At 52.2% G+C, this 69,062-nt stretch overlaps 4 protein-coding genes across 7 annotated transcripts in view; 1 reads left to right on the top strand and 3 right to left on the bottom strand.

The window, feature by feature from the left end:
- Nucleotides 1-3,938, top strand: part of AMIGO1 (adhesion molecule with Ig like domain 1) — a 7,878-nt gene extending 3,940 nt beyond the window's left edge. Inside the window, exons 1-2 of the mRNA XM_019492569.2 lie at nucleotides 1-893; nucleotides 2,643-3,938. The exon at nucleotides 1-893 is cut by the window's left edge and continues 3,940 nt beyond it. The gene's annotated coding sequence lies outside the window, so the exon portion shown is untranslated. The remainder of the gene's footprint in view (nucleotides 894-2,642) is intronic.
- A 13,603-nt stretch (nucleotides 3,939-17,541) lies between these two features.
- Nucleotides 17,542-24,150, bottom strand: LOC102577044 (probable transmembrane reductase CYB561D1). The gene is made up of 3 exons (XM_006260049.4): nucleotides 23,997-24,150; nucleotides 23,541-23,578; nucleotides 17,542-21,567 (listed from the first exon to the last, which is right to left on the bottom strand). Exons 1-3 carry the CDS (start codon nucleotides 24,133-24,135, stop codon nucleotides 21,064-21,066), a joined length of 681 nt encoding a protein of 226 aa, XP_006260111.4. The 5' UTR covers nucleotides 24,136-24,150; the 3' UTR covers nucleotides 17,542-21,063.
- A 4,290-nt stretch (nucleotides 24,151-28,440) lies between these two features.
- Nucleotides 28,441-44,090, bottom strand: ATXN7L2 (ataxin 7 like 2). Of its 4 annotated transcripts, none has more exons than XM_059717623.1 (11): nucleotides 43,922-44,090; nucleotides 39,803-39,874; nucleotides 38,749-38,853; nucleotides 37,985-38,189; nucleotides 37,010-37,365; nucleotides 34,856-34,938; nucleotides 34,080-34,324; nucleotides 33,557-33,749; nucleotides 33,076-33,197; nucleotides 30,697-31,576; nucleotides 28,441-28,805 (listed from the first exon to the last, which is right to left on the bottom strand). In XM_059717623.1, exons 1-11 carry the CDS (start codon nucleotides 44,052-44,054, stop codon nucleotides 28,791-28,793), a joined length of 2,409 nt encoding a protein of 802 aa, XP_059573606.1. In that variant the 5' UTR covers nucleotides 44,055-44,090; the 3' UTR covers nucleotides 28,441-28,790. The 4 variants fall into 4 exon arrangements, with proteins under 4 accessions (XP_059573606.1, XP_059573607.1, XP_059573608.1 ...); XM_059717624.1 differs by having other exon boundaries at nucleotides 39,803-39,871; XM_059717625.1 differs by having other exon boundaries at nucleotides 37,010-37,320; nucleotides 43,922-44,089.
- Nucleotides 44,091-46,215: 2,125 nt separating this feature from the next.
- On the bottom strand, nucleotides 46,216-64,771 carry SYPL2 (synaptophysin like 2). The gene is made up of 6 exons (XM_006260047.4): nucleotides 64,589-64,771; nucleotides 64,372-64,443; nucleotides 58,684-58,808; nucleotides 53,012-53,213; nucleotides 51,886-52,077; nucleotides 46,216-51,025 (listed from the first exon to the last, which is right to left on the bottom strand). Exons 1-6 carry the CDS (start codon nucleotides 64,643-64,645, stop codon nucleotides 50,897-50,899), a joined length of 777 nt encoding a protein of 258 aa, XP_006260109.1. The 5' UTR covers nucleotides 64,646-64,771; the 3' UTR covers nucleotides 46,216-50,896.
- Between the last annotated feature and the right edge of the window lie 4,291 nt (nucleotides 64,772-69,062).

Here is a 69,062-nt window from a genome sequence, read left to right as displayed (position 1 = left end):
GGATAACTTCCATCATTTACTACCTATTCCCTCCTGTGGCCTTGGTGCTTGGGCCCTTCCCAGAGAGGGAGAGGGAGGGGAAATAGGCCCAAAGAAGCCATGGGAGTGGAGTCGCATGCCATTCCCTCCAGGTGGGAGAGATCTTCCCAGTCCCCTTATCTGCTGCCAGGAGACAGGGATAGAGGCAGTCCCTAACACCAACAGTTCAGCTCCAACACTGCTGGGGGGAGGGCATTAGACAGCAGCTTGGGACCAACAGGCTTTCCTAGCTTGTATCCAATAGGATCCGTGACAGGTCTATGCACTGGGTGCAGCTGGAGGGTTTGTGAACTGAACCAGCACCATGCACAGAGGAGACTGTCTCCTGTGCTCCCTGCCCCACTCAGAGAGGTGGCAGGAGTGGGCATGGGGTCTCCCTGGAAGGGGTCAAGGACACCAAGGTACAGAAAGGAAGGGAGAAGATAGTCCCAGGTAGTGTCCCACCCAGCTGAGATGCTCTCCATGCTATTGATGTGTTCCTGCTCCTCAAGGGAGTGGGGGTGGGTTTAATGAGTGGGAAGAATCAGCATCCCCAGGGAGGCTGGGATAAAGAGAAGTCTCCTGTGAGCTGTAGGGTGGCAGTGACATGGGCCCAAAGAGCAGACACCTTCAGGCTGCTTCACTATGGACCCTCTCAAGAGCTCCCCATCATTGGCCCAGTGAGGCGATAACCTGAAGACTGAGCCTGCAAGGAGCCCAAGTGACTGGCTGGGACAGACAGAAGTGAGAGGCAGCATCTCTTAAAACCCACTGGCGAGTCTGAGAACAGGGCCCCTACTCTGCGACTCATCTACATCTATTTCCTGGCATGTTATTCTGAAGCATGAGTCCTCCAAGAGAAGCATGCGATCCAGGTGAGACCTGCCTGCAAGCCACATGCTGGGGTCTGGGAGGGGAGCAAGGGAAAAGGAGGGGGTGGATGCGTGAAAGGGATTCAGCTGAGGAAAAGTGGGGGTGATCTGCCTAGGGAGAGGGCAGCAGCAGAGGGGTAGGGGGGCAGTAGGCAGAGGCACAGCTCCATGCTTAGTCCTCTCCAAACAGGTGGTGGCTAGAAAGCAAGTCACAGGGGGTCAGTTCCCTGCACATGCACACCCTGTTTCCCATCTGCCTGCCTGTATGTTCCTCAAGCCTGCCAGTGACTTGCACATCTAACAGCTCCGCAAATTCACTCTTCCATACACAAGCACGTAGTGCCAGGCAGACGCACGCGCCAGCACCCTCTTGCACTCATGTCATACATTTGCGTGGCTCTGCGTGGTCGTGTGTGGATTGGCAGCTCTGTGTCTGAGTCAGCCTGGCAGAGTCCGCCTGTGCATCAGGCCAATGTCAGCTTGTCTCTAGCAAGATAGGGAAGGAGATCATGTCTTTGCTGGGGGGTGGCATCTGCCTGGAAGCACGCAGAGATGGAAGCGTGTCTCTGAGCACTGCCAACTCGTTACAGGTGTGGGCATATAGACATGCACACATATGGGAGCGTGGCTGAGAGCACAGGAATGTGAGTGTGTGAATGTGCACTTCTGCCTATATTCATGTGTGTATTTGAGCATGCACGTATGTGCATGCATGTGACTACATTCATGGGTATATGTGAACATGCATATACATGGGTATGCATGCTTTCATGTGTGCATCTATAATGATCTGTGTGAGTATGAGTGCATGTCTGTAAGTGTGTGTTCATGCCTGCCTGCCTGTGTGCACGTGCCATTGTCTGTTGGACTGTGTATATGACCCTACTGCTCTCAGAGACCCAGCCCCCAAAGGCCTCTTCCCTGCCACAATGCTTGCTTGTGGCCATACCTGGCCCCCACTCTTGCAAGAAAAGCTGGGAGCCATTGCATGTGATGGGAAGCAGAGGGGGCGAGGATCAAAGCAGAGAGCCCCTAACCCTGAGCAGGCCCAAAAACCAAATACAAGCTAAGCCCTGTCTCCATGCCCAGCTCCCTGCAGCCCAACAAAGGAGGGGATTCCCAGCCTATGTGCAGCCTGGCTGCCAAGGGAAAGAAGCAGACCAGGAGCTGTCACCTGGTTAGGACTGATTGCTGGAGCCTGGCAGTCATGGTAGTCAAGAGCAGTACCAGGCCACATGGAGAGCAGGGGGGGGTGGGGGGCACATCTCCCAGAGGATGTGTGCAGGCTTTCCGGCTTATGCTGTTTGCCTGGCTCAGCAAGAGCATCTCACGCTGGCTGGGAAACAAATTCAGCCCCCTAAGGACAAAGCTTGCCGTGCGGAGATGATGCCATCTGCAAGCACATGGCCATGGCTGGAGAAATGAAAGGTCCCATATGAAAATGCTCCAGGGATCAGAAAAAGGTCAGAAAGGATTTGGATGGGGGTGAGAGAGAGAAATGGAGTGGCTGGGAGCCCTGGGGTTCAGGCACCAGCTTGTGCACTGGGCTATGTACCACTGGCCCTAGGCTGCCTGTCCCGTCCTTGGAACAGGCCTGCGTCCTAGACTGCATCAGAACTGGCTCCCCTTAGAAAGGAAAGGCCTTGTATTCTACTTTCCTGGCCCTGTCTCTGCCAGTCAATCCCCCTGAACTGGGAATGGACTGGAACCAGTGTCTGCAGGAGGCTAAAAGCTCCGTGTCTCCTTCCCCAGCGCCCTGAGCCATCCAGTGCTCCTACCCCTTGCATCTGACCAGAATGGCACTTCCCTTCAGCCTGAGCCTGAGTTCAGCAGCTCCCAAGTGAATGGCTGGAGGCTTCCCTGAGTGGCTCCCGTGCTAGGTGCGATGCCCATGGTCCCAGAGGTGACCCTTCGTTCCTCCCCACCTGGCACAACTGGAAGGAGAAGCTGCCCATGCACTTTCCCATGTAAGCTGCAAGCCAGTGACCTCTCCAGGAGCGCCGCCCATGCTCCATGCAGACACCTGCACAGCGGTAGGAGCATGGGCCCAAGCCTGCGAGCCTACACTGTTTGGCCCTGCCCCCACATCCAAGGTGACTTTTGGGTTCTGCTTGTAGCTATTAAATGGGCAGCTGGAAAAGCAGACAACTGGGAGCTGAGACCCTATGATGAGACATGGCTCCTAAAGAGCCCAGATGAGAACACAGCATGCAGGATTGCTTGTCCTGGTCCAGAGGCAGGTCTGGGAGGGGATGACTGCCCTCAACTCCCACCAGCCCCTTTTTCTCAGCATCCTGCAGGATCACACCCCATCTCTGGGCTCCTGTCCTGCCATAGTCCAGTACCTGATGTGAACCAGGAAGGCAACACCCTTTCCCCAAATCCAAGGGGCCACAGTCTGGGCCCCCAGGCACCCTCACAGCTTTGCTTTGTTCTGGCATCAAACAGCAAGGAGCAGCCAGGAGTCAAAGCATTAACCACCACTGCCAGTTTAAGGAAGGCACTGGGGGCAAGGAGGTGACCAAAGAGGAGACTCAGAGAGGTTCAGGGATGAGGACTCAGCCTGCTGGAAACGGACCATGTACAGCCACAGAGCAGGTGCAAGGGGAAGAGGGGGTCTAAGCAGGCAATGGCACCCTGAGAGAAAGGCAGAGAGCTGAGGGAGAGCAGAGAGGAGATCTACGGGGCAGGATCTCTGGCTGCCCAGGAGACCGTGTGTGTTCATGTGCACTGGAGGGGAGGGGTCCTGTCATGTCCCTGCCTGTGGGAGCCCCCCCACATCACCTGGCCAGGGCACAGACAGCCCCTCTGCCTCAGGGCAGGTGGTCAGATAGCTCTAAACAGCATGTCCACTCCTTGCCTCCATCCTGTGGTCTTGCAGGCCAAGCAAATGTTACTCTAACCCTGCACGGGACGCTCATACTTTTATCTATTTCAGCCAGAGCCACCCCTACCCACGGAGCAGACAGGCTGCATCTCCCTCTCTCTCTGGCAGCCTGTACTCTCTTGCATAGACATAGATGACAATAAACATGTTTTAAGACTCCATGTATGCACGTCCTGCTTGCTTTTTCACCAGATGGGTGATAACGGCACAAGGGGCTTCCAGGGGATGGGGGAGACCTGAATCAAATGGCCAAGATTCCACAGGCCTGGCCACGCTGCAAGGTTTTAACCATGGGTACAGCTCCATCAGTGCAAACCTCCAGGGTGTGTGATGCTGTCGTGGGGTAAAAGGTGACATGGGGAAACTTTGCAGAGGCCAGTTGTGGCTCACAGGGTGCAGTGCAGGGGGTGAGCTGGGGGCAGTGCCAAACCCCAGTGCAGACGAGGCCGAGGTAGGAGGTGGAACCATGTGGAATCTAGCTGGCACCAATGTGCTTTCTGGTAGGTGGATCTCTGCCAGTCTTGGGGGTCAGGAGAGCTTTTGCAGCACCCATGTGGCCCCAGTGGGGGGTCAGTGTCATTTCCATGTGGGCAAAGTCCAGAGGAGCTGGCGGGCAGAGATAGGACCCTGGCACTGAGGTTGTCATGGACAGGGTGTGCGGATGTACCCTTAGCACATGCATACGCCATGCAGGGAGGCCACAGGAGGATGGCCCTGTGGAGTGGAACATGGCACAGCCCCCCAAAAAAACAGTCGCAATGGCCAGTTGGACTGGCCCTCACATCACTATATGTTGGTCTGGCACTGTAACAGCATAGCATGACATGGCATAGAAAGGGGCTGGCATGGGCAATGTGCATCACAACATAGCCCAGGTCCCAGCAACACTGGGCTAATACTAATGCCGAACCTGCTCTCCCTGACTCCATTCCCCAAGTCCCACTGGCTCTAGAGTATTCACTGTAAAGGGATTGGGAACTTTTTGCAATAAGGTTGATTTACTTGTCCCTGCCCTGACAGGCCTCAGCTCCAACCTGAGTTTCCCTGTAGTAAGCATGTTCATGCACCGCCATGCCTACAGGCAAAGACAGAAATGTCATATGTACAAGTCATGCACATAGTCAGAAATTACACACTCCTCATACACATTGCACACAGAGATCTCCCACACCTCTCATCACTAAGTGCAGTCTGCCAACACGGCCAGCTGCCTAGCAAATACCCAACCTAATAATTTAACTGTCCCACCTGTCTGTCCTACCCTGCTTAAAGCTGCAGGTGCCTGTAAAAGATGCAGCCCAAATGGGCCAGGAGGTTTAATCCATTTGGCTGGACTGGACAGAAATCAAAGCAGGAGGTGGCCTGGATTTCCAGAATGTAACTCGGAAGAAGCCACACAGCAAAGCCAAACCCTGCATCACATGAACCAAGAGCCGGGCCTGCCTCGGGGGCTAGCCTGCCTGTGTGTGTGCGTGTGGAAGCTCCCTGCATGGAAGGAGACCCCTGCTCCTGGCTGCACACTGCTGACAAGAGAGGCATATTCATCAAAAAGCATGGAGAGTTGCTAATAAAGGCTTAGGGGAACTGCTCCCCTTCTCCCCTGAGTTAGGCATGGAGCTGAGTTGACAGCCGAGCAGCTCATTCAAAAGGTGTCCTGGCTCCCAGGCTCCCTGCTCTCACCACCACCCCAAAACCCGCTCCCCTTCCAGAGACCCCAGGTGTCCTAGTTCCCAGCCCCGCTCCTCCAACCCACCAGACCCTCCACTCCTCTCTCAAAGCTGGGAGGTGAAGTTGAGGATTGTGCAAAGAGGTATCTGTTAGCAACTCCACAGAGGTCCCCCTGCCCACCCCCACACACACCTTCAGCCTCACCCTCCTGCAGGCCAAGGGGTGGGATCTGAGCCCACAGGCCCCAGGAAGGCAGGATGATTCTGGAGCTAGGGAGGGAATGACCAGGCCATTATCACCAGGTGGGGCAGGGACACTGGACCTTGGATCTGTGGAAGGTGTGGTAGTTGGCGTGCAGGGAAGCAAGTGTACAAAGGGTCCAGGACATGCCAGAGCCCCTCCAGCCTCCTGGATCTCCTCCATCCAGATCTAGCACCCAACTGGTTGACACCCTCCATCCCCTCATCACCCCCCCCCCCCGTATCCAGAAACCAGCCTTTCTTCACCTCCATCCCCCTGCCTTCACCCCCACCTGCTTGCTTGTCACCCTTTGCCACCAAGCACCACCCCCACTGCTGAAACACCCCCAACCTTTCACTCCAACCCTAACCCACAGTCCTAAAACTACCACTCCCTGCATAACCCCAACACAGCCACCCCAGCATCCAATTTCCCCTGAACCTCCCCCAGTCCCAACTCCCCCCCTATTTCCCTCTTGCCTCCTACTGCCCTCCTACTGCCTGTCCCATACATCTCACACATCCCCATGCTCTGTGCCCCAAACCCCAACAGCTCCTGCACCCACAGCTCTGAGACCCCCAGCTCCTAATCCTCCAGACTCTGAATCTCACCCCCAACATCCCAGCTCAGTCATCCAAGACACATGGCTGTGACTGTCCTGGAGCAAGAAGCTAGGGCAGGGGCCATGGATGTGATCTAGGATGCCTGGGTTTCCTCCCAGTGCTGAAACCAAATGGGAGTGGTTTCTGGTGGGTTAAAGCAAACCAGACAGGGAGATCGGATGCCTGCATAACAAAGGCCTTAGTCTCAGTCTTGGAGGGGTCTGAGCAGTGCCTGGGGGAGGAACCTGATTCTCTCCTGAGTGGGCGTCACAGCTGAAAGTACTGGAGAGAGGAGGGGTACATCTAATCTACCTCCCACCACCAGATACACTAAAACAGAGCATGTGCTCTGGAAGGTGCAGCACATGTAAGGTTTCCTTCTATCCCCCAAGTTTGATCCGTGCCAGGCTTCTGGATCGACCCTTGACTGGAGAACCCTCCAGCCAAGAGAGAAGTTGTCAAGAGGAGCAGACTATAGGAGTTACTGCATCATCCAGCAACATACCAGGCACTGCACCAAAGAGGGATTTCTCCAAGAGCAGAGTCCCCTTCCTTTGACTATTGGGACCCTGCTTTTGTCATGTACACCAGTGCAATCAGCATACTGGGATGTCATGGGTCTCCTGGCATCCCTTCCAGGGCCTCTGGGCTGGTGCAGTTCAGCAGATGATGCTATGAAGGCAAAGCAAGCTGATAACATCTGCAAAGTAGAGTTTGTGCTGGGAGGCGGTGTAGGCACAGCAGGATCTGGGGCCATGGAGCCGACATAGGTTAGGGGCACGTGGGCAGCATAGTGAGATATCTGCTTGGAAGAACTTCCTTTTCCTCATTTCTGTCCCCAGAGAGGGTCTGAGCCCTTCTCGCCAGGGCCCTCGCTGAACCCTAGGCCACAGCAGCTGCCTCTCAGAGCGCACTTGAGGGCATTGCATGTTCTGCGCTGTGGGCTGCATTAATAGCTAGATGGGCTTGAATCCCCGCCGCAGAAACCCCTGGAGCTTTCTGGCAGGTATTAGAAGGCTTTGGAGCCATCTCTACATGAAGGGGATAATACCTTTTAGCAATGATATTAATGCTTAATCTACCCTCTCTGATCGAGAGTTTTATGATGCTGCTGCTCTTTTAAGGCCTGTTTAAAAAATCACCAAAGGTTCCCATTTCCTTTCCTCTTATGAGCTAAAAAGCTTCTTCCCTCTCTTGTGGCCTGCAGGTCAGAGACAGGCCAGAGCAGCTGCTCTTCGGCACAGGACTTGAGTAGCAGATTTCTTTTTCTCTGTGTAGCAAGCACAAGTCCCTCTGCAGCAGCAGCTGGAAAGCGGGGAGGGAACCGGTCTTAACTCCTGCAGGGCCAGAGCTAATACTCGTGACTGCGGGGGATACCACACACATTAGGTCATTAAAGTTGCTGTGGCAGTGATGTTGCCTACAACTTTTCACGGTCTCTATGATTTAGTTCACAGCCAGGCCCTAGCACTCAGTCTCCACTTGCCTTCAGCGCACATGCGTGCACACTCATGCACAGAGAGCGCCCAGGAAGACGGGGTGCAGCTGGGGGAAGCTGGTTGTTTTGCCCCCTTCTACAGAACTTCAAGGGCTTTCTCTATGGTGACTACACCCTGGCTTTTACAGTGACCTAAAGGAGGCAGAATTCAGCCCAAACCACTGCATAGCATCTACAACAAGCCATAAATGCTCTACAGCTGGGGACCCAAAGTTAGGCAACTCCTCCCATGGTAGACATGTAGAAAATAGGCCTGTGCGAATAGGGAACTATTCAATTCAGATTCAACCGATTTGGATGCCAGCAATTTGATTCAGAGCTCCAAATTGGTTTCCTGCTTCAATTTGGCCAAATTGGCGCTGAAGCTTTGGAGCCGATTCGGAGATTCGGCCATAAGGTATAATGGGGAATCAATGAAATACCTGTAACTTGGTTGTTTTCTGTTCAATTTGGATGAAACTTGCAGGGATGGTAGCCTCTGCTGAAAGTATGAAGCCTGCCAAGTTTCAAGGAGATAGGTGCAGGGGTTTGGGGGAAACTGCACCCCAAATTCTTGAAAGCAAAACTCATGTCACGTGTATGTGTTACACCACAAAGGGGTCAAAACTGCAGGGGTGGTGGCCCCTGGTAAGGCCACAAAGGCTACCAGTTTTCAAGGAGATAGGTGCATGGGTTTGGGGGAAACTGCACCTCAAGCTGCTGACAGGCAAAACTCATGACATACATGACCCCGCGTGTGTTAAGGTGCAGCAGGATGAAAACTGCAGGCCTGCTAGCCCTGCTGAGGCCACGAAGCCTGCCAGCTGTCAGGGAGATTGGTGCAGGGTTTCTGGGTTCTGGGGCCTTGCACCTCTAGCTGCTGACAGGCAAAACTCGTGACTTTGGTGCTTGTGCAACTGTGTCTGTCTTGGGGCAACTGATTGTCTATTGATTCTTTCCTCTCCTTAGTCTGTGGTTTTGTAGGTGTTAATCCTTGCTCGTTAACTCATTATCTAGTAGCTAGCCGCTGTGTATTGAGCTGGTCCCTGAGTGAATCAAGATTGATTGGTAACGCAGTAGCTTAGCAGCCAGTAGTCCCCGTCCCCCCCCCACCCCCCTGCCCCAAGACAGTCAGTTGTACAAGCACCCATGAAACGAGTTTTGTCTGTCAGCAGCTAGAGGCCAAAACTTGGCAGGCTTTGTGACCTCGGTAAGAGCCACCATCCCTGCAGTTTTCACCCCACTGTGGCTTAACACACACGTGACATGAGTTTTGCTTTCAAAACTTCGAGGTGCAGTTTCCCAGAAACCCCTGCACCTAGCTTGGTATGCTTCATGGTCTCAGCAGAGCCTACCATCCCTGCAAGTTTGATCTGAATCAGCCAAAAGACAACAAAGTTACAGAGATTTCACTGATTCCCCATTACACCCTATGGCCGAATCTCCGAATCTTTCCTGCAATTCGATTTAGATTTGTAGATTCGGCCTCCAAATCATCTGCGAATCCAAATCATGATCCAAAGCTTTGCACAGCCCTAGTACAAAAGATACTCGACTGGCAGAGGTGCTGAGCACCATTGACTCTTCTCAACTTCCAGTAGAATTAAGCATGTGCAGTACCTCAGGGGTTGTGGCGCTGGCAGTGACCCTGGTGAGGTCAGGCTCCCTTAGGTATGCTCAGGTTTGGGGGTGTGATACAGCAGGAGGTAGGAGCCATTCACAGCAGCATGTTGGGGACAGGAGAGGAGACAACTCACTTAGGATCCCACTCGCACCTTAATGATGTGCACCTGCAAAGTTACTCCTGCTTTGTACAGACTGAGACCTAAGTGAGGCCTCAAACACTCAGTCACTGCCTTATTTCTCCCCCAGTGCCTGGATATCAATAGAACAAGCATGCAAACAACTTGTCCCTAGAGTGGCCATCATAGAGGACAGTCCAGTTGTCCTCTGTCCTCTACTGATACGAAACTGGATGCCTTTATGTCCTATTTTTCTCTTAAGAGAGGACATAAACGTGTCGGGATTCATATCAACAGAGGACAGAGTAGTAGAAAACCGAATGTCCTGTATGATGGCCACCCTACTTGAGACCCCCAAGAACCCTGCCTTGACCTTGCCTGAAGGCCATGCACAGCCTCTGCCTGCCAGCTAAAGCCAGCCACACACACACCCCACCCCACCCCTCTGCCTTTACTTGCAGCATCGCTGCAAACCCGCAGGAGCTTCTGGCATTAAGGGCTGAATAATTTTCCCTGATCACAATACAAAAGGATATCCAGCTCTCAGCCCCCGCTGCTACCACAGGATTTTCACCTATTGCTTCCGCTGCAGAAAACCCTCACTTTTCTCCTCCCCAGAAATCCTCTACACAAGCCCCAAATCATCTGGCTGTATTGGTAGGCTGTCTGGCTCCCTCTGCTATCAGGTTATCTAGAAGTCACTCTCTCTAGGAAGCACAAACCAGTTGCTGCAGCCTAAAACCAACAGAGATGAGGAGAGGGGAAGGAATCGTATAGGGGGAGGACTGGAAGAGACCTCCATAGGTTATCTAGTCCAACCCCCTGCTTGAGGCAGGATCGTCCCTATCCAAACCATCCCATACAAAAAAAAAATAACAATTGTCTAACCTCTTAGCAAGACTACATCCTAACCTGCTACAAGTAAAACAAGGAGACTCTGGTGGTCAACGTCCTGGTACTGTAAAGGTTGTTAAGATACGATGAAGAGATCCCAGGAAAAGGCCTATGCCACCAGCTATAGCAGAAGGCAAAAACCCCCACAGTTCATACCAATCTGACCATGAGGTAGAATTCGTTCCTCACCCCAAGTATGGCGATCGGTCTGACCCTGAGCAGAGGAGCGGGCAAGACCTTCTAGCCAGGAACCTCTGGGATGAAAGTCCCATCAGGAGCACTGGCAGATCCCAGACAAAAATCGCCAGCCTTAGCTGCAGCCAACACCCAATGCCTCTGATGAAAGCTTTTTCTTTCTTTTTTTTAATTTGAAAAAAAAAGAAAAAAAAAAAGAGAAAATGCCAACACATGTAGGAGGAAGAAGGGAGAGGGAATTCCCTCCCAGCCCCATGCCACAAAACTCAGAAGCATGGGACATATCAAAGAAGGAAGAACTCTGTGGGTTTCCCCTGCTAGGACTTGGCTTCAGCAGGACCCCACCCTTCCCTTCCACTCATCAACCACTCTGGTCCTTTGTCTCGTTTCCTAGGAAACTTGTCTAGAGTTTATCATCCGCACCCCCTCCACTTCCTCCTTAGCCTGCATAAATGCCTCATCATCAGTGAGCCCCTGTTCCCATCCAGAAGCGCACAGCACTTCAGAGCTGTCACACACATAGCGTCATCTGACAGTGATGCTGCCTTCATCATCTTTGGGGTTTCAAGCACTTCACACAGACTGGAGGCTTGAAAGGGATGTTGTCAGTGAGGTGGAGGCACAGATGCTTCCATGTGGGGGATAAGTAGAAAAGAGGGTGGTTTGCAAACCCAGCACAAAGAGAGAGATCTGGGCCAGGTTGCTCCTGGATAGAAGCCGATGCAAACCTCTCCCCCATGAACACAGTGCCTCCTGCAAGACCTGGCAAGTTAAACTGACTCAAATCCAGGAGTGAGAGTGGCCGGGTTGGCTGGATACAGGATGAGGAATGAACTAGATCACAAAGTCCTTTTATAGTCCACAAGCAAAAGTGCCAGGAACTAGCTGGCTTAGAGAAATGTGGGGCTTCTGGCCTATGGTTCAGATCCATTGCTGAAAGCAATAACATAACCCATGACGTCATTAGTAACAAATAAAAGCCTCCTAGGAAGGGGGAGATTTAGTGCTGGCTTCAAAGATGACTCATGAAGTCAGCCACTGCACCTTATCACCACTTCCAAGGCCAAAGCAACTGCGCACCAGACTGCTGTATCATTGCATGCACTTATTTGGGTATAATCCCCTGTGCAGTTGTCCTACTCCAATTAGGCTATGTTCAGAGGATGCTCTGGAATAAGAGACTTGTTGGTTGTAGTCTAAGCCTTTGCATTTTGCAGCCATGGGGCAGAGAAAGCAGAGGCACCTTCACACCTCCAGCATGTTCTGGGGACTACATTGTTTCACAGCACAATTCAGAGCAGCCTGGGATCCAAGTTATGACACTCATAATAGACCACCCCAAGTCTCCACAGATCCACTAATGCACCTTCTCTCTACATAATGGGCACACCATTCACCTGTAGAGGCACCATGTGTACCTACTCCCCTGCACATGTAAACCCACATAACACACACATGCACAATCACCTCTGCTTGGATTCATATATAGACAGAGTGAGACATGTTTCCACTACCAGGTTCATAACGAAGAAGGGAACCCAGTGGCCAAGAGCTGGCATAAGACAGCCACTCGCTAGAATGAGTTTCTCCTGATTTGAACCCCTTTGGCTTCAGCTGCACACTCTCCTCCCAGTTAGAGGAGGATGTGGGGTTGCTAGCAGGGCTTGGGGCAAGCAGTAGTGCCCAGGGAAAGCAGGGCCTCATCGTTCAGGCTGCTGCCAGCTGCTCTGTGATCTGATGCTGGCTGAAAGACACATGGCTCCAGGGCAAGACGGAGGCTTCATCCAGCAGCTGGACTCAAGCAGTGCACTCAGGGGCAATCCCTGCCAAACAGAGAAATGGTGACAGGAGTACAGGATGATGTGTCACCAGCAAGGACAGGCTGATCCTGGCCTGAGCCTGGGCTACAGCATCTCGGAACATGGCTCCCGCTCAAAGGACAATACTGAAACACCACAGCAGTCTGGAGTAAGGAAGAGGGCACATAGCACATCAGGGAGCTGCAGAGGCTGAGCCAGCTGGCTTGCACCTGAAAAGATGCAGAAAGGGCCAGGCCACAGTATAAAGTAAAGATCAGCCAGCATCTGAAAGGAAAAATGAGCCAGCGGTTTGAGCCCTAAGAACAAGGAGATATGAGCTCAGTTCCCAGCTCTGCTGCGGACTCCCTGTATGACCTTGGGTGAGTCACCGAAGGTCTGTGACAGCACCCACCCTCCCACTTCTGTGTCTCATCCTTTCTCCCACCATCTGTCCAGCATATTTATGTAGTAGACATCTCAGTTCAAGAACTGCTTCTTACCATCAATTCATGGAGCACCTGGTCCATGGAGCCTTGCTCTCAGCTGTGGCTTCTTGGGCCAGTCTAATACTGAGCAGAACAAGAATGACCCAAACACAGTGGAGAAAGCTTCCCAGGGATTTCCTGCAGGAAAGAACTGCTTCCCCAACTGCCTCCCAGCCTGCAGCAGTCCTCTCTATGGAAGCTGCATGGACTAGGAAGCAGTTAACCAAACCCATCAGCCTCCTCTTCCATTAATAGGCAGGGACCCCCAGGACAGTCTCTGCATATGGAACAGTAGTCAGAGCACCTAGCTTAGTGGCACAGTACTAGAGAGGAGGCCACTCAACTTAAGTCTCCTACACTGTACATTTTCCCTCAAGCACTCTCACCACATAGGAATTAACATAAACTAGTCCTCAAAGCATAAACACAGTCCATACAGGGCAATTCAGAGTCCTGAAGTCTGTCCCCAAACCCCAAGAAGATGCTGATGGCTTCATACTGTTCTCTCAGCACCGCAGCACAATCTTCCTTCTCTCTCCTGCATGAGTTCCTTCTTCTGGTCTCATGGTAGTACTGCCTCCAGCCTTGCAGCCCTGGGCCTTTTGCCAGACCCTGGGAGTCTCCTTGGCTTAGTACTGCCACCACTAGCCAAGCTCCTTTACTCTTTCTCAGTCCCCAGCCCCTGACACCTTTAACTTCTTGTGACCAGCTAATCATCCTCTGCAGCTGGTCCAGTTCTCCTAGGCAGCCTGCAATCAATCCCTCCTGACTGCCAGCAGCTGGCTGTAGTCCCCGGCAAGCCTGCAGACTCTCCCAGCCTGGAGTGTGCAATATACTGCAAGCCTTTGTCAGCCAGCCAGCTACAGCTAGAAATATGGGGGTTACCCCTCTGGTCTCCATGGAGAGCCCAATGAGAAGGGTTCGGTGGGAAAATGGCTCGCTGCAACAGAAGAACAGGGAGGGGATTTCATGAACCCTTGCCTGAACTCCAACTCAAAGGAGGGTGGGTTTAGCAGCATCTCACTGAATAGTAGTAATGGCTTGTGCTGGGATGAAAATGACTTGGAGTCTTCTAGTGAGAGAAGTGAATCCCAGCACCCCCACCCCCGGGAGGAAGCTGTACCATCTCCAGCACTACTGAGCAAAGAGGAAGCCAAGATTAGACTTCGCCATCTCAAAGGATAGCATGTTCACTCCAAGCTGAAAAAAAGCAGACTGAGCAGCCCCTGCTCACTTGCTAGACAGGCCCCACCAAGCTCCACTGTTCATTTGTCTGTCAAAGGATGAGGTCTGCTCTGGACCATTCCTCAGTTAACTTGTGGCCATCAGGCTACAGAGAACTGCAGCACATGCAACTGAAACCCTGCAGGGTTTAACTTTGCCCAACGAGCAACTCTGAGAAAAGGGGGAGAAGCAGCAGGTTCAAGGAATAATAGACCTTCCCCACCCCACAGAGGAGGACTGCAAGGATGACTAAGGCAAAGAGCACAGTTGCCTTAGTCAAGGCAATTGCTAAGCCGAAATGCTAAGGTACCAGGGGTCAGGAAGTACCTGATCTTGATGTGCTAGGGACAAGGAGGGGCTGCTGTTTCCCCACTGGCAGAGGTACTTTTGCTAATTATGGAGGGATTATGCCTTTAGTGACAGACCTGGGACCAGCAGTATGTTCTAGACCTGAAGCACATCTGCTGAATCTCTAAAACAGACTTGCAACTAGGGAGCCACAGCCCCCTGAGGTGCTGTAAGACTTAAGGGTGCCATGCAATACTAGCACTGTTGTTGTGCAAAACACTTTCATGCAATTCCCAAAATAAACCCAGAGATTTCCTATAAGAATCCACAGTGTTAAGACCATTCTACCCTGCTGTGTCTTCCTGAGCTCTTTGTACCAGAAGATTTGCTCTTTTATTTTTCCATAATCAAATAAAGGATGGAAAGCTCAGACTTGGCACATCCTTGGGTCTAAAGGGATTGAGAATTACTGCTCTAGAACAGCAGTCAGCAATGTTTCCCAGTAGCAAGCTGCAATGACCCAGCTGGGGTCTAAAGCAAGTGAATGCTAGTACCCAGCTGCTGCAGTCACCATGACTTCTCCCCCTGGTCTGGCTGAGAGGCACCATGGGAAAGCTCCCTGCTGTCCAGCCCTCCAAGCATTCGTACAGGGCTCTAACTTTGCATCACCTTACCTCCACCTGCACTGGTATCTCATCTTGCTGCCACGTGGAGGTTGGTAATCTGCTTTCCATACAGTAAAAAATGCTGGCCTGGCACTTCACAAGAGATTGGCCTTGATAGCCATCAAAGGTCCCTGGGTCTAGCAGGGGGACATGGGTTAAGATTAGCCAAATGCTTGAACAGAGCTAGCACCCCACTGGCAAATCATTGATTCCCTCACAAGAAGATGGTCCATAAAAACAAGGCCACAGGAGATCAGCTCTGATAACACCCAAAGGTCAGGGTGACCCAGGGACATCTGGGGAGAGGAGACATGCATCTGCTCCATCCTTTCAGGGGGACTGCCCTTCAGATAATCCTTTTTTCCCCTCTTGGGTTGCTGGATTCTGCTGTGTTAGGGCAACCTCTGGATGACTGTTTCACACGTCACTGAGCCATCTGGACGGACAACCTCCAAGCTCAAAGAGTGATGACTCCATGTCAGCAACAAGGGCAGCTTTGTGATCCAGGATGCTCACACACTTTCAAGGAACCTGGCCTCTGGCCCTGCCTGGAAGGACACTGGTGTTAGGTCACTAATGGTGCTGCTGCAGCATGGAGAGGGGTGGAGGTAGAAGCAACTGCATGCTCCAAGAGCAAGCTCTGCAGACTGGCAGCTTGCTCATTCCCTCCCAGCTTTCCTCCCCAGGAAGGGAGCACAGCACAGCTGTACCCAGCCTCCCCTCATATTCTTGAGCAAGCGTGGTGGGAACTGCTTTCTGCAGCTGAGCCAGGGGGGTTTACATGCAGGATTGATGAGCCTTCGCCGTATTGCTGAGCTGTGGAATATTTCATGTCACCCTGAAGAGGGGGCATCCTTCCAGGCGCTCTAAAAGCTCAACCAACACCAAGCCTTTGCCAAGAGCTCCCCCACATGGGGCATCACCGCACTAACACCCCCACTCCTTTCAGTCTGCGCCCAAGCCAGGAATGCAGCCGGGGAACTGCTAACTCCTCCTGGGCAGTCGGCATCCTCCATCTCAGCCACGCTCAGCCTGAACCATGCATGCTCTCTGGTGCCAAGGGGATGCAGTGGCAGGGTCCCGCTGTTAGCACCAGTGGTGTTGACAGGCCAAAGTATCGTGGGCATGATGAGAGGAAGGATGGCCTGTTGTCTGTTTGCAATGCAAGCCTGGCACATGAAAGACGATGGTTCAGTTCAGCACAGTGCCACAACCCCTTAGTTGCTTAGTGTCTCTGACTCAGTTCCCATCTGTACCTTCAGGATCATAGCACTATCCTGCTTCTCGGTGCGGGAGCGGGCTTCAGAATAAACATATTAAAGGTCACAAGCTGCTCAGAGACTGTGAAAATAAAGGCCGTGTCAGTACCACAGACAAACGCATCCCGATATGTTCCAACCGTGTCTGCCGTGGGACACAGGGTCTTCCCCTGCTTTTCGGAGAAGCTGTTTTCCTCCTCCTCTCCCTTGGAGGAAATCCGGGTGCCCATCAGAGGAGCTCCCTGACACTGATCCCAGCCCTCGGTGCTGTCAGCTCTCCCACATGGGCACTGCTCTTGTTTTCCTGACTTCAAACTGAGCTCAGAAGGATGAACAGGGGGAATCGGCACATCTGGGCTCTGTTCCCATTAATTTACAGGGAATTCTTGGCAAGCCTCAGTCTTACCCTGCATACTGGCATGGTGCTGGCAGCAGGTCACGGCAGGGAGCTGTACATCCAGCCGCAGCCAAAACGCTCCATTTTTTAAACATTTCAAACCCTGTTACACTTTGAAAGTTTTCAAACCTTCAATCTGCATGCACCCGCTGTGGACATGGTCATAGAGCTGGCCAGCAAGGGGAAGTGGGGTCAAGAGAGTTAGTTGATTAATGGCTGTAAAGTATTTGAGAGCCTCCGAGGACAGGTGCAAAAGCAGAGCAGAATGTCACCGATTCCTCTTGCAGCTCCACCAGCTCTGCGACAGCTGTGGGCTGCTACAATATTACTGCATTCGAGAACCAAATGCAACAAGATCATTTTAGAGGCTTCTGCCGTTGGAGCCTGGCCCCTCCACCATGCTCTGATCACAAAGGGTCCTTTAAGTTTTGCACCAACTGTGCAAGACAGGTGAGGGGAACCCCACTTACAGCAGGGGAAAGTGAGGCAAAAAGGCAGCGTGGGATCCCATCACAGCAGCCTAACAAGGAACAGGGAGAGATCCTAGGGCTGGAGACAAGACGCTGGAGGAGGAAGGGGGAGCCAAGAGATCCCAGCAGCAGCAGCAGCAGAGTAATGACGGGAGTTCAGGGACTGCAGGTTAACCGCTCAGGGACTGCATGCAGCCCACGCACCATCAGTTGGACGGCCCTGTTTTAAATAAAGACAAAAGGCTTCCAGCATCCCGCACCATAAGGTGTCCAGCTGGGACACACAGAAGCACCCCACATACCACATTGCCACACATCCCGACCCCCCGTGCACGCAGACAGAACACACGGCAGGCAGGTTTGGGGCCAATGCTTTTCTTCGTTATACACAAAAAATATGTCCCACAATGAAGCCCAGTTGTTCGAGGGCCACAGGTTAAGTGCACAGAGTACAGGCTGAGACACAACACACAGGATACAGAGGCCAAACACATTTCTGAACAGTTACAGTGCTATCCGAAATTCAGCAGCCCCCAGAGGAACAGAGGCTATGTCCAGACTCAGACTGGGGGGCGGGGAGAAGTCCTCTGGAGAAGTACCGTGGGTTCAAGCTGCTGTACAGCGTGATCAGAAGTAGCCGGAAGGCTGAGATCATGGAAAATGAAAACACTCCCTTGTCCCACTTTACTTGCAAGCCTTTATCACTGGAGTTATCATGTTTCACAGAGTTTGAATCCTACTCCCTGTGTCTCCCTTTCCCCCATCCCCCCCTGCACGTCCTTCTACAGGCCTTTTAGACACCTCTAACCAGCCAGGATATTTTCTCTTACCCACTCCCAGAGCCCCACTTTTAAAGCTGGCAGTCACAAGGACAGGATACTGGCTCACTCAGCAAGCTGGCATCCAAGTCTGAACAGCGAAAGCCAGCGGCTGTGGGATTTGATCACCGAGGGACTCTTCAGTCCATCTGTGCCCCCATCAGTCCGTCCAACCGTGTCACTTGCCTACCTGCTTCCCTCTGCCCCTGTCTATTGTGCACTTCCATTGCTGCCATGGACAGGGACCAGGCTTTCACAGTAAGGTCTATGGAGGCAGACATTGCAATACTCGCTGTGCCTGATGACATGCTAACCTGCATGCTGCTGTACAAACCCCAGCCCCAATTAACATCTCCGTGGACAGCATCCCCTTGATGGCAACCATCAGGGCCTGAAAGGTGGGGAGCAAGGTGCAGTGCTCCTAAGATTTCCCCCGCAGCATCAGGGAAAGCTGCTGCTTTCTACGGGCTGCCAAAGGAGGGATGGCTTCTTTATCCTACACTTGCATATCACCAAGGGGTCCTAACAGAGATGGGAGTCCCCTTGTGCTAGGTGCTGCACAACACAAACACAAAGGATGAGAGAAGCTTGTTCCTAAAACTGGAAGGCCTTGTGGCTAAAGCTGCAGAGGAGAAAGCCCAGCGAGCACCCTGTGGCAAGCCAGGAAGAACCACTTGGGAACAGGAGCCCGAGGTAGAAAGCCTTACACTAGGACAGGCGCATATTAGCGTAGGGCCCTGAAAGGCCCAACCCTGGGTTTGCAGAGGGGAGGTCTCCCCTATTTCCTAGGGAAGCACCCTCGATATGAAGGCTACAAACCACCTGAAAGGACTATGGCTGCAATGGCCTGTTACCATCCTTCAGTGACCCCCGAGATGGGAAAAGTTCTCACTCCCAAGCAGCAGGCAAGGCTTAGCTTGCAAGAGGATCAGCTCAGACAGGATCCCTGGACACCCTAACACAAATATGAGGGGTTTGTTGGGGTTAACAGAGCAGAAAGGGTCAAAAAGGAAGCCTGTACTTGACTGCTCCTGTCTGTTGCTCACTCCTGGGTCCGAGGGGTTAATTCAGAAGGTCCCACTGCAAACACAGGGCTCTGGGGCCAAGAGAAGGGGGGACAGACAGACATCTCTGTGCTGTTTAATTTCCTCTTGGGTCAGACAGAACAGAAAACAGCACAAGGGTTTATGCAGAACAGTGATGACGCCCAGAGAGATCAAAGGGCACCAAAACTACCACGTGGGTCTCTTCCCCTCTCCTCTTAGGCACCCCGCCACACACAGAGCTACCAGCTCCTTCCTCCTGCAAGTGTCACCCGCACTAGCAGAGTGGCTGTGCTCTGCAGAGAATAGCAACCTACAAAGCTGTCAGCTAGCAGAGCTACTCCTTCCGCTCAGCGCTGCGCCACTGGGGATCCCAGGTTCAAATCTCAAATCACCCTATGGGGGTGGTGCTTGGGTGTTTGTTGCACATTACCAACGGGCTAGCACCCCAGGCTCCTCTCCTGCCTCTCCACAACTGCCCCTGACTCATCCTTTCACCCCGCTTTTGAAGAGTGTTAAAGAAAGAAGAGGTTAAATGGACAACTGGTTCATCAGGCTCCTCCTCCTTCAGGGCCACGCACAGACCCACAGGCTGGCACTGGTGATACTGAGGGCAGATGAAACAGGAAGCAGACTGCCAAAAAGGAGAGTACCCCTGTTCAGGAGGTGCAATGCAAGACCTCATCTCTGAGCTACTGAAGGCAAAAGGCCCTTACAATCCTGAGATGATACACAGCAGGATATTTCAACAGGATCTGTGCAAGCCCGCCAGCTCACACCCCAAACACAGCCCCAGGAGTTCTGCTGCTAACTGTAGACCATGCAGTTGCAAATCAAAAAGCCCCAAGGGTTAATAAATCTATCTGTTGGCTACATCAGCAAAGCCCTCCCCAGCCCCTTAGCAAACCACAGAAATAGTAAGCTTGGTGTCTTCCCATTACAGCAGCCCTGGCCTGAGCTAGCCCAGGTACACACAACGCCCCCTGGCCTTTGCTCCAAGGCAAGGTGCAGACAGCCTGGCACCACCCAAGGCAGCAAGGTGCAGAAAGCAGGTATTGCAACTAGCTGCTGAAACAGCCCCTTCTCCAGCAGGGCTGCACTGGAACCAGAGGCTCCAAAGTGACTCCCCGGAGCCCAAGGTAAAATCCCAATCCCCGGTGCCCACCCCACCACACCTTTACCAGTCTGTGTGTGACCTGGCAAAGTGCAGCGCACCAATGGCCACGTGCAGCAGAGACTTTCACTTACCCGCTGCACATTTACCACCTGTACATCAGGACTGCAGCTTCCTGCATCAGTGCCACCAGGCTGTGTGACTCCCATTAGCACAGGATGGAGGCACCTGCCCACATGCTTAGACTAGCTCACCTCACTGACCGCAAGACAGGCCCAGGACTGTCACTCCCCATCTCATCCAGCATCAAAACATACCCTTCCAATGGCCCCCTGAGCCCTAGGACTGGGGCCTCAGATTTTGTGGTAAACTCCCAGGCACAGCAAGGATTGCAGCCTTAGGGCAGACTGTGAAAAACCCAGATTAAAAATTCATCCATCTTAAAGACAAATTTGGGTCTATTGCCAAGTGCCAGCAACCATTCACCCAGGCATCCTCCTGCCTAACCTTTTCACTTGTCACAGGTCTAAGCATCAAACTGAAGCAGACTCTCAGGGACCATTCACCCTGCACCAATGGGTAGGGTCTTTACCCCAGGAAAGCAAGGCAGAGCCATCCCAGCTTCTGGGGGCAGCAGAGACCCGACCTGAGCCAGGAGCTGGACACCAAATCCCAGGCTCCCCTATATTTTTTTTAAATGTGGAAGTGCTTTCATGAGAAATAAAGGGACAGCTCAAACTCTGGAAACTAGAAAACTCTACTACATATGCAAAGGGAAACACATTATCAGTATAAGGCACAGGGATATCCCTCAAACACACACTGCACACAGGTGCACACCCTGTAACAAAAGGAGGGGCAGGCTGGTGCTCCGGCCCTGGGATGGGCAGAAACACAGGCCAGCACTCAGATATTCCCCCTCTTTGCTGGGATGTAAATGCTAACGATCTGGTTCATGACCACGAGGGCTGGGTAGAAGGGCAGTGCCAGGCAGACATACCAGGCCACCCCTTTGATCTGTGCTTGGAACCAGTCCGAGTAGATCCCAAGGGCCACGGTAAAGGTGGCAAGCAGGTAGACCACCAGGCCACAGGCAATGTGGTACAGCCTTAGACGTGCCACAGAGGAGACCCTCAGCAGCTGGGGGAAATGCAAGCAAAGCCCGCAAAGAGCCTGCCCACAGGTGGCAATGAGAGTCACGATGCCCAGGATACTGTGCCACGAAACAAAGTGCGGGTACTCGCTCCGGTTCTTGCTGGAGATGATGAAGCCCAGGCCCAGCGTGGCTGCCACAATCACCAATGTCTGTGCAGTCCAGTGGAGCCGCACCTTCACCTTGCGGGAGCAGAAGCAGAAGGGAGAGTTCTCCGGCGAGAAGAGCAGGATGGCTTCGGTCATGCACAGGCAGAACTGGGGATACAGGATGCTGTTAGCAACAGAATAGGTGGGCACCACAACAACCCTCCTAGCAGAAACACTTATCAGGGGACTTGCTTGGGGCAGCATGTCATCCCCAAGGCAGAAGGTCACAAAGGGCACTGTAGACAGGTGACAGAGAGTCAATACTTCCAGACCTGAGTAGCTTTCACAAGCCAAGTCATTAAATGACCACAGCCAAGAGCATCCTTCCAGCAAGGGACAAGACAGGTCAGCGTAAACATGGTGGGAAGCTATTTTCTGTTTCTGAATTACAATGATTTTAGCAAATCATGCAGACTCCTGTGCTGTCTTATGCAGAGATCATCAGTGTTGGGGCTTTGCAACTCCAAGTCAAGCTCCATAAGAAACAACAGCAGTGCTCGTGTGCTGCACCTGGCCTGCACGCACTGCCCATTTCTTTCCAGGTGATATTTTTAATTTTTAAAAATCCATTTTGAGGTGAATCCTGGGTATAGAATGAGCCCCATTGGCTGGGATGTTCCCTGGTACTATCCATGTTCCTACTCTTAGGGCAAGAAGTAGGAAGAAGAGGCAGGAAGTGGGGAAGATGCAAGACAATCATTTCTGGCCAGGTTTTTTTTTTTAAGGATATCTTCAGGGCATGGCTGTTCCCCAAGCCAGGGATGTCAAACTCATGGGGGCCCTAGGGACTTCTCATGGGCTGGATAGAGACTGCAGGGCCCCCCACGAGCTGGGCAACCCCAAAGTGGTGATCCAAGTGGCATCTGTACTTACAGCTACCAGAGCCTTTGTTTCAACACAGCTCTGCAATCCAGGGAATTAACACTGCTGACGCTCATCTCTTTCCCTGCCACTGATGCTGGCTTCCAACAGGGGCTACATTTCCCAATGTCAGCAGTGGATCAGGGTGGGGAGGGAGGCAAGCAAAGTGAACTCACTGGGTTTTGGAGCTATAGCAAAACAGCAGGGATTAACACCAGCATAGCACTAGCAGTGAGCCCCATGAGCCAAATCTAGCCTACAGAGGTGGGTGGTCCAGGCCACGACAAGCTCTGGGGCTCTGACATCCCTGCCCTAAGGCCTGTCAAGGCAAGAAGTTTTTCCTGGAGGTTTGGAGTTTGAGTTAAATGTTGTCTGTTTGCTTGCTTTCCTTCAGAGCTGTTTTTAAATTAGGTGTTGAAAACTGGGGACTGGAGTCCAGTCAACCCATCTGAGTAATTCTCATCTCTTATTTCATGTCAGGGAAACAGACCGAAGCTCCTGGCAACTTCAGGGGATTCACATCCTACTGGATGTTCAGCATCCCCCGGCAGCACAGCACATCTTCCCAAAGCTTGCTAGCAGCCATTCTGCTCCAAAGAAAATCCCTTTGCCCCATGCCATCCCTTTCAGTCAGCTTGCACCCTGATCAGGAGCTCTGAAATGAGTCTGAAACCCAAGGAAAGCTTGCTTACAGCTAAGAGAAGAGGGATTGATGTACACTTAGGCTTCAAGAGGGTGCTGTCTTGACTAGCAAAAGGCAATAAAATCATTACAGACATCAGATCATTTGCTTTACTGGAGAAATACTATGTACATTTCTCTCCGAGCACCACACTCACACTAAAATTCTGGGAATCAAACTTCAGGGTGAAAAGGAGCTAGCTCAGACATGCAAGTCCTCAGGAAGGCGGCATTTCCTGCAGGTGCCTGCAGTGGATCACAGCCCAAACCCAACAGGCCCATTCTGCTACTGTGCATCGCTCCCAGATTTATGATTCTCTAGCGTCAAATGAATACATATTGCTGAGGGAAGCGCCGTCTGGTTCCCAAGCCAGCAGGAGCCTGGCAAGGGAAGCTAGATTTGCACGCTAGCATCTCCAAAAGCGATGCAAGGCAGATATAAAGCTTGGGATGTTTATGGGAGATAAAGGTGGGGGGGGTGCGTGCGTGCAAGGTGTGTGCGCGGTGGGGGTGGGGAGAGGGGATGGATTGCAACTTACCGCTATTGACATGAACACAGGATGCCAAGAAAAGAGACCTGGAAAAGAAAAGAAACAGTGCTCCCAGTCAATGCCAGGCGCAAATTCTGCAAAATGGGCTCAGCGCTATTCGTATTGCTGGGACGATCCCTATCCCCTGCCTGCGGAAGACCCCAGGAGAGGTCTGGCTCACACTCACGGCTGATTTATATTTTGCAGGGGAGTTTAAGAAGTAGAGGGAAACAGGGCAGACGCGCTCCATTCTCTCCAATTCATCCCCACCCGCCTTCAAGTGTTTGCATCACCTCGGAGCTCAGGGTCATTTCCCCTCCCTCGGGAGAGGGACCAGGACAAGCCCCGGGGGGGCAGGTGGCCCTTTGCAAGCACTGCCGACCTTCCGGGCACCCCGCTCCCAGGCCTGGATCCCCTAACCCTAACCGCTCTGCCCGGGGCAGCCGGGAGACCGCGGGGACTCACTGGTGCCGGGCCGGGAGAGCACCAGCAGCAGCAGCGCGAGGCCGAGCGCCGCCAGGTGCGCCAGGAGCCCGGCGCAGCGCCACAGGCAGCGCGGGAGCCCGAGCCCGGCCCCGGCCCCGGCCCCGGCCCCGGCCGGCATGGCGCGCAGGGCGGGCGGGGAAGCCGCACCTGCGGGCGGGGCCAGGTGCGCGCCGGGCGGGCTCTGCTGCAGAGGCAGCACTGAGCAAACAGGGGCTTGGCCGGGACCTGCCTTCCTTCCTACTGATGCATTTCACGTCCCAAGTCAGTCCCAGATCATAGATAGCATCGCTCCAAAAAAACCCCGCAGGTTGCACAGGCAGCGCTCAACCCTTTGAAACAGCACGGGCGACCGCCAGCACGCCCCATCCCCAGCGCCCACCCTGGGACTTTCCTGCCCCGGGGGCAGGGGCTCGGACTCGGGGATGGAATAGGTCCCTTCCGCCCTATTGCGACGGACCGGCGTGGACATGAGTGCAGGATGGCAAGAAAAGAAAAGAAACGGCGCTGACGGTCAGGGCCCCGGCTAGTTTGTGCTCAAGGCCGGCGCAAATCTGAAATCTGTTCAGATACAAAATTGTTAGCAGGCATCCTACAGGCAGGCCGGAGCCCAGAGGCCTTGGGCTTTGGATGATGATGGAGCAGCGGTGGGCAAAATGCGGCCCGCCAGACCATTCTGGGCCCCTAAAAAAATTAGAAAATGAGTATATATCTGCCTGTGGCTTCCTGGCAGGCGGCCCTCGATGGCTTGCCAAAACTCAGTAAGTGGCCCTCCGCCTGAAATAATTGCCTGCCGCTGCGATGGAGAGACCATTGACCACCTCCTGTGGCGCTGTCCTTGTGCCAAGGGAGAAGGGCGGCCGGCTCCTGGAAGAGGTGGCAGGAAACAGGCAGCACTGTACTAAAGAGTGGGGGTCCCACCAGTTTGTGTCCTGCGTCAGGAGTGCCCTGTGGCAATGCAGGAACCTGCGGGTGTACAGACACACGGCGCTTGAGGAAACAGACAGCGTCCAAATGTTTCTGGAGTGAACTCCAGTCCTACCACCGAAAAGCAGTGGGAAGAGGATGGAGGAGAAGCGGCCAGCTCCATTTGGCAAAGGGACTTTTGGTGCAGGCTGTTCAAAGACCCTCCAAGAGGCGGAGTGGTCAGTGATAATGAAGACGACGGTTGATACAAGCGGACCCCGAAGCAGCGACAGTGACAACAGCAGTGTCAGTAGAAGCAACAGTGAGAGTGACAGTGACAGCAACCAAGACAGGGAATAAGCAGACAGTGTAAAACCCAACAGCAGGGTGAAAACTAAGAGACTGGGTTATGGAAAGGAATGCGGATGGGAGCGCGGGGGCATGCAGGCGACCATTGTAACATGTGCATGGGTTTTAAATATGTTTTAAGGTTTGTGTAGCAATGCTTATCTGGGATGCTGTATAAAACTATATATATATATATATATTTTTTAAGACTTGGGATTCAGGTGCTCCCACTGAGATGCTTGATCTGAGCCAAGCAAGACTGCTCTGAACTATCTCATCTTAGCCTTTTTGTCTATCCAGGTCTTAAAAGCCTCTATGAACAGGGCCTCCACCACCTCTCCGGCTAGCCTGTTCCAGTACTTTACTGCCCTCCTCATGAGAAAGTTTTTCCTAATATCCAACCTGAATTTCCCTTGCTGCAACTGAGATCATTGCTCCTCAGATCCTCGGCTCACAGCACAGGGCACTGCCCCCTCCCCCAGCTTGGACTCAGTCCCAGCGCCCTGATTCAAGAGAACCAGGTCTGAAATGCCTCCAAGAAGTTCGGGCATCTAGGAGGAGAGGGGGGCAAGGCATTTCCCCTCCCCACCTCAGTGCTGGCCCCGCTCTGGAGCACCTGGCCTGCCCTCAGAGTCCTCTGCCTTCAAGGGAAGTATCGTGATGCTCTTTTGTAAATCCATGGCATGTTTGCACCTTGGAGATCGTGCCCAGCTCTGGTCCCTGCACCCCAGAAAGGAGCTAGAAGAACTAGAGTAAGGGACCAAGAAGGGCTACAAGGATCATTAGCTGTAAGAGGAGAGACTAGAGGCCAGGCCTGTTCTGTTTAGAAAGGAGATGCTTGAGGTGGGACAGAAGGGCTTACAAAACACTAAATGGCAAAGAAAGTCAATAGGGATTTATTACTGACTCTCTCAAACTCACCAGGCAAGAACTAGTGGTCCCAACATGAAACTAGCAGGAAGTGCATTTAAAATGAACATAAGGCAGCTCTTTTTCACCCAGCGTCATCAAAGGGCAGAACTCGTGGCCACCAGACGTGGTGGAAACTGGCAGTTTAGCCAGATTCACAAAGGGACTGGACACATGCTTGGAGGAAAGGGGCATCAGTAGCTTTTGAGCGTGAGAGCGAGGGGCACGGCCTCTGAACCGGAACTTCCTAGATATTAAGTGCTGGAGGCTGCAAGTGAGAAAGGAACAGGGGGAAAAATCTTGGCCATACCCTGTTCACTTTCCCTTTCAGTATTTGCTCTCTGACTGGGCTAGATGGACCTAGGGTCTGGCCCTGCAAATAGTAGTTATGTCTTTCAAAAGAGACAAGATTCCCTCTTGCAATTTCAGGCCCACTGGAATTAAGACTCCGTTGAACTGTGGATCAGGCTTCCTTTGATGTTAAACTGAATAATGCAGCCCTAGCCCCTTAGCATATTAGTAAAGCTTCTAGTTTCTTTTTACCTGGAGAAAAATAGGTACCGTGTTATATGGGATGATACACCACACCATCTGCATCCTCCTTTTCAAAATCCTACATCTGTCTGTGGCTCTCACCACAAGTGCCTTACCAGTGGTGCATGCAGCACAAGGACACATGCAGCTCTGGGGTGAAACACAGCCCAACACACAGCATCAGGAGGGGAAATTCAGTAGAAAGCAGGGTAGATCTTCACCTTATAGACTTACCAAAATAGAGATAGAGCACCAGTTTTCATGATCTGAAGCTGGCTTCATCAGATGCTGCAAAACAATGTGGCCAAAGTTGCTTGAAGCTTTCCCTGCTATACAGAAAATGCCTCAAGCCAAGATCCTCTCTCTCCATGGACCACAGACTTAAGTCTCAAGGTCTGAGATTTCAAGATCAACATTAGCATCGAAAAGTACTCTGCACAGGTGCTACAACTGTTAGAGAGAAGGAAAGATGCTCTGGCCATGGACCTTGTGCAAAAGGTTGTGCAGCCATTATCTTGGATAACCTTAGCCACCTCCTTGCACGCTGGCTCAGTGGGTTTATTGGAAAGTTCGTGCCACCACGATAACCAACTTTGCAGGCCCTGCTCTTCATGCCTTCCTTGCAACCTGGATGGAACCAGCCAACCTTCCTGCCTTCACTGCTATCTTACTACCTAGATGCATAACTTGCTGTACCTTCTCTGATGCTAAATGGGTTCCTTAAGTGGGTTGCCTGAGGTCTGTGTGGTTCAAATTGAGGCGGCAAGTCTTGCTGAGGCAGGAGGGAGCAGGGATAGCAGCTCTACCAGGTGCATAAGCCAAACAGGAAAGTTTGACTGTGGGCTGTATTCTGCCTAACTCACAGTACCATCGACTTACCTTGACAGATAGCTGGGTTTAGTGGAAGATGAGAGAATCAGCGTCTATTCCCACCTTTGCTGTAGTGGTACCATTACTCTGCAGATTTTAATGCCTAAGAGATTTGGGGCTGCCGGTGTGAAACTGGCCCATGGAGGTGAGGAATATTTCTCTGCACCACTAAACCATTTCCTAACACCCCGGTCACTGCCTGGGATTGGATCAGGAACTCCTGAGCCTGAGATGAGACTCTGGTGGATAAGCAGCATGGACAGCGGAGACTCAGGGATGGAGCTGTCATGAAGTTGCCCAGACAGTGCAGGTGTATCAAATCTATGACCTATGGGCCAGATCCAGCTTGCAGAGCTCCATAATCTAGCCCCTAGTGCTGCCCCATTGACCAATCCCCATAACATGCCCCATATACAAGCCCAGCCCCAGGTCACTGCCAGTGCTTGGACCAGAAGAAACAGTCAGGGGACAAGGGACTACTATATGTGTGAGGGTGCTGCAGCAGATCGTGTCGCCAGACCTAACAATTTCTGAGTGTTTGTTGCCCTCCTGCCTGACTTCAGGCTAATGTGGCTAACTACCTCTCTACTCCATGTCCTAGGTGCAATACTCGATATGTTACCTGGTGACATTTTGATCACTTCAAGAAGTCTGCAACTTTTTGAAGCCTGTCTGACAAATTTCTGCTTTCAGGAGCTGGTGACGCTGGGAGCCACTCAGCTACATCCACCTCGGGGCACTGCCAGCAAATGGTGGCACCCCAACATAGAGCTGACAGGAGCGGATGTTCAAAGCCCTGCCACGAGGGGCCAATTCCCTTCTCCCTCCCCCCTTCACAAAACCACAGGCCAAGCCGCCCTTTTGATACGGGGTTTTTCTTTTTTAAAAAAAGAAACAAAAACAGCAATAGTAATGTTTATAAATATCCCAGCCCGGCCGTGCGGCTGCCACCTCAGTCCAGTCTATCTGCTTCCAACCTCCTCCCAGGTGTGGATTGGGTTTGTCTCTCATTTTTTCCTTGGGTTTTTTTGTTTGTTTTTAGCAGCAACAGAACAGGAAAAGAGTCTTGAGGTATTTTATAGAGTCTTTTCTTTCTTTTTTAAAAAAAATAATATAAAGTTATAAAAAGCAGCGGGCTCTGACTCTGATCCAGGGGCTCCCGGTCCCCGGGGCTGATGGCTCCTTCTGCACGACCCAGGCACTTCCTTGTTAATGCGCTTTTGACTGCAAGGGAGACAAGAGGACAGGCAGTCAGTACAGGGGAACAAAAGGGATGTAATGGCGGGTAGTGACGAGCCCACAATCTGCTTTCAGGAGCTGGGACTCAGGACTGGGGTGCAGCCCTGGGGCTGCATCTAATCAGCATCTATTTATAATAAAGGCACATGGCTAGGTTTGCTTCTGAATAGATGGAGGAACTCTTAGGGCCAGAGACCCAGTATGGCTGGGCCAGAGACCCAGTAGGGCCTGGTATACCCTTGGCTCTCTTCATAGCAGCAGATCGAATGTGCCCAGTTTCCGTGCATGTATCCCGAACACCGCAAACTGCCCTGGGATCTGAAAGTCCACCCGAGCTCTTTCATCTAGGTTCATAATTAGTTGCCCCTGTGCCGTAGCACTGCTACCACCAGGTTTGAATTGGGTGACCCCTTGGTAAACAGCTCTGCTAGTGCACAAGGAACAGACTTCAGCGCCTTCTCTGCACTACTAACAGGAGTCACAAGTAGTAGATGCTGGTGCCAGCAAGACAGTAGGCTTGACCGACTCAGCCAGGACTGGGCTGCCTAGATACAGAGGGGACCTTTTACAGCCATTTTTTACAGCAGAGCAGCACTTCAAGCTTCCCAGCCCCCCGAAGGGAAGTCACGATCATTATTCCAATTTTAGAGATGGAGAAATGGAGGCCCAGAGATAGGAAGTGATTCCCCCCAGGTCACCCAGCCAGGCAGAGCTGAGACTAGGAAAAGTCCCCCAGCCAAATTCAACAGCTGCTCAGCCCTGTTCTCATCTTCTGGTTAAATAGACAGGGTGGCTACAGGACATATTTTGAGACTGCAAAGGCTGCACAGGCCCCAGAAGTCAGTCCTGTCGTACACACACCCAGATGGGAGAGACTGTGATCTTCCCAACAGCTATAATTCTCCCAGTGCCATTCCCTCCAGTGCCCAAGACTCAGATGGCTGTGAGCTCCCCCAAGACAATGCCACCACTCCAGTCCCAAGAGCATCTCCTGCTCAGAAAAGAACAGCCTGTCAGCTCTCCTTTTGCCTAGACCCCATGTGGAATCCTGCTGGGAGCCGAGCAAGCTGGGAGCTCCCCCGCAACCAGCCACCCTCGGCCCAATGCAATTCTCATCAGTGCCCCCTTCAGAGCCTACAGGGAACCAGTGGATCAGGGGTGGCCAACCTGCATGCCACAAACAGCCTCTCTGTGTGGCATATGGCAGACCAGGGATGGACCAGGCAGCACAGCAGCAAAGCAAGCAGGGAGCAGAAAGCAGAGCAGGCAGGGAGCATGGGGCAAGAAGCAGAAAGCAAAGCGGACAAGGAAAAGAGATCAGAGTGGCACTCAAGAATGGTGTGGGACTAGTTTGTCAACCCTGCCAAAATGTTGGCCCCTACTGCTGTGGATTATACTCCAGTGTTTAAAAGAAAAAAAATCCTATTAACTTTCCTCATACTGGACATCTGTATTCTCAGGTGTTGAAGGAATGAAGTGACAGTTTACTGGGCTCAATTAAAGAACAATGATTGCCAGGACCTGATGGCTCCATAAGGCAGGGGCACTCATACCCTATCACATGGGCCCATCTGGTCTGGTGCCCTAGGACATGGGAAGCTTATTCCTGGGAAAGCTTGATACCTCCCTAAACCCCCTTCCAACTGGTTGCAAGGAACCCTGCCTGCTTTTCTGGCTCGATGGCACATTTACAAATCCCCCAGATGCAGGCAAGGAGGATCCGGGGATGGCAAAGATGAACTGGGGGCTGTTGTGGGGATGGAGTAGGGACCTGGCACATGTTTGGAGGCAGCCCATAGCTTAACCCACTGTGGGGGCAGAGAAGGAAGATGAGCCCTGGCTTGGGGGCTCCTGGCATCAGCGGGAAGCTGTATACCTTCAGTGCGTTCCGCTTCTCCTCAAAGGCCAAGGAGGCAACTGGTTTCTTCCTCCTGATAGAACAGCCCGAGTCAGAGGAAGAGGACGAGGAGGAGGAGGAAGAGGCAGAGTGCTTGGGTTTCATCGGCCTGCAGTAAGTGGCCGTGTTCTTACGCTTCTTGGCCTCCTCGTCCGAGATGCAGTTGGCCTGAAGCGCTTTGGGGCCGTTGAGGGGGGAGCCCCGGTTTTCCAGCTGGGAGGCTTTGACTGGCGGGTGGCTCGTGGCCCTGCAGTCCAGGTGGCCAGCCCGTTTGACTCTGGAGCCTGGCGATAGGGCTCCATTGAAGGAGGCAGTGGAGGAGGAGCCCAGGGAAGGTTTAGTCTTGGCAGGGGGGTGGGAGACCTGGCAGCCGGCTGCCTTGCCCTTGCTTGAGTCCAGGAGGCAGGTCCGTTTATATGGCGGGCTCGCAGCAGCTCCAAGAGGCTGCTTGCGTTTTCGGGCTGAGGCCTCAGGCTCCACGCTGCCTGCCAGCTCCTTGGCTTTGGAGGACTTGCTGGCCTTGGTGGAAGGCAACTTGCTGAAGGAGGGAGAGGGGGTGTTGGCAGGCAGTGGAGACGTGATGGACTGGCTCCCGCCCGTGCAGTCCGACTGGCTGCAGGCAGCGGCAGCATGGGGCGAGCCCACCGTGTAGTTCAGGCTGGGGTGGCTGCGGCTCTCCCGAGCAGCCATCACCGAGGCAGAAGCTGTGCAGGATGAAGACGTCCTCCCAGGGGTGCTGTGGGGAAGGCTGCAGGCTGGGGAGGAGCTGTATGTCTGGGCCGTGCCACCAGCAGAGGCGCCTGGGACGGTAGGTGATGAAGCCGTGTGGAGCTGGGGGTCAGCGGCGGGAGGGATCTTTCTGGTTGAGCAGATGAAGCAGTCAGGAAGGTGGAGAGAAGGGCAGTTTCTTTAACTCCCTCCCCTCCACCTTGAATCTCATTCCCTCCCCAGTCGTGCCCCCACTGGCCCTTGTTGATTCCATCTGGTCCATGATCCTCTTCTCCCCCAGCCCCTACTGACCCACCCCTCCACCATCCTACCCCATCTGTCTTCCAGATTTCCCCCCATCCAATCCCACATCTCTCCTCTCCACAGTCACACCCTCCTCCATCAATCCTGAGCTGTCTTCTTCCCCCTCCCACCCTCTCCAGATCCAGGGTCATCTCCTCCCTTCACACCGTGTTCCCCTTTCCAAGGCAGTGTCTTTCCCCATTGCTCCGGTCCATCAGGACTCTGCATGGAGCCCAGTGCTCCAGCTCCATCTGCTGGGGGAAAACAGCACTGAGAGTGCCTAAAGATGGGAAATCGGGGCTTCGAATAAGAAACGGCTCTTGCAGGCACCAGCTAGCTCCCAAAGGGTTAATAAGAATCACTAGTCTTAGTGGCAACAGCAAATACTGCACTTGACACCCCGAACACTTTCCAAATGCCAGCCCAGCCTCAGATCCCTCCTATAGGCAGGGGACGCTGTCCCGTTATACCAAGGAGAAACTGAGGCAGGCTATCACAGCGTGGCTGGCTTCAGATCACACTGCACATCAGTGATGGAGCTGGGAGGAGTACCCAGGAGTCCTGGCAGCCAAGGCCCTGCCTTCCTCTCTAACGCTGCCCCCTCCATCACCTCCTTGCTCCCTGGGGCGGTGGGAAGAACGCGGTACCCTCCCAGCCCACCTGCAGCATCCCACTGTGGTGGCTTGCCCAGAGGAGAGCAGAAGGGATGGGGGAGGGGAAGCATTATCATGGAACCTGAAATAGAAACCACTCTCTAAATTTAGCAATGCTGAAAAGAATAAAAATGACTGACATGTCAGCTGACCTCCCTTCCCCAGAACTGTCTCCTCGGCACTTCCTCGGTCCCAAGGGCTTTCTCGCCAACCTTCTGCGGCCTCCCTGCCCTGGCCTACCACACGCCTGCGTATCTAAGCTGACCTTCCCCACTTAAGAGCTGGAGACTGGAATGTCAATGTTCCCTGCCAGCGTGTGTCTGCATGGCATTCCCAACAGACTAAATCCCATTTTGGACCCCGGGGCAGCCACCAGCACTTGGGAGGTTTGTGGGGGTGGAGGCAAGAGGGAGAAGACGGTCTGAAAAAGGGATGATGTTCCCAACTTCCCTCCTCCTGCACTGCCTGCTTCTCCCTATGTGCACTCAGCTCTGCCCAAAAGGACACAACACCACACTCAGGACCTGTGTAGGGGTAGATGCTATTGAGCTGGTCTCCATCTCAACGTACTTTTGAGAGATCACACTCAATCCCTGACCCACTTGGTCACTATGTTCATTGCTGCCCGATTCAGGGTGCAACTGGGGCTTTCCCACCCGACCTCGGGCTCAGCCTGCAGCAGCACGGCACTTACTTCCACATGTGCGAGTTGAGATGTCTCTCCAGCATGGAGCTGAGTGCTGAGCAGAAGCGGTCGAGCCGTCGGTTGAAGACGTAACACCCTGGGCTGACCAGGCGACTTCCAAAGGTGCAGAACTGTTTGCGGTCGGAGTTGGAGGAAGGGCAGACCCATCAGGCAGACAGACAGAGGGACTCTTGTACACCATGCAGCAGTCCCCTGCTCAGGGGAAGGGTGCAGGGAGCCCACCACATAGCCTGGCAGATACGAGTGAGGAGGGACCGAGTACTGCCAGCCTGGGGTCCCCCCACCCACTCTATCAGCCTCCCAGCCCCAATGTGGAGACAGATTGCAGCTGGATCCCAAGATCCAAGCCCAAGGAAGGATCTTATCACCCTAAATGCCAAGTGAGACCAAGGCCAAGAGGGGCCTCTGGCCTCCTTCCAGGTGGGGCATAGGGAATCTGCCTTAGGCCTGAAGGAAACCTGGCACTTACCGCCTGTGGCCGCGGTGGCCGTGTTGCATAATGGCAGTCCAGCCCGTGAACATCCTCAGCCGTGTCATCCTCACTCTCATCGCTCGATAGCCGGCTATTCCCCTTGGGCAGGGGGAAGGGGTACAGGCCTGGGTCTCCCTCACTGGAGACAGTGGGCAGGTCCTCCAGGTCACTCTCTGAGGAAACCCTGGACCTAACAGAGGTGGAGAAGTGAGAGAAGGCCCATTGGGTTCAAGCTGCAGAGGGGCAGGGTTAGATTTGGAAAAGCTGTGGCTCAATGGTGGGTGCTGCATGTCAGACAATGGCTCCTCTTTCGGAAAGCACTGATATCCCCGTTGGGGCCTAATGTGTGTTTTGCTGGGGTCTCTTGCACAGAGGCTGGAGGAGCCCAGTCTCAGAGCAGTGCTTACCTACTCGAGGGCAAGGGAATGTCCCTGGTCTGTGGGGAGAGGGTTTTGTAGGTGGAGACTGAGCTCCAGGCTCTGCCATTCATGGGGGCAGGAGGGAATCGCTGCTGCTTTACCTGAGAGGCGCACAGTGGGAGTGGGGCTGCTTGGCTCGGCAAGGGGAAGTGCTGGGTAAAACCAACGCGGTCTGCGCCAAGGAGGAGGAATCCTGGGAGAGACGTTCAGGGGCTGCTTCCTTCCTCACCGGGCTCTTGTCCTTGGGAGACTCCCCCTTCCTGGAGTTGGCCTTCAGCTCGGCCACCAACACGTCAAAGTCCTTCGCCCGGCCCTGCACCTCGCGGCGCTGATGAACAGAGTGAATCTGTGACAAGCAGGAGACGAGACAGTCAAAGGACACCCAGAGACTGAACCTGTTCATCACCACCCTTCACAAGATGCCACTACATATGCTCACATGTGTATGTTCATTGCACTCTGCTAACTGGCAGACTATGGTATCTATATACCCAATTACTGATTCAGCCAGTGTAGACTCTTCACCTCCACCAGAAGCCTGTGGGTTCAAAGCAGAGGCCCTCAGTCCTAATCCCCGGCAGGGCTTAGCTGTAAAATACTGTGGTACTACCTGGGGACTTAGAACCACTTCCAAGAGCCAGTTAGACTGAGACTGGACAACAGTAACCCGTAGGACTCCTGCCTCCCTTCTCCAACCAGCTTGGTCTTTAGAGCACTTTGTCTGTAGCTGCAAATCCTTCCCTGCCACAGTAAACTAAGCTGCAATAGGGGCGCCCCTAGAAGATGCATTCAACTTCTAACCGGGCCCATGGGGCAAGGGATTTCTCCCCCACACCCACTCCTTTTGTCAGGAAGCGACTTCCTCCTAGAACAATACCTTGCAGGTCAGTAACCGGGTGCAGATCTTTTTGGTTTCGGGGTTCACGACTCCACACTGCCTGTTCAAGTCACACTCCTTCCCTGCAGGGCAGATCGCAGAGAGTTACGAGGCGTTTGAGGGGAGAAGTACGTGCAGTGCAAAAATCCTAGTTCCTGCATGTGAGGAACCCCGTGTTCCTTAGCATCTCCTCCAAACTCCCTGAGAAGATGAGTGCATTGGGACTGGAGCTCTGCCTGCATCTCAGATCACACGTCTTTGCTGCAAGTTTGTCTCCGTCAGAAAAGGGAAAACACTGCTTCTTCTTGTTGCAATCCCAGGGCTTTTGTGCTCTTTTGACGCTGGGCAGAACTCAGGTACGACTGCAAGGGTTTCTACATAATCCTTCCATGAAGAGAGTGGGCAAAGAATTTAGAATGTGTTATTACCAAGCATGGGGGGGAAGGGAAGGTTCCTAAACCCAGTACCAAGGGCAGGTCTTTGTGGGGCTGCTAGAGTAGGGGCTTGAAACACCCTGATCTGAAGCAGCCCTGGGTCAGGCAGGAGATGCAAAACCATATAACAGACTAGAAAGCAAAGTGACACTGAGGAGGCTTCCGAAGGGATTGAAATGCAGACAGCACACTTCGTGGGAAGCTCCACATGTGGCTTGGTGTGCATGAGCTAGTAAGATGGTGGTTCTCAGCAACTTCCACCTGGGGATCTCCCACCCACACAAGCCACTTCTCCACTTCATGAAGGGCGTGATGGCTAGAACTCCCTGTCCCTACCTATAACACCCCTTCCAGCCCCGAGGGGGTTATGAGCCCCACATCAAGGAACCATCACCTAAGAGCTGGCAGGTTGTAAGGCATGTTTTTTTTATATCTTGACTGTATCCCTTTAGCCTGGAAACTTCACTGCACAAGGAATCACAAACAACAGTCCAAACTGCTCTGTCTAGACTCTCGTAGGGCTGTGATCACTGAGGCAGTGAAGTGTCTGAACAGACAGGAGGACAATGTCTCCTATGTCTTCCGCCCAACACAGCTACAACCTACACCCCTGAACAGACAGGACATACTTCATCCCCTCTAATAGACCTACTATAGGTAGGATCTGCTGGCCCATGCCAGGTGGCAGTTCTGACTGCCTGACCACGATGTCTCTTTTTGCCTTAAAAGCCTCGAATCATGCAAGTCCCATTACATATGTGCAGGATCCTGCCCCAACACAGTCTTTTCCCAGTTTCCCTGTCAAGAGTAGAGTGTTTTAAGGAGGGTTTCTGGGCCCAGGACAGCAAGCTGGACAGGTCGTGTGTTCCAAGTGGGGCAGAGACAGACTATGTACCCACAATGCTTTCTCTTCCCTAGTCTCCCTGTCCAGGAACATAAATGTAGAAGTGATAAAAAAACTTCTGCCCTCCCTCCACACCTTCCCCATCCAGGCAAGGTTCCCTAAGCATCGTGCAGGCAGCTCGTTCCGCTTCTCAGTCCCCAGGGAAGTAGGTATTCTTCTCATTGTCGGTGGGGAAGTAAAGGCAGGGAGAGGTTAGTGACGTGCCAAGCTGGCATAGGGGATCAGTGTCCGAGCTAGGCACAGAACTAAGATTGTCTGAATCCCTTTTCTGGGTTCCTCCTGTTTCTAGGTTTCACCTTCAGCAGCATCACATGGGTGGATGCATACAGACCCGGTGTGATTTACATGGGGTTTGTACATTGATATAAATTGCACCTAAAACACAAACTGCAATATGCAGCTCTCCTGGGGTAGCAAAAGAAGAAGACAGCTATTACTGTTCTTCACCACCAAATGGCAGGGGACCAGAGGCCTGTCTGCCCCTAGGGAATGGCTACCCATGGATGGATGTGGACAATGCCTACTCCAGTAAAACTGACAGCAGTAATGTTCTACCTTGAGGTTTCAGAGGTAATTTTTCACTGGGCTTGGCAAAGTTATCCCAGCCTAGGGGCTTGAACTGTCTGTGCCGTACTTGATTGCATCAATGTACCACCAATCACACCAGTGCAACCATACAGTATGGCCATGCCTAGGGTTAGCAACCACCAAAATACACTGCCTTGCTGGGCTGATTCAATATCACCCACACTGGGCAACAAAGCAGCCTGCAGCCCACAAAGCCAGGAAGCACCAGAGAGGAGAAGCAGGACTCACGTGCCATCTTCTTGTGGGATTTGGGAGGAGGCTTGGAGGAACTCAGCTCCTTCTCCCCCAAGGCAGATGTGCTCTCCGGTTTCCTGCTTGGGGCATCGGTGGGCACAATGGAGTCCCCTCCCACCTTGCTTGGCACAAGCGGATCTTTCGGAGATGCTGCCAGGGATGGTTTCCCCAGGGGCTCTTTGGAGCTTGTGGAAGGCTGTCCGGGCATGGAAGAGGCAGAGGGCTTTGGGGGCACCTTGATCCCATGTCCATCAGGCTTGGGAAGGCTGGAAATCTTTTCCAGGTTCACCACCGGCATGAACAGGCTGGAAGGAGAAGGGACGGGCTCAGAGGGGTCAGCAGCTTCTTCCCTAAATGCCAGGTAACATGACAGCTACAAATCACCCATCAGAGCGGAGGTCACCTGAGTCCCTTCTAGGCCAGCAGTTCCCAGGCCCCGATCCACATCCTCCTACAGGTGGCTTGGGCTTGTGAATTTTGGGGTCCCCCTTCACTGTACCTTAACCATGACACCTTTAGGCTGGGCCCTACAATCCACCTTCCCTGCAGTCCCATGCACTCGAGCCTGCCATGGAGCACAGCTTGGCTTCGGGCTGCCGGTGCGAGACCACAGCATCTTTCACAGGGCATGGCTTAAATAGCCAGGGATGGACACCGGCAGGAGCAGGAACAGGTGGGCCAGTCCACAGCCCTCATTCCCCACATGTCAGAAGAGGCTCAGGCTCCTCTGCAATTCCCTTTCTCCCACAACCAGAGAGGCATCAAAGCCCCCACGACTTCATGAACCTCTGGGTCAGGACCACCTGCTGTTCTTCCCCCTGCACCTCTTCCCCCATCCCAATCCTAAGTGCCTAAGAGCCTGGGTAAGGCTCTACCCACTCCCAGCACCAAGGCAGGATCAGGAATCCCCCTTCCCATCTGTGTCAGAGGGTGGCCAGGCCCCCCCACAGCACTCCCAGCACCACTCACCAGAGGTTGTCTTTCTGGGCCTTCTCTGGCCTCTCTGATGGGTGCTGGGCCCGGCTGCGGGAGCTCTGGGCCTTCTCCCGTGTGACCTTGGTGGTGCCATGGCCCCCGCAGGCAGGTGGCTGCCCATTGACCACGTGGCACTTCTGCGCGTTGGAGGACGCCTGCGCCCGTGAATACAGTTTGCTGAGAGGTCCATGCCGTCGTTCTGTGGGGCAGCGTATTAAAGGCTCCATCAGCGCCACGTGCAAACAAGGCCCTGTGTGGCACAGGGACATCTCTGCCCTCGTGCTCTGGCTGCACGCCACTCCCCCGAGAAAGGCTAGGGCAGCTTCCCGCACACACCCCTGATGCACTCAGGTTTACCCAAGTCTGCAGACAGATGGGAGTCACAGCCCTGAGCATGGGACAAGGCCCTGGTCGCCTCCATGTGCCTGCACGCTGGAGCGGAAGGAGCAGCATTCACTCCGCTATTGCTCACTGGAGCAGAAACATCCAGCCAGCTGCCACATTGTGCTAGGGTGGTTTCCAGCAGCACCGCTCCAAAGCCAGCAGGCAATCTCCCCCCCCTGGAAATTTACCCACACAGACAGGCTCAATCTAGAACTTCAGCAAGGGGTTGTCCAGGACCCCACTTGCATCCCGCAGGCACCCACACATCAGTGTCTGAGGGCCCAGTGGAGAGCAGTGTCATAGGCACCTGCCACTGAATGGGCCCTGCTGTTCAGTCCCCTTGACTGTCAACTGGCCTTTCCTCCCCAGCTTACCGCAGTGCTTCTGAAAGGCCTGAGGTTTGACCACTTGGCTACAGTGGTTACACACCACCAGGTAGAACTCATCATGGGCCGGGCAGTGACCGAAGATAGACATGTCTGAAAGGAGGAGAGACAGAGCCTGGTAAGAGACTGACCTGGTGAGAAGCTGGGTCTGAGCTCCACCGGCCGAGAGCCTGGCCTAAGAACACCCGCAAGTATTTTACCCCCTGCAAACTGAAAGCCAAGCCCCGGCCACACAGAGCACCTCTCCCAGCACCAAATGGAGACTCATCCTTCAGACGCCAGGGGTTGGATGATGGGGGCTTTGGCTCCCCAACCCCTCCTACAAACAACCCCAATGCCCCAAGCTGCCAGCAGAGGCTGGTGAAGAATTGGAGAGGGACAGTCTGGTTTGAGTCCTGTCCCCACTTTGCTCTGTGCTGAAGCCCCAAGACCGGCTCCCTGGGAAGAGGAAATGTGGTTTGCCTCCCAAAAAGGCACCATGACCTGGGCCTCGGAGAAACTCTTGCTGCATCGCCGGTTTGGCAGCTTTCTCCGCCAGCAGGGCAGCCCAGGCTCACCCCAATCTCGTTGTGCGATAGGAGCCACAACATCCGCTGGGGCAGAGACCCGCTTATCCTGAATCCCTAGCTGAGTCCGTGCAAAGCCCATATCAACTGCAGTCGGAGGCAGGACTGCAGCGCAGACAGGCAGCCCCAGCTCCCTTTCCTTCCAGCAGCTTGGCTAGCAATAGCTGGGGAAACACAGTGAGGTGGGATGGGCTCCCGCTGCCCGAGGACGTCCCCAGCGCTGCTGCCAGGCTTGCACAGCCCCAGCTGCTGTGTCTTCACTGTAACGTTACCCGAGCGAGCCAGATCGAAGGCAGCTCTGCTACAGCCACCGGTGCTGCAATCGCACCTCTGGTTGCAGCACAGACATAACCACAGACACAGGCGCTGCGGGGAAAGGCTAGAGCAGGGGGGGCTTTCCCTCAAGGCAAAGGGCCAGAGCGCTCCCCCGGCCACACCAGGCATCCTGAGAATAAGGGAGCCAGACGAGCTCCTACCTTCCTTGATGAGGGTCATTGCGTCCAGTTTCTTGCTCCCATTCTTGCTGCTCTCCTCCAGCTCAGCCCCTGCTGGAGACAACCAGCCCCATCAGGATCCTTCGCACATTCAGCACCCCAGATTCCCCGACCGACATGGACACCAGGCAGAGCCTCCGGTGCCACGGACACGCCCCGTCTGGCTGGGAGCCTGCCCCCTACAGGACAACGAGGAGCATTTTAATTGCTTTCAAAGCAGGAGGAGGGCAGCTTGCCAAGTTGCAGCAGACGGAGTATCCCTATGAATCAGTCAGTTAATCAGGTGCGCGGCCTTGGGCTCTGGCAATCTCCGTCCCCAGAGCCCCCCGCATAAAGCAGGGATAGACGGAAGAAACCGATATGCAAACTGTGCCAGGGATGGCTGCCACGGCGCAGCTGGGGCTGGAGCAAGGATGCAATCCCCAGGGCAGGGGAGGGAACTTATTCAGGGTTTGGGATGTGCTGCTCCCGTTTAGACAATTAGCACAGGGATCTCCATCAGCAACTTTTATTGCCAATCCCTGGAGCCCAGGGAGAGCTGCTGCTCAGCGGAGCTCTGAGCTCCTCTGCCTTCCCTAACAGCTTCAGCAGGACCTGAGCTTTCTGGCTACGGGGGAAAAAAAAAAACTGTGCACGTACCCTAGTTGCGTGTCCCCAGTTACGCAGCAGCTGTGGCTGCACTGGGATTCCAGCTCTGGGCTGTCTGTGCTGGTGGAATTCCCTGGTGAAGACGTAAATCATGTAGGAGAAGTACGATTGCTCTGGGTAAATCATGTCTCTGCTAGAGCTAGCCATGGCACAGCAGCCTGTGCTGGCTGGGCACCGAGGACCACATCTGGGAGGCTGCCTGAGCCTGCAGAGAAAAAGCCTAAAGCGACAGCTCTGAAGTGTGGGCTTCCATCCCTCTGTCCCTGCCGGATGCTACCACTAACCTAGCTATGGCCACCTGCAGTCTCAGCATGGCTAATAGTTTCACTGACCATCGTCTTAGGACCCATCTCCCTTTAGCTGGCTGGTGGCTGATGGCATTTGCTGCCCCCAGGCTGCCAAAGCACATGCACGTCCATGCACTTTGGGTAGCTCCACCCAAAGTGATGCTGCCAGGGCATGTAGCGTGTGCTGGGAAGTCACGAGCTACTGAAGGGACTGTGGCAGCCAAGAGAAAGCACAGGAGCTTCTATAGGCACCTTCTGCTGGCTGCCAGATGGCCGCAGAAGCTCTACTCCACTTGCTGGGTGGATGCGAGGTGCCTGGCAAAAAAGGGAGGGTCTGCTGTCTCCCAAAAGCATCGAGCGTAGACACACATGCAGATCATTGTAGTGTGAACGAGGTCTTAGCAGAAAGCTCCTGCTAAGGTGTTCAGCCAGGGCTCACTGATCCAGCACGAGGAGCTTTCCCGAGTGTAGGGACATCAAATGCATTTGGCCCCGATGGGTAAATCTGGACAGCAAGGAATCCTGCAGGTCGGAAACCCGTGAGCGGCAGCATTCACCCCCACAGCTGTGGGAGTGACTGTTTCGGCACTGCTCCAAAACCCAGGGAGTCGATGCCGCTGCTGCTCACCCCCTTCTTTTCCCCTGCCAACAATTTTAGTCACTAGGGATGACTAAATCCCTTGATTTCAACAGCAGGTAAGGGGTGGGGAAGAAGGGAGGCAAGTGGCATTAAATCCCTCGGTTCCAGAGCTGCACTGAAACAGCAGCTCCAGCGGCTGCCGAGATTAACACCACCACCGCAGGGGCCCCAAAGAGCCCACAGAGGTCAGGGGTCCAGGCTCCAAGGCGGCCCATGTCTGGCACCCCTGCCCTAGTTCATCTCATCACTTTGTTCTACCCCAGTGCACCCAGGGAACAGAGCAGCAGCCATGAGACAGAGATCAATAGGGAAGCAAACAGTCAGGGAGGGCAGAAGCATTAGAGGGATAACAGCCAAGGAAAGGGCAGCTACAGGGGATGCATCTTGTAGGATGAGAGTTGGGGGCAACATCAAATTTCAGTTTAGTTCTCCGAGAAGAATCCAGTCTCTCGGATGCTCCTGGAGCAGACGTGGCTGGCTGCACAGCACCAAAATAAACATGCTGGATCCAGCATCAAGGCTGCAGCTCAGGAGATCTGGGTTCAATTCCCAACTCCACCACGGATTCCTTGTACGATCTTGGACAAATCGCTTAATCTCTACGCACCTCAGCTTCCCCATCTGTAAAATGGGGGCAAACTGTTCCCCTACCTTTGATCTAGGAAGTCACATGCCCTTCAGGGTGAGACTATCTCTTACTGTATGTATGTACAGCTCCATGCCTGGTCTAAAGGGATCCTGATCTCATTTAGGCCTTCTTGTTCCTACTATAATATACCTAACACAACATCAAAAAAATCCCCTCTCCTGCTTGTACTGAAAAGCTCTGTGCCCTTCTCTAGCAAGTTCCCTTCAGCATCTCAAGGTAACGAACCCTCAACCAGCCCCTACGAGGCAGGTCCATATTAGGCTCATCCTGCAGAAAGAACTGGTCACAGAGCAGGTAATCAGCCTTTGATCACACAGGGAGGCAGTGACTGAACCAGGCCCACTAGCTTTATCCAAGAGTCATAATTCCTCGACATCTGGGAGCCTGACACTGTGCCGTGAGCTCACAGATGCAGGACGCGCCAGCTATGACGTGGCTCTTTACGCAGACAGCGATCAAAACACAGACTGACTCGCATGAGCCAGTGGCTCGCGGGCCAGGTCTGCGTTTTGCTTCAGGAGCCAAATACACCCGGTGAAGATCCTTATGCCTGTTTGACGCTCATGAGGCTCCATCCTTTCCTCTTGCCAGTAAACCCATCAGATGCTTTTCATTTTTATATTAAAATTATCCTAGAAATAAGCGCGGCGTCAGGCCAATCCATGGCTCAGCCTCAGAGAAAAGAAACACATTTCCACCAACAGGAGCCTGCAAGAGGGAATACCGTGGGTTTTGTTGTGTTGTTGGGTTTTTTTAAACAAAGCAATAATTTGCAAATAGTCACATGCGCATTTAATCCCAAGGCTTGGGTTAGTTAAGGCCGGACAGGACAAAATCTTGACAAATAAACTGTATGAAGAATCCTACAATGCAGGCTAGTGGGGGGTAGATCAGGGAGGAACAAACAGAGCGTTGTCTAGCTATAATTTATATTGCATTATTAAGCTATAAAGGGGAAAACCTGGGCTGCAAAGTGCCCAGAAAACACGGGTCCTTTCACAATCTCCCCTAGGGCTGTCGGGGGATCAGACAGCGCAGAGCCCGGCCACCACCGAGTGCAGGAGAAAGGGACTGGGGGGAGAAAGGAGGCTCCATAAGACAGCGAGTGTCACCAAGGACAGCTCCTCGCCCCTCCCCTACACCCAAGGCCTTTCCAGGGCCCGGCATCAGGTGGTGTTGGAGAAATCGAACGCCCCTCGTGCCTCCCCAGAAGGCGACGCTTCCACACGACGCCAGGGACTCCAAGGACAAAAGTCAGGGAGACGGGGAGAAGCTCTGCCCCCCGCTCAGCCGACAGGGAGCGGACAGAGGGGGCGACGGGGCAGGAAACGCCACGAGAGGAAGAGAATCGACGCGCGGATGACGGAGGAAACGGAGCAGGAGCTGAACGCAAAGGCTGGGGCGGCAGTGCCGGGGGGGCAGCCCAGGGAGACGATAGGTAGGGACCTCAGCACCGGGCGGTGGCAGCGGGTGCTGGGGGGAGGAAAGTGCCTGGCTCTGCACCCCATGCAGCAGCAGGGGCGGGAGCGGGGAAGGGGTCCTGGCCAGCAGGGCAGCCAGCAGGTAGAGGTGGAGGCGGAGGAGCTGTGCACAGCCCCGCCTCGCCGCCAGGGGGCGCTGCCACCCACTGGGAGGTGAGGGCGGCGCTAGGACCCGCGGCGCTGGGAGTCAATGAGCGCTAGGACCCGGCGGCGCGCGCGCGAGGGGCGGCGCTAGGACCCAGGCGGGCGGGCGGCGCTAGGACCGCGCGGCTCCTTTGTTCGGGCCGGGCCGGGCGGGGGCGCGGACGGGACGGCGGCGGCGGCGGTTGCCCCTGGTCCCCGCCCCCCCGGCGGCCCCCGCCCGGCGCCGCCCCGCCCCCCCCGCGCGGCGCTCACCTGTGTCGGCGGCCGGCCCGGCGCGCGCCACCCAGGCGCTCCAGCTCTGCCCCGCGAAGTCCTCGAGGCTGGGCGGGCGCCGCTCCACCGCGGCCATCGCTGCTGCCGCCGCCGCGCGTCCACGCACCGCCATCACCGCCGCGGGAGCGCGCGCCGCCCCCCCATCCCCCCGCCGCCCGGCCCGGGGCCGCCACACTGCGCACGCGCGGGCCTGCCCCGCGGCATTCTGGGACGTGTAGTCCGCGCCGCCTCGGGGCACTCGCGGCGGGGGGGCGGGGCGCCCGAAGCCCCACCCCCCAGGCTCCCAGAGCCCGCGGGTCCGTCGCGCACGTGCCGCTCGGGACTCCCCTCGGGGGCTTGCCCCTCGCAGCCGCCCTTGCCTGCACAGCAGCTGCCTGGGGAGCCCCTGCGAAGGGTGTGAGGCCACGTGGGCATGAGGGGGGCACACAAGGGCACTGTCCCATCATTAACACATCCCTCCCTACATGGGCTCTGGAGATGGGGAGCCGCTGGGGTTCAGGGGCGAGTCCGGCAAGGGGAGGCTGGCGTCCTAGTCACTGGCTTGTACGGTGCAAATTGACCCCGGCGAGATCCTGCTACTGCCCCATCCCATCCCATCCACCCCTCGTGTTGGATGTCACCGGCCACGTCCGTCCAGCGTTGGGCTGCGGCCAGCTTGGGCTCCAGCCGTGTCCATCCAGCATTGGGCTGGAGCAGAGTCAACGTCTAGGGATGCTGCTCCTGGGAAGTGAAACCTCAAGGCTGAGGGGGAAGAGAGGACCGCTTTGAATGCCCCGCTGCAGCCAAGGGAGCTTTTAAACAAAAGCAGCATGAGCTGCGCGGAGAGACTGGGATCCTGTCCTAGCAGTAATGAGACCCTCTTGCATCATTAAAAGCTTCCTGATCCCTGTCACTGGTTTTGTGTGTCTAGGTGGGTGGCTGCCAAAGCTTGTTTCGTCTCTGCACCAGGGTGAGGGTTGCAATGGGACGCGGTGCCTGTGAAACACCAGCCTCCACGAAGGCGGTGTGATGTGTCACGCTGGGACGTGTGCTGCTCAATCGGCCAAGAGACGAGTCCATTAAAAGCACCCTTAAAGTGGGTCCAGGGTGGCTGCCGGGACCTCACAACACCCGCATGCGTGCACACACAAAGCCAAAGCTTGAGCAGGCCTAGATCCTACAGACGGCACCAGGGCTGACGATGAGATGTGTGTGTCATCTGTGATCCTAGTTTGGAATGATCATCCTTGAGACAGCCAATGGTGCATGTCGCTCTCAAACTCTCAGGGGAACTGCAAGTCTTTTTGCCCCGGGGCTCCCCACATCCTAGAGATGGTGGGCCAGACCCAAAACAAGGATGCGGGTGCCTGAAACAGGACCTGGCAGAAATATGATCTAAACCCTCTCCTCTCACATACTCAGCAACCATCCTACCTTAGAGGCTCTTATATTCCCTTATTATCTCCATTTTTGATGCTCCCTAGGCAATGGTGTTCTGCCTTTTGCGCAGGTCCAGAACTGCCCATCTGAGCATTCAGATGCCTAATACTTGCCAAAGACCCATTTGGATCCCAAATGTAGGGAAACTGAAACCTAAGCCCCAAGGGTCTTAATTTGACCGGCATTTCTAGAGCACGCAAAGTGCATACCAACAACGCTGGGTTCGGCACAGCAGCAATAGCCACGTTTCATTTGAAAGCCCAGAGGGTGGTGACACCCACCTTTTATACACCACCGCCACCACCTGCTATGTTTTATAAAAAGCAAACTCTGCTTTGTTCTTTCAGAGAATGCCCAGAGATGCCTGCCCTTGGCAGTGGGTTCTGGGCTCTGCCCAGCTCCTGGCCACTGGCCCAGCGCTCTAATTAAAGTGCTCCCTTTCCCTGTCCCCTCCCAGAGCACGTGTATAAATGCCCCCATCCCAGTGTCTGCATCTCCCAAGCTGCTGGGTGTACTCAGGTCTGGATCTGCTCTCAAACAGAAATGGAGAGAAAGCTTTCCTAGCCTCAGGCAACAGCTTGCTTGTGCTATTGCTTCCTCCCCCTCATGTGAATTAGAACTCAGGACCTTGGCTCCAACAGCACAGTGAAGGAGTGCTTCTATTAGATGGTAGTAGCGTCAGCTTGCTTTCCTCTGCATAAAGTAGCCCCTGGGGACTAGGGTAGGGATGTGATCCTTTCTTTGCAAATGTGCTCAACTCGTACAAGACCCTGAGAAGTGGACTTTTTATTACAGCAAAGTGAGAGAGGCTGTGCTGGAAATGGGTGAGAAGTGTAAAGAAACCAGAGCCAGTATTTCTTCATAGCAAACCCTCATGATGCCTTTTTTATTTGAAGCCATAATAACAAGCACCAGAAAAACATGCAACATAATCTTGCATAGAGGGGCCAGGCCTGGGAGGGAGGTGGGGCTCGCCAGAGAGCAGATAGTCAGTGCAAGGGCCTGGAGCATTCGCTCCCCAGAGGAGAGCTAATTCCTGAGGTACTGCCCCTCCCAGCTACTCCTAGTGCAATTGCTGGCTTTAGCAGTAGCCAAGAGGGTTAGAGAGTGATTCCTTTGGTGAGCATGTTCCTCCCTCTTCCCCAGATTCACACACATTCAAAGCTACTCACTCCTGCCAAGCCTGACACCCTCACTATCCCCAAAGAAATTCAGCAGAGGCTTTTAACAGTCTACAGCAGGGGTGTCAAAGATATGGCTGCATCTGACCCGGCCTGCGGGGCTCCTAAGAAGGCTGGAAATTTGGGCCAGGGTCCACTGCCACAGACACACCTGGGCACCTCTATACTCTGTGTGGCAGGGGTACATGGGGAAGTATCAGTGGCTGCTGTTTCTGTGCCCTCCCCACAACTTGGTGCCCAGGATTTATAACCTGGTCCTCCCACCTTAGCCCATTGCTGACTTTGTGTGTACCTAGTCCTGTTGGTGATGTGTCAGTGACAGAAGTTACAAGGCGGAGAAGAACAATGGTTATGTTAATAACCCCTGTGCCCCCACCACTCACCCTGCCACCAGGCCCAGATCCAGCCCATGAGGAGCTCCGGGGTTCGGGTCCAGCCCAAGAGGCTGGTCAAGTTTGACACCCCTGGTCTACAGGAGGATGCAAAGCCAGCGCTAGCTAAGGTTGGTTCCTCCCCCTCTTCCAAGTGACCTGTCCCAGTGGTCCCCACATCTGCTGGAGGTTAGCCTGACACAGATCTCTGTCCCAGGACAGGGCTGTATCATGAGCAGCATTGAACAGCAGGCCCAGATTCTGCAAGGCAAGCTCAGTGGGAATCATTAATGCAGGACTGCGGGCTGGATTGAGTCTGGCACCCCTAATGCTACGGCTGCCTATGGGCTCCGTTAATTTTCAGAGGGTAAAACGAATACTATTCAACAGTTCCAATCCCCGCACCCAGCACTGGGCAGAGAGGGCAGTGCCAATCTTAGCGCCACTAAGCAGAAAAATATATAATACTTTATATTTCCCATTTCAAATAAATAAATACAGACATGGAACAAAACAAAACTCACAGTATACGTCATTCACGGACCCTGCTTCTGCATGAGGGCTGGGGTTAAAAATACAGAGAAATACTTTCTCTTTTTCTCCTGTACCTGGAGCCATTATTACTAATCAGTGATAAGAAAAATAAAGACACAGATATTCATCCCTCCCTCCTTGGCATGGACAGGAGCCAGCTCACACAAACCCTGGGCTCCTGCAAGATACAGAGCAGCATAGTTCCCTGCTGTGACTCATGCTCAAAGAGGCCAGCTCTTCAGCTGGTGTCAGTCACCATTACTTGCTGACCTCCGTGCAGCCACGGTGACTTATACCAGCTGAGGACTGCCCTCAGCTATCATCCAAAATTAGCAAAAAGGGACAAAGGCAAAGCAGGAATCATTTGTGTTGGTGGAGCTTCGGTTGTTCATTTGTTGTGGTATAGAAGCCTGAAGGGTTTCAACTATAGCAGCTAGCAACTGCCCTTCCAGATTAGACTGATGGTCTGTCTGGTCTGGACCCTTGTCTCCAATATCAGCTGCTTCAAAGGAAGATGCAAGGAACCCTACACTGGACAATTATGGGACAGCTTGACCAGAGGGGAAGTGTCTTCCTGCCTCCTGGTAGCTAACATTTGACTTATGCCCAGGAACTGCAAACACCATGAAGAACTAAGAGGCTTCCCACCTAGCCGTTGGGCTGGAGAAACACCACGGGCCGTAGACCATTGGGTTCCCTTGTTTCCTGGGGCATTTCAAGGCAACAGGCTGAGAAGCACACAACATGGTCACTACGCTGTGCTGCAGAGAAGGGGCTCCTGTTAAACAGTGGTATCCTATCCTCTGCAGCTCTGTTGCCACCAGATGACTGTAAGATGGTTGCCATCCTGCAGTGGAGGGAGGGGGAGCTCATTCCAGGAGGAAGAGGAAGGGGAACTTACAAAATATGTAGAAACGGGGTCTTTGCTGAACAGAAGGTCCCACAGCTAACAAAGCACCATTAACATCAGTGTCTCCTTCAGCAAAGGGGAGCCCCCTCCCCAGCACGTCGGGAGGGGAAGAAAAGGGAATAAGACTGAAAAGACCTAAGGCAGAAGATTTGGAGTGGGATCTGAATTACTGGGCCCCTGCCTGAAGGGAAAGTATATACCCCTCATCATGCATTGCAGTGCCCTGAAGGGGAGGTATACAGCTCCCACTCTACACAGCAGTGCCTCAAGGTTCTCAAGGAGTAAAGATTTTAAGGCACTAAAAAAGCTGCTTTACATGGATTTCAGACAGTCTAGGACAATGAACAAGAGGCAAGAAGAGGAGCCATCAGAACCCCTGATCTGATGTCCAGCAGAGGGCTGCTTCGTTTGGGAAGACTGTATAAGGAGAACAGATATGTAAGAAAAAAAAACCATAAGACCGAGGAGCACTGTTGTTAGTCCCATCCTCCTCTAACCCTTCCTATTCCCACCCGTGGAAGAGGCGTACAAGCCAATGAAGACTAGAGCAGTTGTTAAGGAAACAGCACAACAGAAAAGAAAGATTAATGTAGTGCTAAATATGCCTCGTCTTTGGGATCTGTGCTGCCAGTGCCTACCTTCCCTTCTGCCCAAAAGCTCTGGGCAGAACCCTGTCAAAAGAGATCAGACCTCACAATCCCAATGGGCTCCAGGGCCAGCTGCCTATGCCGCAGTGGCTGGAAAGACTAGCGATAGTCTTGTTCCTGGGTTTGGTGACCCATCAAGCTGCCACGGAGCTACAGATCACAGGATGCAGGTGGGAAAATGCCACTGATTTAAGCAGTCTGTCATCATGCAGCTAGACAAGGAAAATGCTAATGGCCTTGGGCGTGGGCAAATGAATACTCCAGTGTAATTCACATTGATTTTATATACTAATCTAAACTACACCAGGCTCTGGAATGGACAGATGTGGAGCTATCCTGGGGTAGTTCACATAGTAGGAAGCTATTCTGGCACCATCCCACTAGGTGCCAAATTAGCAATAACAGCCTGTTTGCCTTCAGGAAATGATTGACTACCCCAGGATGGACATGGCTAAAGGACACCTAAACTGGTGTAACTTACACAGGTGAAGTTTTACCCCTGATTCTTTCAGGGCTAATTCTGCAGCAGATCAGGCAGTTACCCCAGCCTAGGCATCATTCATCCACTACTTTTTCACACAAGTGTCATGTCAGTGACCTCCGTGGAAAAGTTACATCTGTCCAGGGCTCTAAACTTTCTCCTTGAACACACTCCCATCTTGCTGGTGCCCATGTGAAACCTAAAGACACTGTTACTGCCTTGCCAAGATTTTTTCTCCTTGGAGCAAAGTGTCATCAGTTTAGATCAACAAACTACAGAAATGCATCCTAGAAGTCATGCACGGCTCTGTGGCTTAGGGCATCAGAGAGCGTCCATGTCCTGCTGCAAGCCCCACTGGGATCTGAAATTTCCAGCTTCTTGGAGGGCTGATAAAGAGGGGTAGGAGGCCCAAGGATATTCCTCAGACATAGGGACGAGGCAGCCTTTAATGGATATGTGGCTCTGGGTGGGAAGCAATATCAGTTCCTTTTGCAGAGGCCACTTTGGAAGAGGAACGAGCTGGACACCTGTCTAAGAAAAAGACTCCCCCTTCCTTGAGAATGGAAAACACTGTGTAGGTCCCTGCCCTGCATAGGCAAGATGATGTCCCACTGGCAAAGGATGTCACAGGCATTAAGCTGCTGGCACACTGATTTAACTGGCCTAAATAATGAGCTCCCTCTGAGCCACACAGGAGCAGAAAAGCAGCTGAAAACCCTCCATCAGCTTCCCTGAGGAGATAAGAAGGCTTCAGGCAAAAGGGAGGAAGAGATACATACCCGCCCCCCCCTTAGCAGCATATTCTCCCTCTTCCCCACCTGCACCCTTTACTCCCTCTGCCTTGTTCCTAAGGGAGCAGGGAGGCAGGGACAAGACTGCCTCTGCACAGGGGTGCTTTTGCACAAGGAGGTGCCAAGATGACTGGGCTCCTGCAGTCTCCCTGACTTAGGTCTCTTCAACCCCCTTGCTTTCGCTAGCAAGTGACCTGCCACGGCTTCTAAAAGCCGAATTGGCTTGTCATACCAGCTGCGTGCAGAAATTCCACACGGCCTCATGCTCTGGGGAGGGAAGCCAGGAACACAGGAAAAAGGAAATGATGTTTATAGAGAAAGAAAGAAAAACCCTGCTAAAGAAAACACAAGTTTTGTGGTAGCCACTAGGAGTCTGCTACAAGTTAAGTATACCTGGGACTATGACAGGGCTCCTGCCTGCCAGCCACTTAAAGGCAGGCATCTCATAATGCCCAAGAGGGATGCTGGCATGACCATGGGCCTCAACAAGGATTGCAGAGGATGTGACTCCCGTTGGGGCTCAGCAGTGGGATGGGCATGTATTTGTGTGTGTGAGACAAGGTGCTGTCCATTCGGGGTGGGGACGCCTTGGGACCAGGGTGGGTGGGAGAGGAGGTACTTTATTGCTTGTCGATGGCTCCTTGTTCTGCAGAGCTCTCCTTGCTGGTGGCTTGCGCATGCCATGTGGTCTCTTTAAACACAAACCAGCAATTTCCAGCCCACAGGATAAAGTTGATGAAGCCAAAGAGCTGGAAGAGAGAGAGAAAGAGAGAGAGGGTAAAAAGCATGGGCAGGAAACACACACATACACATGCCTGTGTGTGCTCAGTGGGTAGATTTAGAAGTGTTCAAAACTGCAGTTTTGTTGTCCTCTGGTGCCAGTCACTGAAAGGATAAGGCCAGGGACAATTACAGCCAGCTGAGAACTTCCCTTAGGTTAGCCACGCTGGAGGCCTTACAGATTTGAGAGTCTCCACCTAAGTTTCCTTCAATCCCTATGCTGCAGCAGTAGCATCACTAAGACACACAGACATCCAGCTGCTGTGACTGCATCTCAAAGCAATGCACTTGGGACCAGGAACAGCGCTCCATATGCCATCTCAGCAGGGTTTCCCACCAGTTCCCAGTGCCTCATCTGCCCTGGTCCATTTAGCAAGAGATGCACGAATGTAACACAAATGCAACCCACCCTATATGTCTCTGTCACCCTCTACTGGCAGTGCACCTAGAAAATTTGAGATGCCTGATGTAGCTTTGTTTAGGTCTTCTAAGCCAGGATCTTTCCGCTCAGGTAAGAAAAGGCTCCTGCTTTAAGAGCCAGAGGTCCTGCATCATCTCCATGCTCTGATATCCCTCCCAGGGTGGTGGCTTGACACAAGTTGATATTACTGAGATACCTATGGGAGTCTGTACTAATGTTTTGCATGATACCTAACACTGCAGATTTTGCACCTCATGGGTCAGACCCCCAGCTGGTAAAAATGGGCTATTAATTTAAGTGGAACTACTCCAATTTGCACCTGCTGAACATGCAGCCCACTGCCTTCCATGTCACCACATCACCCGGGTCCCTTCCTACCCCCTGGCTTGCTGTTCTGCCAGCTCTTACCACAGAGATGTTGGCCAGCCCCATGGAGGGAGTGGCCCCAGCATTACAGACACTCTCCTGGATATGGCACACCGTCATGGCAGCGATGAGGCTAGATGGCCGCGTGGCTCCCTTCACATCCGATAGGCCTTTGCCCCAGGCTGCAGCTGCCACCAGCCAGAAGAAGGTAAATGAGACAGTGACACAGAAATCCTGGAGGGGATGGGACAAATAAGAAGTGTCATGCTGCTCCCAGCTCTGCACACAAGAGTCCCTCTCATTCTCACCAAACATGGGCACTATGATCTGTCTCCAGGATCCTGATTTCTTCCTCCCAACCCAGATGCTTCATGGAAGGGCCCTCTAGCTCCATTCCAAAGCCCTCCGAAGTGCTCGGTTAAAGCGAGCCCAGGGCATTTGTTGGAGGGTCCCATAAGGCTTCTTTCTCCCAGATGATACAACTCCACACTTTATTAAAAAGCCAAAGTGTTTAGGGCTGCATGACTTCAGCTATATGGCTTAGTTCTGCCCTTGTTGCTTGTATCCAGTACCTCCCAATTCTGTCCTGAAGCCCCAGGTACCAAACAGACCTTGCAGGATCTGCTGCCTTTGTCTGCGAGTGCTGGCTCTGAACCTACCTTCAGTCCTTGCTCCTAAGATACAGAGCTGCAAGCTATAGTGACTGGTCGCTGACTTCAGCCATAATTAGGGGATGCATGAAGACAGGGCAGAGACTACCTCATTGGCCATATCCCTCTTCCCTATTACTACAGATGTGATAGTGCCACAGGGAAAGAGATCGCAGTGCCTGGAGTGGGGTGCAAGACTGGAACATTGGTTGAGGAAAAAAATGAGTTCAATGATTAAGACGATACATAGGTTCTTATCTCCCTCTCCTGTTTCCTATCAAGAGACTAACAGGACTAGCTCCCTTCCTCTACTCAAGAGAAATAGGAAGTGATTTACCCAGGGTCTCACAGTGAGTCATTGTCAAAGCCAGGAGCCCTGGCTCTCAGCCTTGTGCTCCAGTCATTAGACCAGTCTCTCCTGCTGCGTAAACAGATTAAACCCCACACTCCTTTGGATTAAGCCCCAAGCATAAAGAAATGCTAAACCAAGGTTGTGCCCTGGGAGACTCAGATCTTACTGCAAAGGGAAGCCTCTTATTCTCGACGTAGAGAGAATGAAATCGCAGATAGACCACCAGGGCTGCCATGCTGTAGAGGAAGGAGAAGACCCCCAGAGTCACAAAGAACTCGGCTGGAGCTGAGAAGTCCCCCATGAGATGTAGTGTCCTTTTCTCAGCGTCTTCCTCGCAGACAGGCATTTCAAATGGAATCTGGTATAACCTGCTCCAGAGACAGGGGTGGAGAGAGGAGATGCATTTCATTCAGAAAGTGTTGAGAGCAGGGGAAAGAATAGCTGTCACCCCCTCCCAACTTCCCCAGTGAAAGGAACTGGCCTGTTTGATGGCTGGGATTGGTGGGCAAAGTAATATAAGGCTTGCTCCCACAGAAGAAGGTGGGACCATAGAAACCCCATATATCAACTGAGTTCAGGGGCCAAAACATGAATGAACAGGGTTGGGAAGTGCAGGCTTCAAAATGAGGGGCTCGCAGGGGATGCCAAGCAGAGAACCTGGAACAACAACACTGTCCATCTCCCACTGGCACCTAAAGGACCTCTCCCCCGATAGGGCCTGCAGGCCAGTGGCAGGGCATGCTCCTTCATGCTGCCTTGCCAACATGGCTCATCTATTCTAGGATCAGCAGCCACTGCCCATAGTGTCATATCCCAGTGCCTGGCCTACAGTAGCTCTTACACTAGAGGGGTGCTCCCCATCGATGACATGCTAGTCTAGTCATGGTCTAGAAGCATTCAGATAGCATAGTGGTTGGTCCTCTGCTTCTCTGCCTGCTTAGTTTTTATTAAGCGTACCCATTGCTTCAGCATCTGACTGCCTCTCAGCTGAGCTTGCCAGCAAAGAGGACCGACTCGTGGCAGTAAGGGTAGGAGTTTAAGTGACACTTCATCTCTCCTAATGGGAATGATATGCGCAGACATTGCTCACAGAGGCTGCCAGAAAGGCACCAGCTGGTATTAGTGTTCTGATTCAATATGGTCTGATTTAGACTGCGGGTTCTCCAGGGCCATGACCTTACCTTTGTCCACAGCTATAAAGCACCTTACAGATTATGTAAATAAGTAAAAGGCTATTCTCTGTCACCACCTTCCTAGGTTGATTATGAAAAATTTTTCAGCCTGGTATCCCACTCCCAATCCTAGGACATTTTTGTTTTACCCAAAATGTAAAGGAGTTTCTTTACACTCTGACCCTTTACGTGCACTGTCAGAAAACTGAACATAACAGCACTGAGCTAATACCCAACTGTCTAGAAATATAGGACCAGATCCAGAATGAATATAAAAATCATCATTTCTTCTGCTCTCAACAGACCTGTGCCCACTTGCAGCAGGATCGGCGATAAGGACTTGACCTGGACAGTGACACAGAATGTCCTTGCTTCCATTTAGCAAAAAGTACAAAACAGAGACAATAAATGGGGAACAAGTTAAATAGGTGCTTAAAATCCTAATCACTGCAGGTTAGGAGTGAGTTGACTGTAGCCCTTAGAAGAAGGGAAGGGAGCTGTTGTCTTCCATCATGTGTTCTGAACCAGGCTGGAGCCTGCATATATTAGAGGTCAGATAATTAAAAGAAATTTGATGGCAAGAACACTCATTAAGGAGGACTGACTTATCCCCATATATCCCAGACCCTGCAGACAATGATCCCTGCCAAGAAGGGACAATGACCATTGTTTTAGCTGCACACTTCCCCATTTCTCCCCCTGCTAACAGTTCTCCTAGTCAAATGCATTTCAATGGAGTTCAAAGTTGTATCTCTATATATAGCTACCAAATGTTGGCAGGCAGGCCAAGATGTGTGGATAGATATAGCCATGTTCACACTTTTCATATGTTTAGCTTCACAGGATGGATTTCAATCTAATTCTGGCCCCTTTTCTACTCACTCAAGATGCTTTTTTTTGCTGAGCCCCAACAAATGAAGCAGTTATTTCTATTATTGCTCTGACTTCCTTGTTCCTTGGCAAACCTCTCTTGCTTTGGACTGGCAGAAATACTAATGAAGGCTGGGCACAATGGAACAGACCACTAGCCCATCAGCTCCAGTAACCTACTTCCAGCAATGGGAGACATCTGAAACACTCTGTTAGATCTCTTTCTGGGCAGGTGATGGAGGGATACTTTCTAAAGCGAACTACTTGTTTTGAAAGTTTGCATCCAAGGAAAAGTGGCAAACGTTGCTGTACAGGACAGAGGGCTGATCTCCAATTATTTAAGACTGCTGTGTTTGACCTGTTCCTGGGCATCATTACTGTATGCTTATATTGGGTTATTGTCTACTGCGTGCATATGCCAGTTTAATTTAATAGCAGGGTTACGGGGAAGCAAGCAGGAAGGGAGCACCGTGGCTCCAAATAAGCAACCTCTCAGGGGTCATTAAGAGACAATACCTGAGCTATTAGCTGTGAAGATGCTATTTCCAGGCTCCAAACTGAGGCAAAGATCAAAAAGACTGTAAACAGTTAAAAAGTCTCTCTCTGTCCAGCTATGAGGCAGTTGTCAGGGAGCCATCTGTAGAGAGCAAGGGGGGTCTGAAGAGATCTGACTCCAGAGAAAGAGGTAACCCTTAGGTAAGGCAGATGTGTGAGGAGGTTACTTATTGTTTTCACATCCTTGTTCTTGCACATTAAACTTTGCTCCAGTTGCCAAAATGAAACAATCCTTTGATCCAAGGAACCCCTCTGGTCACTTTTATTAACTTCTGGTTATGAGCCAAGTCAGGTCTGATTTGGGGGGGCATGTTCGATATACAGGGTGCTGTAGAACCAGTCTTAGATCCGGAGAGTCATCTGATTCCTCCCTAGGCAAGCAAAAGTACAAAACCCAATTGGGTCTGTACTGAGAGATCAGAGAGGGTCTCTGAGGTACAGATAGTCCAGAAACCACAACAGCTGCATAGGACTCAGCTCTTGCCCACGTTACAGACTTCTGCCAGAAGAGCTGCATCAGCAAGGGGTATGAAAAGATACTAATGCAGCTATGCCAGCAAAACCTCGGAAGCAAAGCTTCTGTCATTCATGGGAGTGGGTGTAACTCTGGTGACAGGAAAAATGTACCAGCAGGGCCATGTTCAAACCAGGGAGCCTGGCTGCTTCAGCACTGCCATTCTAGTTAAAGCAGCAACAGTCCCAGAGCACAGACATAGCTGCAAAACTCACAGAGGTGGCATTGAACCCTGGGGGCTATGAAGGGTTAAAATAGTGTTTTCTAGATTATTTTGGTCTTAATCTACACTGGGTACATCTACAGGTGCACTAATGTGCCAGAGGTATGTGCCATACCTGTAATAACAGGTACTAACTGAATGCGCAGTATCCAACACTACTGCGCAACAGCATCAGCGCATGCCTTTTTAGTGACATTAATGTGCAGTAGACTAATACTACTGCATACTAGCAAAACAGCAAGGCTTTTGCTGTGATGCACTAATACGCAGTACAATTAGTCTATGGCGCATTTAGCATCTTGTGTAGACCCACCCACATTTACCTTAGCTGGTTAAAGTAGATGGTTAGCTGATTTCGCTGCACCCTTGAATAGAAGCAGGCTTGAACACAGAAACTGCCTAACTGCAACAGATCAGTGGTCCACTTAGTCCAGTATCCTATCTCTTAACAGTTGCCGATATGAAATGCTTTAAGAAAAGCACCTCATTTTGGAGCATAGTACCAGGGAAGGAGAGTTTCTTCCTGACCCAGCTGGAGATCAGCAAATGCCCTGAAGGATGAGGACTCAGTCTTTGCTGTTACTATCAGAGCTATGCTAACTGCAGGCACTCCTCTCATTTATACAGATACCTAATCCTCCTTTGATGCTGTACTAAGCTATTTACCTCAGGTAATCTTGGCACAAATGCCTCTCTCCTAAATCTCATGCCAAACCTGCTCATGCATTCTCCCATACAATACCGCCTGAAGATGTCCAAAAGGTTCCCCCTCGATGCTACAGCCTGCCTAGCTTGCTTTGGAATGAATCAGGGGTTTTCTTATGCTCTGGGGACTGTGTCTAAATGCTCTTCTTTTCCCAACCACTAATGGGGTCAGAACAGCTCTTCCCATAATGGCCTGGTTCTCCCTTGAGCATTCTGTCTCCAAGAGATGTTCTGAAAGATACACCTTTAGATACAATGCAGCCCAAGAATTATTAGAGCATTTATTAAAGGTATTCATGTGCCCTGCTAATCATAATGCAGAGGAAAGATATGAAGAACATAAGCAGAATATTGCATTCCTAAGAAAAGCAGTACCTAGGAAGTGTGCCCATGTTATTGGACAAATTTTGTTACATGCAAAAGAGAGACAAAAATGTGATAACCCCCCTGCATACAATTAGCAAGTGCTCACAGCTCAGCTCCTGCTGGGAGCAGAGACCTGTCCCCTCAGTGTGAAAAGAGACCTGAGGTTGGGTGGGGAGCTTATTTCCTATATGATCACACCCTTATTAACATCATTTGGCCTGACAGTTCCCTTTTCTACACCCTAGGGAATGTTTCAAATATAACTAAACCCAGCTCACCCCCACCTGGTGTGAGCAATGCTGGTAACTCTAGAGGAGGCAAGGCACCTGCAGCTGGCATTACATCATACACCATGCCACCTAACCCTGCTCAGAACTGGTCTAAGACATGGAGAAAGGTCCTCCACTGATGCCAAGCAATGCGACTCTGTTGGCTTCAGTAGAGCTGTGCTGATTCACAGTAGCTGAGCATCTAACCCATATGCTTCAAGAGGCTGCAAGAGTCTTGCCTCCCCAGGGCCTGGGTAAGGGAGAGAGAGAAAGTTTGGTTGCTCTGCTCCCCTCTGGTCATGCCAACATGTTCATTTAGAATTGCCTTGTTCTCTTTGCAACTACGCACTTACGTGGGAATCACTTTTGCTTCTATATCATGCGGTCAGGCAGTCTGGGCCAACTTGCCTCAGCCATATCCACAGGCCATTTCTTTGGATTGGTTCATTGGTAGCTTCCTAACATCGGTCAGTCTTGGACAATTAAAACCTACACCAGTCTGCTTCCTCCCTGCTGTTTGTGCATGCCCATTGCAAAAAAATTTCCAAAACTTAGTAATGCAAAAGGAAACCAAAATGGAAGCTGTTTTGCACTGGGACAGGTAAACAAGCATTCTTCCACTCCCAACCTCAGATCAATCTGTTTCAATGTGTGATAATTTAAGAAAAACCTGCCATCAGAGTCCCATTCTATCAGAAGCATCCTGTAGCTGAGTGCCACAGGTTAAGGATACACTGTATCAAAATGTATCCCTTCAAAGCAGGGGTGTCACAATCACTGCCATTTTAAGGGTAGGTAAGATGGGGTGGGAAAGTGAGGGGACATTAGCTGCTGGAGTTTTAGACATGCACTAAAGCAGCGGGGAGTAATACCACCACCAAAGGGGCTCCAGCAGCTGCAGTGACAACAGCCATGGGCTGAATGGCCCACCTCCACAGGCCGGATTTGGCCCATGGGCTATATGTTTAACATCTCTCTTTCAAAGAATGGATAAGAGGCAGGGTAGATATGCACCCTCAGAGCTAGTTAAGTGTGTTTGCGTGGGGAGGGAGGGGTTGGGTCTGGGTTTTCATCCCATTCTTTTGTCCTCCTGTCTAAAAAGGTTAATGATTATTTTGGCTGAACTATCATGGGCAAGACAGCATTAGGGAGATCCCCATTTACCTGAAGGGATATCCAAACTGCACGGAGATGGCAGTCATTTCTTGGTTTTTGCCATTGCATTTCACAGTAGCCCCCGTCTCCCCACTGAAAGAGCCACAGGATCCAAAGGCAAATATGGCAAAGAGCTGGAAGAGAAGAAGCAAAACGCTTTGGAGCCAGAGGGACCCCAGCTGGTGAGAAGGAAACTGGCAAAAGACCCGTGATGACAGCTCTGCTGGGCCCCCCACCCCTCCTGAGACTTACAGTGCAGCCTGGAGTGATCACAGGGAAATCATCCTGGGTTCATAGTCCTCACAGGGCTGCAGTGGAACTGTTACAGGGTAACAGGGGTGAATGGATAGCTTCTGTAGCTTCCAGTCAGGTGCCCCAGTCACCCGCTGTGCTGGTGAAACCAGGCAGCAGACAGCGGAGTACCAGCAGATCCATTTCTTGGAACAATAATGTTTATAGCAAAAGAAATAAGAACAGGCCAACACAGACAACATGTGAAAAAACAGAAAACTCTCCAGGCCAGGACTCCTGGGGGATGATCTCGGTCTTCATGGAGGCATTCTCCTGTGTCCTGTACACGGCCACTCTTACAGCTCTCATCCCAAGCAAGAGCGCAACAGCAACAGGAAATAAGAGATGAGCTGGAGTCATATACCAGGCAGTGTGATAACTGGCCAGACATCCCACCAGGAGAGAGATGAGTTTTCCCCAGAACCCGTTCAATATATGGCCTCTCTGCTAAAATCAAATAAGGAGGCCAGTAAAAGCCAATAATAAAATGGACACCTGCCCGATGGGACCTGGACTGAGACCATGATCTATCCTCCAGTGGAAAACCATCACCCGTACTATCGGTCACTGTCCTAAGGACTTGAAGACTATTTGACAAACTAGAACTGAAAGGCTCCATATGCCATTACCAATCCTCTGAGCCAGCCATTCTCCCTAATTAGGTTTGTTGGACTTCAGCATTAAAAACAACGGTTGTACATTTTCAGTGGGAACCAGAAACACCTGCACTAAGTAAACTGGAACAGGTATGCAGCAGCAGGTAGGACAATAAGAGGTGCGATCTCACCCTATCACCTGGCCTCTCTTACAAGATACAAGTGCCCTTCTCTCCGCAATACACATCTAGCGCTCTGACTTCATAAGATTTAGCCCAGGTTGTAGTAACACAGGGGCTGGCCTGCTGATTCTCACAGAGGATAGAAACAAAGCACAGAGTCATGCAGGAAATCAATCTTAGTGCTGGGAATAGACCACAGGTGTGTGAGTTCACGAGTCTGGAGTCCAACTAATAAATGGCACTCCCTCATACAAGAATCTGCGAGAAGGAAAGAAAAAGACAATCCCACCAGGCTGGCTCCCAAAACTCCCCTTGCTAACACTGACTCTTCCAGGTTCTGGGACAGCAGTGGGTTAGCACAGGAAGACATCCTAGGGCACAACATGCCAGACCAGCAAAGGGTGTAAACATCATTTGTAGCCTGCTTTGCACTGCTCCTACCTCCATTACGTGCTGCTTTGAAGAACCACAGCATGGGTGCCACAAGTGGCACAGGCAGCCTCTGTGTGTGGCACGTGGCAAATCAGGGCGAGGACAGGCAGCACAATGGGAGATCAGGCCGGAAGCAGAAAGCAAGGCAGCAAATCAGGCAAGGAGCACTGGGCAGGGAGCAGAAAGCAAAGCAGCAGACTGGGCAGGGAAAGGGGATCAGAGTGGCACTTGGGGAGGGTGTGGGGCTAACCTGTATGCCTGCCAAAAAGGTTGGCCCCCACTGACTTAGAAAACAGGCAGAAAACAGCTTCAGGGGTTGGGACATGGAGGAGGAAGGCATCGCAGTTTCACAGACTAAGAAGAAGATAAAAACAGGCCCACTGCTAAAGAAAAGGGGGCAGTGCCTTGCCCCGACACATGGCATCCCCAGCCGTGAACTCAGCAAATACTCTGAGCTATAAGGGGAAGCAAAAATCACCAGCAGCAGCCCAGCATAATACCTGAGATCACAAAGCCACCAGAAGTTTGCTACTTTGTTCTAGAGACTATAACCCAAGTGCTTCCTAATGGGCCCAAAAAGGTCTGGCTGTCCCTCATAAAGAGAGCCTCTGTACTAGCCTAGAACAGCTGAGTGACAGCCCAGTCCCTCACCAGTTCCACCTCCCTGCTGGGTTTCTGTTCCATCCCTGCCCAGCAATGCCAGCAATGTAGGCTGCCTGGATGCCATGCCAGAGAGCTTTTCTTATGGGCTCCCTTTCCCATCTTGCTCCCGTCTTGCTCACTGGCTCCCTCGGTGAGCTGGCCAGCTTGGGGACAGCCCATGAAGCTTCACACTTGCTCGTAGGTTTGCAGTCATGAAGGAGAATGGCCCCAGGTCAGGCAGGAACCTGGACGGTGCCACAAAACCTAGATATGGATACACATCTTGCTCCAGCTCCAGTGCATAGGCAATCCCCTTAGCATTGCTGGGCGTTACAGAGGAGGCTCCTCGGTGACTTTTGAACAATTTCTTACGTGGCTGTCAGGCCACCTGTCCCCTAAGGCACTGAATCAGCAGCTTGGAAACTGCTCAGAGAAGCCGGGTGTTTCAAGAGCTGCTGATGCAGTGGCATGCAGGCAGGTGGCTTGGCCAGAAGTGAAGAGCCTCTTTTTAAAAAAATCTCTCTGTTTTTACAGGAACCTCAAGCTGTTCTCCTGCTTTGTGCCTCACTGTGAAACACAGCCTGACAACCCGATGATCTGTGTCAGGAGTGGGAAGCTGAGGGCTTGCGACCCCATTAAAGTTCTTTATCCCTTTAAAGAACCGTTTGAGTTTCTTTCTGGTACTGATGATACTGAAGCGCCTTGATGCTTCTAAGCCAAAATCAGTTTTCAGTTACACATTCAATAAACTGCTGTCTTGTTTTCTTTGCCTCCTTGTAATAAGTGTGTAATTCATCCATACAGGAAATGGTTACAAGTCTCAAATGACATTTCCTGTGCTTCATTCTGCGTTGAATTTCTCTTTTTCTTCTACTGGCACAGGGTGAAGATGAATGTGGTTCCTGAATAGTTTTCTGGTAACTCATCCAGAAACTGAGCACTGGTTAAGTTCATGCTCTCTGAACTCTGGCTTCCCGAAGCAACAGAAAGAAACATCAGCTCTGTGTGTGTCGCATGTTGTGTTTGAGAGGGAGAGAAAAGAGAGCACGGAAATGTAGGGTAAAGAGCCTCAGACTGAATATTTCACACTTCATCCATAAAGGATGGATTCCCCCTTGAACATAACTAAATCATTAACCCAACAGGGGGAAAATGTACAGCATTTGGGGCAGAGGAGATTCACTGTGGGTGCATCTACACATTCATTAATATGCCTTAATTACTGAGCATTGAGTTTAGTACTTGTTTAATGAAATAATAACTAAATGCATAGTAACTAGAGTTACTGCACAGTAGCACCGGCGCACAGTTATTTCGTGATGCTTACTGTCCATTAACCTAATAACTCTGTGCAGTAGGCTATTAGCATGGTTTTTAACCACCACGCTACTGCGCAGTGTTATTAGGCTAATGCGCAGTAAGCGTCTCGTGTAGACGCACCCCATGTCATCTTGATCACTTTCCTACCAAAGCAGAATTATGCCTTACTGAATATTCCCTACCGCTTTGTCCAGCCTAGTTTTAAATGATAGAAGCATTGTGTCTTCCACGGTTTTGCTTGTGACACTGTGCCCTAGTCCCATGCATCTCTTTCTTACCATTTGTTTTCTGCATTAAAGTTTCCTGTTGTTTAGCATTAGCCAATCACTCCTAGTTATTATACCCCTTCAAATACCCGTGGTATTGCATCTTTGGGCTACTTTTGAATAGAGGGCCTGACCCGGCAAGCTCCTTGAACGGAGCTTCTTCAATTGTACCGGCCTCCATCAGAACTTGGGCTATTTATTGGTACATGAACATAAGTCACTGCCATTTACTGAGCGCAACCACAGGTCCATCTTGCCGAGTCTCCTGTGTCACACAGGGGCAGGGAGTGGAGGCTGAAAGGGAGAACGAACAGGGCACAACCAGGGTTTTTCCCACTGTTCCTCTCTCACTTGCAACCTCCTGCCTTTAGGGTCTAACTGGCCTCTCATTAAGGGTAACTGGCCTCTTAATAGTCAAGTCAAAAGTGAAATTAATATTAATCAGACCTGTCTCAGGTTTGGGGTAGTTGGTTTGAAGCACCCTGGGTTTTCAAGGGTACTCACAGCTTTCTTTGATTTCAACCAGAACTGCAGGTGCCCGAGCCCTTGGTGTCCCAGGTTGGGGTTTAGACTCCCCAAAATTCAGTTACTCAAAACCCAGAACCAACATTTGAATGTATTTGCCTGGTGCTATACACATTTGGGGCTACATCTTCTGGGTGGCCAAATCAGGAGAGCTGGGTTTGATTTGGGGCCGTAGACCTTGTGTAAGTTACTTCCCCTCTTTGTCCCTAAGCTTCCCCATCTGAAAAACAGCAATAATGACTGACCTCATCTGTAACGAGGTTAGTGATCTATGGATGAAAATTGCTACATAAGCGCTATTATTAGACTAACCGTGATGCAATATATACTAGTATGGGCTTCCACAGAGTCCGGCAGATCAGGAGTGAGACCCCAAATGCCACAAGCAAATGTGGAACAGTCTGGTCTCCAAATGGAGGCGTGAAATAAATACAGCAGTGTTGATGTGCCCGCAGATCCAACGGTGCAAATCATTCATATTCCAGACCGACGGCCCTGCCAACTGCACTCTTTACAAACATTTTAATTCACTGTTATTGTTACCAAGGACTTTCCATACTCTGCTTCATTCAAGGGTCTCAGACCCCTTGGTAAGAGTAATGAACGCAGATGCCTGAAAGCAGGTATCTTCGCCTTACAGATGGCTCCACTGGGGCTCAGAGGACATGAAACGATTTGCCCAAGGTCACGCAAGGGTTGTACCTACAGAACCCAGGAGTCCCCGTTCTCCAAATCCTGCTCTAGACAGCACTTCTTCCTGGCTAAGGATGCAATAAGTGCGACAATATCTGATGCACAAACTGGAGAGAGAGTCAACCCCTGTAAAACTGTGAGATAACTTTCCCGGTAGAACACATGTTGCTGTGAAAATCACTGTGGCAGAGAGAGCCCAAGACATTAAGGCTTGATTTAATGAGCAGACGGTAGCTGAAGGCTGCTTCATTAATAAGGTGAGCCTGGCTGTCCCACACGCTCCCCCCTGGAGCACTGCGCTCCCAATTAGTACAGGACCCATTCCCTCGCCCCCCGCCCCCGGGGGTGGGTGAAGAGAACGGAGTTCAGGAGCTGAGAGACAAGCCAGGCCCGGTATGTGCAGGATCAGAGCTCTGGAAAGGTTAAACCACTGCAGCCAGGGTGTTTTTTTCCCCCTCCCAGTGAAATGTGAGCAGCGCTCCGCGGCCCCTCCCGGCAAATCCAGGCTTCCTTGCTCATAGAAGGGCTGCCTTGGAGGGCACCGCGTGCTCGGCTCCTTCCCTGCTCATGCCTGGCTCCTCCAGCCCCGCAGGGGCCTGCTCCAACCCCCGCCCCTCGGGGCAGCATCGATGCCTCGGGCCAGCTTGGCATAACTTTGCAGGAGCGTCACTTTCCCCCCCACACACACACCACCCCATCCCCCCGGGCACCGAAATAGAGCCTGAAAGTTGGAGGAGATGGAAACCTTACCCACTCCAGCACCTTGATGAAACCCAGGGGCTCCTCCAGCCGGCTCCAGCGCAGCCCGGAGAGCAGCCGGCCCTGCGGGGAGAGGACGGGGCGGCGGTCAGGCGGGGAGCGGGGCGAGCGGGACGCAGCCCGCGGGCAAGGGGCGCGGGGGGAAGGAGCGGGCTGCCCGGCAGGGAAGGCGCCGGCAGCGGCGGGCGCGGGGAGGCAGGGCTGCTACCTGCTGCCGGGGCTCCTTGTCGGCCGCCGAGGCCGTCGGGGCGCTGGGCTCGGACATGCGGGCGGCGGGGAGGAGCGGAGCGGCGCGGAGCGGAGCGGCGCCTGCTGCCTCCTGCGCGGAGCGGAGCGGAGCGGCGGGAAGGAGCCCGCGCCCGTCCGACGGGGCTGTCACCTCGGGGCCGCGTCACGTGGAGCCGCCCTCGGGGCGGGGGGCGGCCGCCAGCGCCTCTGCTCTGCTCTGCTCTGCTCTGCCCGGCGCGGCCCGGCGCGGCCCGGGGGCGCTGTGCGCGGCGCTGGGCACTCCGCGGGGGAGCTAGGGGCCGGGGGTGCGCGCGTGTGTGGAGAGCTAATATTCTCAAGTGTGCATGTGTGAGTGGGTCTAGGACCCTGGGGTGTGTGCACACGTGTGGCTCTAGGATACTGAAGCTGTGTGTGCGCGCGCACCTGTGTGTATCTAGGATTCTGACGTGTGTGAGTGAATGAGTGTGTGTTTGTGTAGATCTAATATTCTGAAGTGTGCATGTGTGAGTGGGTCTAGGATTCTGGTGTGCGTGTGCACGCGTGTGTGTGGATCTAGGATACTTAAGTGTGTGTTTGTGTAGATCTAATATTCTGAAGTGTGCGTGTATGAGTGGATCTAGGATTCTGGTGTGCGTGTGCACACGTGTGTATCTAGGATACGTAAATGTGTGTTTAGATCTAATATTCTGAAGTGTGTGAGTGAATCGAGGATCCTGGTGTGTGTGCACGCATGTGTGTGTGTATCTAGGATACTGAAGTGTGTGTGTGGATCTAGGATTCTGACTTGTGAGTATGGATTCTGCAGTGTGTGCATGTGTGTGTGCATTTGTGATGTAGGATTCTGAAGTGTGTGTGTGCACGTGTGTGTGTGTGTCCAGGATTCTGACGTGTGAGTGAGTATGTAGGATTTTGAAGTATGTGTGTGTGTGGAGATCTAGGACTCTGCAGTGTGTTTATGTATGTGTGTGTGTATCTAGGATTCTGAAGTGTGTGAGTGAGTATGTGTGTGTGTATGTGCAGATCTAGGATTTTGAAATGTGTGTGGTTGTGTACATCTAAGGTTTGATATATGTGTGTGTGTATGCGTGGAACTAGGATTTTGAAGTGTGCGTCGCTAGGATGCTGACGTGTGTGAGTGGGGAGGGAATCTAGGATTCTGAAGTGTGTGTGTGTGTGTGCGCACATGCATGTGCATGTGCATGTGTCTAGGATTTTGAAAAGTATGTGTCTGGATCTCAGATTTTGCAACGGGGGGGTGCTGGGGTGTGGTGCATCATCACTTACAACACAACACACATTTTCCTTCGGTTAAAGAAAAACTAGAAGCTTTATACTAATATGCCAGGAGGCTAGTGCTGGGTTATTCAATTTAAGATCAAAGCCAAGACAAATATTACTTGTGGAATGCACACTACTTGGCTTGATTATATATATATGAAGTTTAAGAAAAAACAACAAACTAGGCAAAAGAAGTAGTCAAATAGTCAAAAGATGTTGTGTCATGAGTCTTGTATTTATTCTAGTTTAATGTATGCCTTTTATTCAGATTGCCTCGATCGTGCCTCCAATACTGTACAGTCAGTCATTTCTACACCTGAGTTAATATTATCACACCTCAGGGAAGGTTTTTAGCCAGAGTTAAAATAGTCTACGAGGCTGTGAAATAGAAGAGACACATTACCAGATATGGTGAACAGCAAAATTGCACAAAAAAGGATAACTTGATCAATGGAAAATAAAGACCCTTGAAAAGGAGAGCCTTAACACATTTGGAGTGCAGAGATTAGCAGGAATCAGGGAGATGATAATGAGCCAAGAAGTCAATTGACTCCATCACTGCTGCCCCTCCCAGGCAGCTGGCTTTAAAGTTTGGGTGGAGCTGCACCCTTCCCTCCTTCCGTGTGTGTGTGCGTGTGTGCACACGCATGTGCACATGTGCACAGCAAGCCCAGCAGTGGGGACACTGCATCTCTGACACTCCTTGTGGGGAGCTCAGTCTAGGCTGCAGGAGGAGGACTCAAACTTAACTAGCTTCCCTGCCACATGAATGAATATCCAACTAATTAGCTACGCTAGGCAAGGATCTGCTGTAGTCTCATTAATTAGCACCTATCCTGGAGTTTACAGCATGGATTCAATACGGGCAATCCTTACTGATTCATCCAGATCAGCATCCCAGGGCCTAGCTCTCTCCATCACACCTGGGTGGGGATTTTAGCCATTTTGGGAATTATAGACTTCATTGCTAAACAAGAAAGAAAGATTTGTATACCTCCCTCCCTGCCTTTCTGCTGTCTGACACCACCAGGGAAGAGAGACTGCCTTATCTGCACATCAAAGAGCAACTCACACAAAGGGATTCTCATGGACCCCAAGGAACATACATCCACCTTCAGCTTCCTCTGTGCAAAATTTAATTTATTTTCTACCAAAGGGGACTTTTACCGTCTTTAATTTCCCCACAGGCTGAAGAAGGGTGCATGCGCCCAAAAACTTGCAAAGAAAGATTTTTTTTTTGCTATTCTCTAGTTGTTCTAATAAAAGGTATCACCTCTGAACCAAGAGTTTTAGAGTTTTGTATGCCTCCTTGCTGTCAAACTAACACACCCTAAAAGAGCTGTGTCTTCCCATCATTGCCCAGCCAGAGGACAGGCCTGCTTGTCTGACTCCAGACTCCCTCTCACACACACTAACACTCAGGCCAAAAGCTGGGGCCTAGGGTTAGGATTAATCCACATGCTTTAATAATACCTAGCCTCTTTCTTACATGTCTGATCAGGGGCTGAGCTTCTTCAGGGCAAGGATCTCAAATGCCTTTGTGTAGGTCAGGGAATGAAACCTCCTGGATTTACATTGTGCCCTCCCTAGATGTGACAGGTGTCATTATCCCTATTTTCACATGGCAAAAACAAGGCTGAAGGAGCGAGGCTCCTTGACCAAGGTCACACAGCTAGTTCCCTGAGTGGAGGACAAATTCAGGTGCTGTAATAGTATGGGATGGTCACAGTAGCCAGATTAGAGCAGATAAGTGTTTCCCAGCCTGTCTCATACCATAACACAATGTTACAGTAGAAAATATTTTCAGGGCTCCCTCCCGTTGATTTGGGGATCTTTCCCTTTTGTTCATAAAGGATGTGGAGACGGTTGAAATTCCCTATAATCTATGTGAGGCATCCAGATTAATAACCCATCAAGCTCTCCTAGATCTGCTGCTTCCTAGGACTCTCTAGCTAATTGCTAATTTCCCAGTTATCTGATTTGTACAGTGAATAACCCGTAGAGAGTACTGGAACCAGAAGGAGTTCCCTCAACTTTCTTCCATCTCTCCTTCCCCTCATCCGAGGGGGTTGCTCCATGAAATGGCAGCTCACTAGGCCCCAGGGCACATAAAACTGGAGGAAGGGGGTTGTGCCAGCCAAGAACCCCGTCCAATGCAGTTCCTAGTAAACCCATGCTGGCATTGCTAGGCTGGTGGACAGCACCTGTTGCCCATTCGTTCCAGCTGAGAACAGCCTCTGCTCCCTTCCAGATCAGAGAGCCCTTCAGCACTGACGCAGATCTTTAATAGGTGCAGTAAAAGCACGGGTTGTTTGAGAGAGAGAAACCAATTTAAAAACTAAAAATGTCTTTACATTGATGCCTCTGCAGACACAGCAACAGGAAGTTAAATTGCCAGGCAGATATGATAAATGAAGATACAAGGGGTGGAGGATGGTAATAGCTTCCTTGTTTTAGTCACCATGTCCTGTTTACTGTTTCTCCATTGTGGAACTTATACCCTCTGGTGGCTGCTCAGAAATCTACTGTATTTTTTCACATACAACGCACACTGCCGTAGAAGCACATAGGTTTTCAGGAGCAGATTTGCGTGTATGAAGTGCCCTGTTCCCCAAGCTGTATCCAACCAAGGCTCCTCTCTGACCCCTCTGGTTTCTTTTGATCCATGAGCACCAACAAAGCAATGATGTCGGGGATTCCCCTATCAAAGGACACCTCGCAGGTTCTTCTAATGCAGGAGCAGGCAATTATTTCGGGCGGAGAGCCACTTACTGCATTTTGGCAAGCCATTGAAGGGCCGCATGACAGGCAGCCAGGGGCAGATAAATATTAATTTTCTAAATTTTTTAGGGGCCCCGCGGGCCAGATAGAATGGCCTGGCAGGCCACATCCGGCCTGCAGACTGCATTTTGCCCATCCCTGTTGTAATGGGTTTCTATGGCATGGAGAAGTTCACTGTCAGCATTAATGCTGCCTCAGGTTACATGAATTTAGATAGGATTATGGTGGTGCTGGTGGCATAATAGATTTTTTTTTATATTGTGTGTGGAGAGAACAAAGCAGGAAGGGGATTTTCTGTCTCCCCTACCTCCTTACCACTATAAATCTGGCCTCAGTGGGACTTTAACAAACCCCAAGAAGAAGTGGCACAAAGGCAGAAGAACAGGAATAACAGA

This window comes from Alligator mississippiensis, chromosome 14 (genome assembly GCF_030867095.1).
Source record: "Alligator mississippiensis isolate rAllMis1 chromosome 14, rAllMis1, whole genome shotgun sequence".
Classification (NCBI taxonomy): domain Eukaryota; kingdom Metazoa; phylum Chordata; order Crocodylia; family Alligatoridae; genus Alligator; species Alligator mississippiensis.
This window is presented reverse-complemented; position numbering and strand designations above follow the sequence as displayed.

Excerpts from the sequence above, each read along its gene's own strand:
- LOC102577044 (XM_006260049.4), bottom strand. The coding sequence starts at position 24,135 with ATGCCGGCCGGGGCCGGGGCCGGGGCCGGGGCCGGGCTCGGGCTCCCG. Across the intron at positions 23,579-23,996 it reads GCTCTCCCGGCCCGGCACCA|GTCTCTTTTCTTGGCATCCT; the intron begins GTGAGTCCCCGC and ends TTTCTTTTCCAG. Across the intron at positions 21,568-23,540 it reads CTGTGTTCATGTCAATAGCG|TTCTGCCTGTGCATGACCGA; the intron begins GTAAGTTGCAAT and ends CTGTATCCCCAG.
- ATXN7L2 (XM_059717623.1), bottom strand. The coding sequence starts at position 44,054 with ATGGCGGTGCGTGGACGCGCGGCGGCGGCAGCAGCGATGGCCGCGGTG. Across the intron at positions 38,190-38,748 it reads GGCCTTTCAGAAGCACTGCG|AACGACGGCATGGACCTCTC; the intron begins GTAAGCTGGGGA and ends GCTGCCCCACAG. Across the intron at positions 34,325-34,855 it reads CCCGGTTACTGACCTGCAAG|ATTCACTCTGTTCATCAGCG; the intron begins GTATTGTTCTAG and ends TGCTTGTCACAG.
- SYPL2 (XM_006260047.4), bottom strand. The coding sequence starts at position 64,645 with ATGTCCGAGCCCAGCGCCCCGACGGCCTCGGCGGCCGACAAGGAGCCC. Across the intron at positions 58,809-64,371 it reads TCATCAAGGTGCTGGAGTGG|CTCTTTGCCATATTTGCCTT; the intron begins GTAAGGTTTCCA and ends CTTCTCTTCCAG. Across the intron at positions 52,078-53,011 it reads ATAAGAGGCTTCCCTTTGCA|GATTTCTGTGTCACTGTCTC; the intron begins GTAAGATCTGAG and ends CATCCCCTCCAG.